The sequence below is a fragment of the Lycorma delicatula genome, chromosome 5, assembly GCF_047948215.1.
Source record: "Lycorma delicatula isolate Av1 chromosome 5, ASM4794821v1, whole genome shotgun sequence".
NCBI lineage: Eukaryota > Metazoa > Arthropoda > Insecta > Hemiptera > Fulgoridae > Lycorma > Lycorma delicatula.
Genome location: NC_134459.1, coordinates 119463051 through 119535139, shown reverse-complemented (window position 1 = coordinate 119535139; position 72089 = coordinate 119463051). Strand labels below are relative to the sequence as shown.

Sequence of the window (72089 nt, the reverse complement as noted above, 5' to 3'; positions counted from 1 at the left end):
AGAATGATATGAAAAAATGGTGAATAATACAAACCCCTACAAGCACTTACAGTGCTTGATAAAGGTATCCCTAAAAAAATAATTGTTTGCCTGAATCTAAAAAAGATGTTTATACAAAGAAAGTGAATACTATTAGCTACTCTCAAACTTCTCTAAATCACTTGCTTTAAACATATGAGAAAAAAATATTTAATAAATTACGACGTGCAAAAACTTGAAAAAAAAATACAAAAATTCATTCTCCAAGGGGCTGTATCAATTTCAAAATAATAAATATAAAAATAATGTAACTATAAATAGATGTTAATGACAAAAAATAGATGTTAAATAGATAAAAAACAGATGTTAATAGACGTTAAATGCATGTTAACGATTAAGAAGCTTGCTTGTTTTTTCGTATTTTTTTTTCTAAAAAAGTTGGTAATTAGATTTTGAAATACCCCGTAGTGAGTAAATTTTGTAATATTTTTCAAATTTTTTAATTTATTACATAATTTTTATCTGCGTTTAAAGTTAAGAATTGTGTTATACAGAAGTTTGAAAGTAGCTAACAGTATTCAGTTTGTATAAACATCTTTTTTAGATTCAGCAAACAATTATATTTTCTTTTGAGGGATAGCTTCACACTGTAATGTTCGTATTATTCACCAATTGTTTAATGTTATTCTGTTTTTGTTGGTAAGAGTTCCAAAAAGCAATTGTTTTTTGGAACTCTTTTCAACCAAAGTTTTTTTTTTGGAGTTAAAAAGGAGATTCGCTAACACTTTTACACTGAAAGTGTTTTTTTGGTGGTTGTGATTATTGCTTTACGATGCAAAAGAAAAAAGAATTTACAAAGAGTTATGCTTGTACATAGTAGGTAGACTAGATATGAAATGAAATGTCATTAGATTTAAAAATTCATAGTTTTAAAATTATATTTAGATTAACAAACAAACAAACAAAAACCTGAAAATGATATAATCATAAAAAAAAAATTAATTAAATCCTTTTTATTACGAAACAAAATGTTATATCCTTTAGATGACTGACACACACAAGATTACGTTCTCCCTTTCCAAAGTTCACTTTTATTCCTCTTCTGGCTATTGCTTTGCCTTCTCCTTCGTTTTCAATAACATTTATGTGCGAATACATATACTCGTATTTCATAAAGTTTCCCTTGACTAGTGAATTTTGTATTTAATGAAAACATTCATTTCTTTGAAACATACAAAACGAAACTAACTGAACCTCATACATAAAAATGTTGCAAATGAATTATTTATCCTACAAATACATACTATAAAGGATAGTTATTGGCATTCATCTGAACATAATATTTAAATTTAATAAAAATATCTTACTTTTAATTAAATATTTATCAATCCATCAACCGAAATACGCTCATTCATCAATTTTAAATCGACGAACCACTTTTCAGTACTAACGGAACACTCTATTTTTGGTATACTAAAATTTAAAAAATTAAATTAAATTAAAAAAAAAATTAATCATCCAATTACTTTTAACCTCTGTATAACAATTAACAGAAATTTACAAAAAATGGTTGTTCTTTGTATAATTTATCAAATAGTAGCTTCCCCGGCAATGCTTCGCTATTTCTAGATTTGAGTATATTATATATATATATATATATATATATCATTTAATCTAGATATATATAGATTAAATGAACACAACTGAAAGTTTGATAAAAAATTTAAAAATTGCACATTACGGAACTTCAAAAAATTTAACCTTTCACTTTTACCCTATTTTCCTACTTCCCTTTTTTTCTATTTCTCTTTTTTCCAATTTCTTTATTTCCATTTTCCCTATTCCCCATTCCCCTTTACCCTTTCCCTTTCTCCTTTTTCGATTTTCCTTTTCTTCTCTTTCCCCTTTTCCTTTTCTCTTTTTCCCTTTCTCCCGCGCGTAAATCGGTCCAGTAGATTTTAGTCTATGGGGACACACATACGAACATTGTCTTTTATATATATATAGAAGAAGAAAGTCTGTTTGTAAATTTATTTGTTTCATAAATATTTCGATACCGGCGCCAGCTAGCGGGTATAGTTTTTACAAAAAAATTTCTTTTCACGTAAATATTATATATATTCTGAATATGAGCCAAATCGAACAAGTAAAATTTTTCGAAATATTTCGACCCCAGCACCACCTAGCAGGTTAACTAACTCAGAAACCTACGCGGGCGTGCCCACAACAACTCACCTAAGTTCATCGCAATCGGATGGATGGCATAGGAACGCATACGGGACAAACAAGCATATAAACACTCATTTTTACATGTATAAGATTAACTGTGTTCTCAGGTCAACCTTTATTCGTTTATATATCTTTTACGTATGTGGTAAAGTACTTTTATGTAAATCGAGAATAGTATATGTTTAAGAAAGAATTTTTCAGTTACAATATTACTATGTATAATTAACCATAGTATTAGTTATGTTGGTTAATTTTTTTATCATTTACTTAAATTTTAGTTTGTAGAATCAGACAGAACGTACTAAAGGAACTGAACTTCTCGATAACTACGATCTAATTAATAAACTAGTTAGCGATAAATTTTCCATAAAGCACTCGTTAATCGTTACATTTTCTTTATCCCCTGCGTCTTATTGCAATCATTTTTTAAACATACAGAGTGATCATAAATTATTCACTCACTTTAGGTAATATAAAAAAACAAAGAAATGTGCTTAAATTCATGATTTAATGTTGAACAACGCATTTCAAACAGTTTTGTTTACAGCACTTATTAACTTCAAACAATTTCCACATAACGCTTTTGTGGCGCGTAACATGTACAGACGATATTCAAATTCACGCCACTCATTGCGAAGAATATCTAGAGCTATTCCAATAATTACCCCTTCGATTCTTCTGATATTGAAAACCTTTGTTGCAAACACCCTGTCTTTGAAAACCATCCAAGAAATCGAGTGGCGTAACGTCAAGGACTAAGTCCAGGAACTGCCATTACCAGGGAACTAGTCCATCACAGCCAATCCAACGTTAAGAAAACTGTAATATAGGTATTCTCTTACATGTTAACCTAGAGTGGTAGTCCGCCATCTTGTATAAAGTAGTACTGTATACTCCTATAACATATCTAGATATGTTCTAGATAACAAGAGTTAGCAACCGTTGGCTTGGCAAAGAATATTAATCAGATCCGTATTTTTTTTTACAGAACAGTACACTGAATTAAATCAAATAATTAGTAATTACGTATTCTTTTCTTTATTAGCATGTACCATATGTAGTTGATGATGCCATGCATTTATTTTCCTATGAATAGATTATCTAATTTTTGTAAATGAATTAGATGTTTGTGTTTTATATACAGTATTTAAGTAGTGAACATATGTGTAACAAAAAGAAAAAGCGCGAATTGTCAATTTCTTTCGTTTTTACCTCCTTGTACGAAGTAAAGGAAATATCCATTTTAACCACCCCGAATCAACTTTGATTAGTTTTTGAGTGACCTCTGTACGTACGTATGTGAGTACGTATCTAGCATAACTCAAAAACGATTATCCGTAGTATGTTGAAATTTTGGATTTATAACTATTGTAAAATCTAGTTGTGCACCTTCCCTTTTGATTGCAATCGACTGAAACAAAAGTGTACAAAAAAGCCCAAAATCCAAATTTTTGGGGTTTTGGACTTTTCCTTAACTGCAGTAATAAGCTCTCGTTTAAAGCTATTCAACGATATATCATAAGGAGTATTTAGTTTCATTGGTTCCAGAGTTATAACCAAATGAAATTTTAATTAATGAAATGTTTTGATCTTACAAGGGGAAGGCACATCGGTTCGATTTCGACGTTTTTCCTTATTTTAACTTTTTTTTTAATTTGAATGTATTGATTTATTAATAATTATTAACCTCTGATTGTAAAAAAAGTTTCATAAGATAAATAATAATTCAATAATAACAATAAAGAAAACAAATATCAGAAGTTATTAATGAAAAAATGTTATGTACGTTTCATTTAAAAAAAATGTGTATGTAATTTAATAAGCGTACAAGGAAGTCATGTGGTGCCCACATTATTTTTTTTTATATCAGCTTAATGACGAATAAATGTCAATAATGTCACCGATTTTTTTTATTAATTTCAGTTAATTCAGGATAATATATTATTTAACTTGAAGTATTGTAAAGTAAAATATTGTTTACTAATTTCAAAAGTATTAAGAGCAAAGTACAAAGGTTAAAAAATCGATTAAAATTATTGTAAGGTTTTAAAGTCATAATTTTATGTCATATTGTTAAATAAAGTATATAATTTCAATTATGAATAAAAGCAAAATTATCCATTCAATTATAAGTAGATAAGTAACAGGGAAACGTAACTGTAAGTAATTTTCCTCTAGTTATACGTTAGGCCTAGATAAACAAAAATCTGTCAGAGACGTGAAAAAATATTCCGATAGCTACTTCCGTTCACTAAGACCGGAATAAATTCACACAAATACAGAATCGAAAAACTTCTTTGAAGTACTACTTTCACTATATTTCTTTTTCTGTAATTTGACCAAAATCCAGAATGACTTTTGGTACGGTTTGTACGAGCAACGTTGAAGAGGTCGACAACAAAATACGATTCGTTGTCACTATTTGAAACTCTTATCACGTACGTTAGGTACGGCACGGTACGGTAGTTTCACCGCAAACTAGGCTCGTTGTATTCATGGGTACGCAGCACAATCGGTTTCAATTTTAATCAATGTTCGATAGATCAATCAGGGATAATATAGGCTATACGGAACACTTTGGTACCTTTGTTATTTTCTACATAATCACCTTGTCAACACTACATACAAGTATTAAATATACCGCTATAGCCACTAAGTAATCACATTTTACGCTAAGGCAGTTAACCTAAGAATTAATACAACATAATTATAATAAATAGATATATTTTAATTTGTTTTATTATCTTTATGAAATTGTACTAATTTTTCTTAAAAGATTAAATTTAAAAAAATAATATAAAAAAATATTTTTCCTTAACAAATTAACTAGATTTGTTAATTTTCTCTTACTGCCTCCCAAATGTAATATTAAAAATTCTAAAAAAAATTCTAGGAAAGCCAAATTATGAAATAATTTCATTCTCTAAATACGGGATTTTGTTTTTAATTAAATGTTTAAAATCTTTTTTTAATTTTTTAAAATATATATTTTTTAAATATGACCTTAAATAATTGTTCTCAGATACCGGTATTGAAAAACACTGGTTCCTTTGATCCTGATTATAATGTGATCGTTTAAATTATTCTTGCAGTGCATCGTCTAGTATACAAGCAACATAAATAAGAGATAACCGAAAAATATTGTCAAATCCTTCCTTTCTAAATCAATAAAAACCTGAAAAAGTAGATCTAAAATATAAACAAAGAAAATTAATTTTCATATAAGCTTCCAGTAATACTTTAAAGAAAATTTTTTACCTTCAAAACCACGATTTTTTTACTAAAATGAATATTGTAGCCATATTAATCGATTCCGTAAAATAGAATTGTATAAATAAGGAAGATCATCAAAATCGGAAAGTACAGGAAATTTAGTTGAAACCTCTTCTTTGGTGACTCCATCTTTCGAAAGGTTCCAACTAACTTCCTTTACTTAGCTTGTTTTTCTTAAAATCTTCTATTCCTAAAATTTGTAAGCATTCCAGTCCTCCTATATCTCCTTCTTACTTTTCTCTCTCTAATATTCTTCACTAAAGGAAATTTCTTCAAATTAAATTAAAGGAAATTTACCAAATTTTTATGATAAAAATGATCGTTTGTATGTAAGAAAAAAAAGTTTAAATAAATCTCAACCATTAAAGTGGGTAAATGTGTTATCTATTTTTTTCTAATCTCATAAGTGAAAATCTAAAAAAAATCTGATGTGGACACTACATGACTACTCTTGTACGCCTATTAAATGAAATACGCACATTTTTAAAAGTACATAAAATTTTATTTCACTTATAACTTCTGTTTTTTTTTTTCGTTTTCTTTTTTTTGCTTATTGAATTATTATTTATTTAAATTTTTTTTTTTATAATCAGACATTAATAATTATTAAAAAATCAATATATTTAAATTAAAAAAAAGCAAAGGAACTGAACTCGGATTCAAACCGATCTGCCTTCCCCTTGTGGATCCAAATATTTTATTACTTAAAATTTTATTTGGCTATAACTCTGGAACCAATGAAAATAAGTACCACTTATCATACATCACTCTTAATGAGGGCTTATTACTGCAGTTAAGAAAAGTTTTAATGGACACTTTTGGTCCTTAACCCACCGGGTTGATCTAGTGGTGAACGCGTCTTCTCAAATCAGCTAATTTGGAAGTCGAGAGTTTTAGCGTTCAAGTCCTAGTAAAGTCAGTTATTTTTATACGGATTTGAATACTAGATCGTGGATATCGGTGTTCTTTGGTGGTTGAGTTTCAATTAATCACACATCTCAGAAATGGTCGTATTGAGACTGTACAAGACTACGCTTCATTCACGCTCATGTGTATCATCCTCATTCATCCTCTGAAGTATTATCTAAAAGGTAATTACCGGAGGCTAAATAGGAAAAAGAAAGGAAAGGAAAGTATTGCATAGGAAAGTCCTTTCCTATGCAATCGATTGCAATCCCTTGATTGCAATCGACTGATTGCAATCAAAAGGGAAGGTGCACAACAGGATGTTACAACAGAACTAAATCCAAAATTTCAACATTCTACGGCTAATCGTGTTTGAGTTATGCGAGATACACACGGACATACATACGAACGTACGTACAGATTTCACGCCGAAACTAGTCAAGATCGATTCAGGGATTTTCTGGATTTTCGATTTGACCATTCAGGAATGGTGAAAATGAATATTTTTTGTTGAAATCTGAAAACGGAATTTTTTCGCGATTACAACACTTCCTTGTACTTTGTGCAAGGAAGTAAATATAAGCACTGGTTTCTCTTAATTTTTAATAGTACACTTTTTAAACGTCGGTTATACAAATTTTAATAGAAAATTACTGTATTATTCCTTGCATTAAGTTTAAACTTAAATATGTATTTTACAGAAAATGGATTTATGTACTTAATATAACGGGTGTCCAAAAATTATCTGATCAACCTTGATGTCTTATTAGTAAAGAAATAATAGTCCTATTAATGAATGATTGAGCCTTTTTAACGGGTAACTTTAATAGCGCTGTGACTGCAAACGTAACTGCTTACTCAGTCACATAAATCCCACAGAGGAAAGCACAATGCGTAGAGTGGTTTATTGAAACAAAATCAAGACATATAAGTTCGATGCAATTTTAGAACTGGGTATAACTTAGAGCCACCCTCTAGATCGTTAGTGGTATGACACATTTAAAGAAACTGAGAGTATTGAGCATAAGAAGGGGCTGCAGGCAGGCCCGAAACATCAGATTAAAAAATAAGAATTGTCAATCTTATTGATCGCTGCCCTGGAAAGTCAGCTAGGAAGTGCAGTGTGCGAGTTAAATCTTCCCCCATCTACCATTCACAACTTTCTGAAAGAACGATTATAATTGCGTCCTTATAAATTACAAATATTGCAGTACCTTACACCAAGATCACGTTGCTAGAAAGGAATATACTGTGAAAATTATTGAAAGAATTAAATATGATGAGTACTAACTTAAAAAAGTTATTTTCTGGGACTAGGCAACACTTCACGTATCTGGTAAACTGAACGCTCGAATATGGGAATCAAAGAATCCACATGTTACATTTGACTGTATTAGATATAGCCCAAAAAAAATAATGTTTGGTGCAGACTGCTTCACGATCGTATAATAGAACCATGGTTCTTTGAGGAAATGGCAGTTAATGCGAATATCTATCTGGACTTGTTAAGAGGAGTTTGTATACTCTCAGATTAAAGAGTTACAACCCGAGATCATATTCCAACAAGATGGAGTATCGCCACAATGGGGTTTAATAGTGAATGACACATCAAACCACACAATAACACATTCCCCAAATACACATTCCCAAATCACTGGATTGGACGTGATGGACCGATTGCTTGGCCACCTCGATCATCGGAAATAACTTCATGTTATTTTTTTCCTATGGGATTTCATCAAGGATAATGTACAAAGAATTCGTATAAAGAATATTGATGACCTTAAGAAGAGGTTTGTTAACGCATTCGAACTAACAGATGTGTATATGTTACAATGAACATGGCATGAAATTGTTTACCGGTAGGATATTTTCGGATTACCAAATTGATGCACATATTGAATGTGTTTCATTACACGTAAAAAAAAAAACTATCAGTATTAATGTTTCTAAATTCATAACCAGTTTTTTTATATTAATAAATAAATAATTTACTCAATATCAAAGTTGTTCAGATAATATTCGGGAACCCAGAATATTAAACACAATCAATATTCATGATCATTTGACCGTCTCAGAAGTGACAAAAAATTATAAAAAATGAAAATCTGATAAAGAATTGTGAATGAAAAAAATTGTAAGTAAATTCAATAAAGAAAAAGTATAAACCTACACAATGATTTAAATTAATAAATACATGATTTTTTATCTATAATTCTGCTTATACTACCAGATTTCTTTTCATTACAACTTACGACATCACAACCATTCATTAAAGTTTAAGTTTTAGTAGAAATATTTCTATTTGACTTACAATCAAAATCAAAGGATAAATATAAAAAAAAGAAATAAATCTGTACTAAAATGATGATAAAAGAAAATTAATAGTAATATTCTCTAATTAGAATGTGCCTGTATTTCTGATCGTTTTACACTACACGATTAGAACAAACCAAACTATCCATTAAATACATAAAAACAATTTACTATGGATATAGTTGAAACAAATTATCAAATATGGATGAATAAAACTTAAAAATGTATTTAAATAATGGTAAAAAGTTAATCGGTAAATTAATTATATTCGTCAATTTCATTCTTTTCGACAGGCATCCTAAACAATTTCATTGATTGACTTAAAATACAAAAAATAATAACAATATTAAAAATAATATTAATCACATACTACTATAAATTGAATATTTTATATATATATATATATATATATATATATATATATATATATATATATATATTTTGGTGAAAAATTATTTAATTAAATTTTTAAACTGAGTGCTTTTGAAATGCGTAAGAATCAGCTTTTACGTGGTTTTTTTCAGATTATTTCAGTTGTTATATTTAAAACAACCCTTCATACTCTGTTTTCATTTCAGTTTTATTTTTCAATATAATATTCTCCAATTTAAAAATATGTTTACAGGTTAATGGAAATGTATTAATAAATAAGCTATTAAAATAAACTGTCAGGCAACGGTAGAATGAATATTTTTTTTAAAAATCAAACAATTAGTAACATTCTAATTTTTAATTTAATATAACAAGCGGAAAATTTCACGAAAAATGTTTAAAGCACTTATTAATTCTCATTTTTTGAAAAATTACAAACTTATAAAAAATTCTTTTGAAATTAAATAAGAATAGTTACTACAATTTATAATTTAGGTTAGAGCACTTTTTTTAAAGATATCATTGTTTTTATACAAGGTTAAATATGAAAAATATGAATTTTTCACACCTTAGACTACTATTTCAAAAAAAATCTGATGTGGACACCACATCACATCCTTGTACGCCGATTAAATTACATATATATATATATTATTTTAAAATTAAAGGTACATAAAATTTTATTTCATTAATAACTTCTGATTTTTTTTTTATTGTTATTTTAAAATTATTATTTATTTAATTTTTTTTTTTAACAATCGGAGTTGAATAATTATTAATAAATCAATATATTTAAATTAAAAAAAAAATTTAAAAAAAGGAGATGAAAACTGATTTGAACCGATGTCTGCCTCTTATAAGATCCAAATACTTCATTAATTAGAATTTTATTTGGTTATAACTCTGGAACCAATGAAAATAAGTGCCACATATGATATATCGTTGAAAAGCTGTCAATAGGGCTTATTACTGCAGTTAAGAAAAAGTACAAAATACAACAAATATAGATTTTGGGTTTTTTGGACACTTTGGATCCAGTCGATAACAATCAAAAGGGAGGTGCACAACTAGATGTTACAACAGTCCTAAATCCATAATTTCAACATCCTACGACTAATCGTTTTTGAGTTATGCGAGGTACATACATAAGTACGTACAGACGTCACGCCGAAACTAGTCAAAATCTATTCAGGGATTTTCAAAATGGATACTTCCTTTGAAATCTGAACACCGAAATTTTTCGCGATCACAATACTTCCTTTACTTCGTACAAAGAAGTAATTGTAGAATTTAAAGCAAAATTATCCATGCTCTTTTTTTTTAAGTGATAAAACTTTGTATAATTATACAAGTTTTTATAGAACTTTATCGTAAAAAGATCTTTTGTTAAAAAAATCCTCATGCCTTGGATCCATAAGTTTGGGCTCACATTGTAAGATTCGTACATTATGCATGGATATTTCTACATTATTACACATAAAAATTTAATTAAATCAATTGTTTGTTCAGGTTTTAGGAACGATCAAATTTACAAATATAAATATGCAAAGAAACATTTTTTTGAAAGTAACATATATCTAGGAAAAGAAAGAAATTTTCAGTTGATATTTACATACATTTTAACATTTTTTTGCAGTCACACTATATTTGAAATCAATTCGATCTACGTAACAAGATAACCGGATTATTCAGATAGACTGGATATGACTAGAAAAATTGTTCACCCACCAGGTTGATCTAGTGGTGAACGCGTCTTCCCAAATCAGCTGATTTGAAAGTCGAGAGTTCCAGCGTTTCAAGTCCTAGTAAAGTCAGTTATTTTTACACGGATTTTAATACTAGATCGTGGATACCGGTGTTCTTTGGTGGTTGGATTTCAATTAACAATTAACCACACATCTCCGGAATGGTCGAACTGAGACTGTACAAGACTACACTTCATTTACACTCATACATATCATCAGCCTCTGAAGTATTATCTGAACGGTAATTACCAGAAGCTAAACAGGAAAAAGAAAATAAAAAATTGATCAAGAGGAACAAAATAATAATAACTTTTTGTAACTGAAATTATTTATTCATAAATTAAAAAAAAAAAAAAAAATCTGAACAATTTTATAGTAAAAAATACGTTAATTTAAATTTTAAATTAAATGTTATATATCTCCAAATGAACTAATTATCTAAGAAATAACGGGACTGCACGGAAAGACTGCAAAAAATCTGTTCTGTGTAACAATTTAACAATATAATTTATTTTTTGTGTTTTAATTTACCATAAAAGATAAAAATTTAAAAAAAGTAATACTGTGCACTTCATACTTTAACAAGATTACAGTAATCTAACTTCTCTCCTAACGCAACCCTTATCACGGCCCAAGGCTTCTAAGAACACTTTTCTGATTCTACTATTAATGAAAAAAAAAAACTAACCACAAAACTATGAAATTAACCAGTGAAGTAAATGAAGATATAGGAAAATCTATGAAGAGAGAGGAGAAAACATACATCTTACGGTTTACGTCATTCAATTAGTACCCATTTTCAATGCCGAGTTTGAAATCTAAACAATCTGTACCAGAACGCAAAAATTGAACTATGATTACACATGAGATAAATTAAAAATGTTAAATTTTTTTATAGGAACGTTTGATAGGAAGAGAAAAGATTATGGAGGTGAAAGAATTTTGTTATTTGGGAAGGAGAATTACTAAAGATGGAAGAAGCAGGAGTGATATAAAATACCGAATAGCATAGGCGAAACGAGCTTTCAGTTAGAAATATAATTTGCTTACATCAAAAATTAATTTAAACGTCAGGAAAACATTTTTGAAAGTATATGTTTGGAGCGTAGCTTTAAATGGAACTAAAATTTGGACGATCGGAGTACCTGAGAAGAAAAGATTAGAAGCTTTTGAAACGTGGTGCTGTAGGAGAATGTTAAAAATCAAATGGGTGGATAAAGTGACAAATGAAGAGGTGTTGCGGCAAATCGATGAAGAGAGAAGCATTTGGAAAAATATAGTTAAAAGAATAAACAGAGTTATAAGCGATATCTTAAGGCATCTTGGAAGAGTCACTTTGATATTGGAGGGATAGGTAGAAGGGGAAAATTGTGCAAGCAGGCAACGTTTGGAATACATAAAACAAATTGTTAGGGATGTAGGATGTAGGGGGTATACCGACATGAAACGACTGGCACTAGATACGGAATCTTGGAGAGCTGTATCAAACCAGTTAAATGACTGAAGACAAAAAAAAGTAGTTTTATTTACAGAATATATATAGAATACTATATATTACAAATGTTTTAGCAATTACTTGTGATTAAAAATCGCAATCCGAAATTTTCATATCAGCCCGATTATTAATCAAAATATTAGGAATGAAATCCTTTTACTTTTTCAAACGCTTAAAAAAAGATAAATATTTATTACCTACGCCTATTTTCACGGCGGAGTGGTAGCATCTCTATCTTTTATCTAGAGGTTCCGGATACGAGTCTCGGTCAGGCCTGGCATTTTCCAGACGTTATAAATTTCACTACTTCCAGTAACTACTATTAGGTTTCATCATCTTATTGATGTATAACGTTTAATCCCGAAGGAAAAAATTCTACCAGCAAAGGAGGAAAATATATAGTAACGTAGGAATTTTTATCGCTTGCATACTTCAGTTGAAACCAAAATTAGAACGAAAAATTATGGGGTGTTTTAAACAAAATAATATTTTTTTTTTTAAACATGCAAATAACTATATAACAATTACATTTATATTAAAAGAAATATAACCATTATAGATGATTATAATTAGTAAATTAAGAGGACTTTAAGATAACTTAAGCATATTACCGAAAAGGAGAATCCAAATCTGATTTTGCACTCCTCAACGTAATAAATTTTTACACAGAAATCATTGAAACTTATGAATTTATCTAGTTTTTATTGAACGAGCAAAAATTCTATTTAAAAAAAGTGAAAATCACAATTTAATACTAATTAAACATATTTTTATCATAATTACTTCAAAAGCAGGGAAAATTAAATAAAGATCAATAAAAAAAAAATTACATTTTATTCACTTGTAACGATGTAATAGTTTTTTAAACTGTCTGGCAACCAGCAAAAACTGAAAAAATAAAAGCAACTGAAACTAATTCTTGATGCAGAACAATGAATAGGCTCGGAGATAATGAGAGATTTGAATGAAAATTAAAATTTCACATTCGAAATCATGTAGCTGATCATTAAATGAATGCATACTTCCTATGAAAATTGAATAATACTGTGAGTTAATCTTTGTTAAAGAAAGATTTGTTAAAGAACTCAACAAAAAACTTGTTAAAGAATTCAACTAAGAAAAGTTAGGAAGCGATGTATTAATTGTTTGAAACAAAAATTACAAAACCATTACTCAGCAGAAAGACGAGTTTAAAATGATTAAAATACTAAATATTTTAAAATAATAGAATACATATTTTAAACGTAGGTAAACTTAAACCATTGCTATTTTATTCATTTTACGCTTTATTATATGTATATTTACTGTTGTGTTAGTTCATTTTGACAATTTATGTTTACTCAGAACAAAAATACAATTTAATTTCTTCATTATTCAGTAAGTTTGTTTCAAACAAACGTGTTTAGTAATGGCTTTGCAGACTTGTAATCAGATTTATATTTTTGTATTTTATTCGTTTGTGAACTCTTATCAGCTTGATTGTTCTGTTTGTTTTTATACAAATAAATAAATAAACACAATAATTTTGTCAAAGCCAGTTTCATTCATTTATCGATGAGCATAAAGTTAAAACAGGATAGTAGATGAGAGTAGAGGGAGACGGATTAATTAAATGTGCAAATTTTCTGTTAGTGCAGGAAATTGAGTAGTCGGGAAAGAGTGAAGAGAATTAGGCGTTTAACAATGCGCCAAACGAACACAGAGAGCAGCTTGTGTTGTGAGTGAAGGGTTAGCGGGTTGGTTTTCAGGGGTACAGAGGCTGTGGGAATAGAAAGCAGCGGTAGGGAAGTAAAGGGAATCGAGCTGCTATTCAATAAATCAATCTGTGCTCGTTGCAGGAGGAACTAATCTCTACTAAAAGCAGGAAACTGAACTGAACAGGACTGTAGTGAGAATAGAAGAGAAGAGAAGGAACTTGTGCACTAAACCCTTCTCTCTTACTTCCACAAAACACCATTCATACCAAAAACTAATAAACTTTGTGGTAATTAATTTCTTCATCTGAAACCGACAACAACCGCAGCATCAGAAGCTGTAATAATAGTAACGGATACGACATAACTAAATTAAATCTCACAATCTTATTAAATTTTCGTTTAATTTTATAATTATTTACAAGTTATTGCTAATTAAAATTCCATTTTATCGAAAACTACAACAGTTAATTATAAAATAAGGGTTCCGAGGTGTTTCTAAAATGTAATATATTATATTTTTACGAAAAGAAAAAATCTGATGTATACACCACTTAACTTTCTTGTACGCATATTAAATTGTATAAACACATGTTTTTAAAATGAAAAGCACATAAAACCTTATTTCATTAATAACTTGTCATATTTTTACATATTTTTATTATTATTATTATTATTGAATTATTACTTATCATAATTTGTTTTTACAATCACAGGTTAATAATTATTAATAAATCAATATATTTATATTAAAAAAAAAATTTAAAAAAAGGAGATGGAAACTGATTTGAACCGATGTGCCTTCCCCGTGAAAGATCCAAATATTTCATTAATTAAAATATTATTTGGTTATAACTTTGGAATCAATGAAGAAAATAAGTAGTGCCACTTATCGTTGAAAAGCTCTCAATGAGGAATTATTACTACAGTTAAGAAAAAGTCCAAAATCCAATTTTTTGGGGGATTTTGGGCTTTTTGGACACTTTTGATCCAATCGATTGCAATCAAAAGGAGAGGTGCACAACTAGATGTTACAACAGTCCTAAATCCCTAATTTCAACATCATACGGCTAATCGTTTTTGAGTTATGCGAGATACATACGTACGTACAGACGTCACGCCGAAACTAGTTAAAATGTATTCCGCAATGGTCAAAATGGATACTTCCGTTGAAATCTGAAAACCGAAATTTTTCGCGATCACAATACTACCTTGTACTTCGTACAAGGAAATAAAAATTATACGCTTCATACACTTGTTACGAAGTCGAAATACATATTTTTCATTTAAGAAATTACGTATAATACAAAAGCAAATCTGTTGAGAGCCAGACTAAGGAATGATTCCTGAAAGAGGGCAGCAGCTCTTTCAGTAGTTGTTAGGGGCGTGAGTCAGGACGACTTAAACGGCCGTATCAACATCACTCAGTCCTCTGAGTACTGCGCAGCTGAAAGCAATGGAAAACTACAGCTGCTTTTTTTCCAAGAAAATGTGGCTCTGCATTTTCACATATACAATAATGGAGGCGCCTTCCTTGGTAAAATATTCCGGAGGTAAAATAGTCCCCCGTTCGGATCTCCGGGTGGGGACTACTAAGGAAGGGGTCACTAAACTCAGAAAATTAAAAAATAACATTCTACGAGTCGGAGCGTGGAATGTTAGAAGCCTGAAAAAGGTTGGTAGGCTAGAAAATTTAAAAAGGGAAATGGGTAGGACAAATGTGGATATAGTAGGAATTAGTGAGGTTCGGTGGGAAGAGGAAGGCGACTTTTGGTCAGGTGATTTTAGAGTAATTAACTCAGCATCAAATAATGGGCAGGCAGGAGTAGGTTTCGTGATGAACAAGAAGATAGGGAGGAGAGTGGAGTATTTCAAAACGCATAGCGATAGAATCATTGTAATAAGGATAAAATCAAAACCTAAACCGACAACGATTGTTAACGTCTATATGCCTACAAGCGCCCATGATGATGATGAGGTAGAGTGTGTATACGAAGAGATTGATGAAGCAATTAAACACGTAAAAGGAGATGAAAATTTAATAATAGTTGGAGATTGGAATGCAAGCATTGGAAAAGGCAAGGAAGGAAATATAGTGGGTGAATACGGGCTGGGCAAAAGGAATGAAAGAGGGGACCGACTTATAGAGTTTTGCACGAAGTATAATTTAGTAATTGCCAACACCCAATTTAAAAATCATAATAGAAGAATATACACTTGGAAAAAGCCAGGCGATACTGCAAGGTATCAGATAGATTATATCATGGTTAAGCAAAGATTTAGAAATCAACTCGTTGACTGCAAAACTTACCCTGGAGCAGACATTGATAGCGACCATAATTTGGTGATAATGAAATGTAGATTGGGGTTTAAAAACCTGAAGAAAAGGTGTCAGATGAATCGATGGAATTTAGAGAAGCTTGAGGAAGAGGAGGTAAAGAAGATTTTTGAGGAGGACATCGCAAGAGGTCTGAGTAAAAAAGATAAGGTAGAAAATGTAGAAGAAGAATGGGAGAATGTTAAAAAGGAAATTCTTAAATCAGCAGAAGCAAACTTAGGCGGAATAAATAGAACTGGTAGAAAACCTTGGGTTTCAGACGATATATTGCAGCTGATGGATGAACGTAGAAAATATAAGAATGCTAGTGATGAAGAAAGTAAAAGGAACTATCGGCAATTAAGAAATGCTATAAACAGGAAGTGCAAACTGGCAAAAGAAGAGTGGATTAAAGAAAAGTGTTCAGAAGTAGAAAGAGAAATGAACATTGGTAAAATAGACAGAGCATACAGGAAAGTTAAGGAAAATTTTGGGGTACATAAATTAAAATCTAATAATGTGTTAAACAAAGATGGTACACCAATATATAATACGAAAGGTAAAGTCGATAGATGGGTGGAATATATTGAAGAGTTATACGGAGGAAATGAATTAGAAAATGGTGTTATAGAGGAAGAAGAGGAAGTTGAGGAGGATGAAATGGGAGAAACAATACTGAGATCTGAATTTAAGAGAGCATTAAAAGATTTAAATGGCAGAAAGGCTCCTGGAATAGACGGAATACCTGTAGAATTACTGCGCAGTGCAGGTGAGGAAGCGATTGATAGATTGTACAAACTGGTGTGTAATATTTATGAAAATGGGGAATTCCCATCAGACTTCAAAAAAAGTGTTATAGTTATGATACCAAAGAAAGCAGGGGCAGATAAATGTGAAGAATACAGAACAATTAGTTTAACTAGTCATGCATCAAAAATCTTAACTAGAATTTTATACAGAAGAATTGAGAGGAGAGTGGAAGAAGTGTTAGGAGAAGACCAATTTGGTTTCAGGAAAAGTATAGGGACAAGGGAAGCAATTTTAGGCCTCAGATTAATAGTAGAAGGAAGATTAAAGAAAAACAAACCAACATACTTGGCGTTTATAGACCTAGAAAAGGCTTTCGATAACGTAGACTGGAATAAAATGTTCAGCATTTTAAAAAAATTAGGGTTCAAATACAGAGATAGAAGAACAATTGCTAACATGTACAGGAACCAAACAGCAACAATAACAATTGAAGAACATAAGAAAGAAGCCCTAATAAGAAAGGGAGTCCGACAAGGATGTTCCCTCTCTCCGTTACTTTTTAATCTTTACATGGAACTAGCAGTTAATGATGTTAAAGAACGATTTAGATTCGGAGTAACAGTACAAGGTGAAAAGATAAAGATGCTACGATTTGCTGATGATATAGTAATTCTAGCCGAGAGTAAAAAGGATTTAGAAGTAACAATGAACGGCATAGATGAAGTCCTACGCAAGAACTATCGCATGAAAATAAACAAGAACAAAACAAAAGTAATGAAATGTAGTAGAAATAACAAAGATGGACCGCTGAATGTGAAAATAGGAGGAGAAAAGATTATGGAGGTAGAAGAATTTTGTTATTTGGGAAGTAAAATTACTAAAGATGGACGAAGCAGGAGCGATATAAAATGCCGAATAGCACAAGCTAAACGAGCCTTCAGTAAGAAATATAATTTGTTTACATCAAAAATTAATTTAAATGTCAGGAAAAGATTTTTGAAAGTGTATGTTTGGAGTGTCGCTTTATATGGAAGTGAAACTTGGACAATCGGAGTATCTGAGAAGAAAAGATTAGAAGCTTTTGAAATGTGGTGCTATAGGAGAATGCTAAAAATCAGATGGGTGGATAAAGTGACAAATGAAGAGGTATTGCGGCAAATAGATGAAGAAAGAAGCATTTGGAAAAATATAGTTAAAAGAAGAGACAGACTTATAGGCCACATATTAAGGCATCCTGGAATGGTCGCTTTAATATTGGAAGGACAGGTAGAAGGGAAAAATTGTGTAGGCAGGCCACGTTTGGAGTATGTAAAACAAATTGTTGGGGATGTAGGATGTAGAGGGTATACTGAAATGAAACGACTAGCACTAGATAGGGAATCTTGGAGAGCTGCATCAAACCAGTCAAATGACTGAAGACAAAAAAAAAAAAAAACAAAAGCAAAATTACTATCGTTTTATTTGTTTTACAAAAAATCTTCAAACTTAAATAAGTTGAAATTTAAAAACAATATCGCTCTACAGTAATTTTTTTTTAATTTCCGGGATCACCGCTAGGTATTGCTTTAGATGAGATGAATGATTTGTAGCGTGTGTAAAAATGCCATGCCTGACCGGGATTCAAACCCGGGACCTCCGGTTGAAGTCCCTCTACAGAAATTGAATACGAATATTATATAAACGCTTTCACATATAGTAACCCTACATAGATTTACTGTAGAGTAAACGAGAGAAATTTTATATAATCTATTACATGTGTGTGGTTCATTATGCGTTTTTTTTTTCACTTTCAATACAAATGGTCTTGGTTTCTTCAAAAATTTTGAACTATACAGTTGAAAGTTGTTACGGCTGTTTTACAAAAACATTGAGGTTTGTTTCCCAGTAATTTGTTTTCAAGAAAAAAATAGAATCTATATTACTTTCAGATTGTATGCTTCTACATATAAATTCTTTTATTTAGATCTGCTTATTTATTTTCTATGTGCTCTTTATCATTTGTATTTGTTGTGACTATTTCTGTAGTAATCTTTCTATTTTTAACCTTACCTTGTTTGTTTTTGTTTATTTTTAACATTTTTTATTCAGATTCCCCTACAGCCTTTTATGGATTTTACTTTTTCGGGGTTTTACAAAATTAAATAATCGATTTTGATAAACTTTGGTGCGTCGATCGTTTATTTTTTTCTAATTGTTCATAAATTAAAGTAAAGTATACCCAAATTATTTTCAGTCAATCCAAGGATTAATTAAATGCATAGTTAAGAAGAACATTTTTAACAGCCTCACTTCGTTTCACACAGGGACTCACCTCTTAGTGGGTCAAGGTCTGCGCTGCGCCCGTAGATATTTGACATCACCCACTACGTCATGAACAAACCAATTAGCCGGCTCATCCGTCAAAGTGGGGGCTCACTTGAGTTTATTCCATTTAAAATAAACAAATTACAGAAATAAATGATTTATAAATTCGATATGTAATAATGATTATTCGTCCATCTATTTACGGTTCATTTTGTTAATCCCTTCTTCTGTTAGCTTCCCCCATATTACGATATCCTAATTAACATTACTTTTTCAGAACGTCAAGGATTTAATACCCAGAAAATAAAGTTATTTTTTGTCAAACCCTTCTTCCAATAAATAATTCAAATAAAAATACCTCAATGTCAGTGAAATACTTTAAGCGTTATTAAAAGATAATGTTTTTTTTTCTAGTTTTAATTTTGTCGAGGATTCTTGCTCTACTCGACTGATGTTTTAATTTATCCTAATTTTTTCAGTTTTATTGAAAGGAGGCATAAACGGTACTAATCCTGACGGATGCCACTTTTCCATACATCAATCTAATATAGATTTATTACCATGGTAATTTATGGTAAAATCAGCAGCATTAAAAAAATTGTAAGCCTAACCAGGATTCTATTCTGGAATTTTATGGATAAGAGATGAAAACCATTAAGCTACCATAAAATATTTCATTGAACTTAAACTAGATTCCCCAATTGCATTTTCCAAATACTAATCGTATAGATACAAATTTAAGATTTTGAATGTTTTTTTATTGGTGAGATAGAAATGCTATATCATAAACCTTATCCAAGATCATGAACCGAACGTTTGGAAAAAATCAAAATGAAATTAACGATAAGAGCATTCAAAATAGACTGTCTGGAATATTACTAATTAATCAAAAATCATAGATTTTATGGAACTTTTTCAAATCTGATCTACCACTACATTTTTTTCTAAATTTTATAAAATCTAATTTTATAATCTCAAAAGCTTAAAATCAGCACAATTTACAAATAAATCGGATGTTTATATTACAAAAAACCTCTGGTAAAAGAAAGAATTCTAAAATACTAAATATTAGTTTTAGGATTTTTTAAATGTTTTTCCCAACCTAGAAGTTATCCTTATTATTTAAAAGATTGAGGTATAGGTTGAGGTTTAACAATTAAATTTAAAAACGTTCACAACTGCTTTAAAATCATTTCTTCTCATTCTATATTAAACATTATATTTTCCGTAAACGATATATACATTTTTTTCGATATAATTTTTTTAAAAACGTTTGTATGATTATACTTATTTATTTAAAATTACCTTTCATAGTAATTTTTGTTTTTTAAATGTAGCGTAATTTAAAAAAATTCATTTATTCAATTAATTAAAAATTTTATATAATTTAAAATGCATTCATATTTTTACAAAAGTATTTTTACGATTCCATAAAAACTTTTTTTTTTTTTTTTTCCATAATTTCTCTCTTTTCAATCAATTGTAAATATAAAGAACTTAAAGAAATGATTTTCATCTCTTAAAAGCTTAAAAGTAACAATACGTAGGATTTAAATATATTTAAAGAAAAAAGAACTAAAGGAAATTGGTGTAGTTCTGCGAAAAGAGATGTGTAATGCTGAGGATCAATAGTTAATAGTCGGTTGACTTTTCGACAATAGAACTAGCAATCAGCCAACCAGCAATCCAGTAATCAGTAACCCGTAGCTTACAGCAATCAATTACTAGCTACGTAATTGATCAAGTAAATAAATGGATTGGGTCATTAACTACAATTCTGTGTGTGTATGTGTGTGTGTGTGTGTGTCTCGGTTTCGCTCCCTAATGTTGTTGTTAAAGGTAGAAGAGAACAGGGAAGTTGTTAACTTCTCTGTGAGAGGTTAGGTGTTGAGTATACGGGGGTGTAATGTTTAGTAGAGATTCCAAGTCGCGATGGCTGTTATTTGCCCAGGGTAAACTTCCATCGTAGAGTAAATTGTTTTAGGGTCGGCCACTCGCGCCACACAATTTGCAACTCTCCTCCTTATGATACACTCCTCCGCTTTTTCTTATATCCCCTTATCTATCTCTGATAGAGGAACAAATAGAAATAGCGGTCAAACTGAAGGTCCGATTTGAGTTCACTTCACTCCATTTGTAACAACTTTAGTAGAGTGTATCTCAAAAGTTTGTCATTTTCAATGGAACTTTACGAGTTTTAGGTTCTGTCGTCATGCTCGTTTAACACATTCCATTCCCCACTCTCTCGCAACGTTTTCACTTACTCAAATATATCTTGAACGGAGTTCATTAAAACAGACCAAAACGATCCACTGCTTACTCTCTCTCTCTCTCTCTCTCTTCTCCCTTCATTACACTTTCTCCCTCTTTCATACTGCTTCTCTATTGCCTCTAAGTTTTCCTATCTTATTTGTTCAAACTTGTAGATAAACCAAATTAATCATAAAGTTGAACTCATTTGTCACCGTTCTAAGTAGCACGCCATGAAGTCCCAATACTAAGACTGAATTTTGAACTATAACAATTTCTGGGATTTATTTCGATTACTTTTCATTAATTAAATAAAATAGATACATAATAAAATTTAAATTTAAAAAAATTGGTTGTAGGCTGTACCTGATGAAAAAAAAACAGTCATAATAAATTTATTACATTAACAAAAACCACTATATATATTTATTTTAAAACGGTTATCTTCACATTTTTTTCTTGGTATAAACTTAATTAAATGGGCAAATTTAGAATAAATAAGTTAAAAAAGATAATATTGCTTGGGAAAATAAAAAAACATTCATTGAACTTTACTTTTTAATCAGTTTTTCATGTTACTTTATTTTTGTGAATGATGATAGAATGAGCGATAATTTCAAACATTCTTAGATATTTTAAAGTCTTTTTTCTGATAAATTAATTTAAATCGATTTTGATTTAAATCTATTATATATGGGACTATTAGGAAATAATATTAAAATTCCAGACATTTGATATGATACGCAATTATTGTCTTTATTTTATTATAATTATTACAATACAGAATTTACTTGGTAAGTTTGTTTTGTATACTAGGTAATTAGAATTTCATTTCATAAGTTTAAAATTTCGGATAGGAGAATAAAACATAAATTAGTAGCATGAGAAAAATTCCAAACCTAACCTGGAATCGAATTCGGAATCTTTAGAAGGAAATTAAGAGACAATACTCCACCAAAGAGATCTGCAGAGTGAGTTATCACTACTTCGTTACTCTTATTCTAATATATTTGAAAACAGTTAAGCTTTTATTAACTTTAAAAGTTAACCTTTTAATAATAGTTAACATTTATGATTATTTGTAAAAATTCATTTAAGTATGATTTTTAGTTAAAATACATTTCAAAATTAAGAAAGACTAATTTAGATAGCAACTTATTCTTATAGTAACTGTTCGTATGGTTACCATTAAACCTGTAGCCGTTGGTAAACAGAGCTATAAAGGGATAGATTTAGTCGTAACAGTTTTAGAATATAAAAAAAATTACGTATTTGCTACAAAAAAAAAAATCCATTGTATTCAATTCAACGTATGATACAGGTGACAAAAAACAATATCGGTGTTTTAAAGCTATTTAATATATCCTTACGTTTACTTATAGTGATGAATAACAAATAAAATGAAAGAGTCACTCTTATAAAGAATTTCCCATAAAGGATTCAATGTGAACACCTTTAGTCTGAAGTACCTTATTTGTCTGTAGTAATGGAAACATGACAATTGTTTCCATCCTTTGCCCCAAATCAAATAAATCAGTACGTAGCACAGACGCATGCACAAGATCCTTCATAAAACCTCAAAGGAAATAAATAACATGGGGAGAAATTTAGTGGCTACCACAAACAACCTCTGTTATTGGGTTCATACCCACCGATCCAGCGGTTAGGGAAAAGTTATTTAATCGATCCTGTATAAAGTTATGCAGTGTAAAGGCGCAACATCTTGTTGCCATATAAGATTTTCTGATTCATCTTGCAGTTGAAGAAAGGGCCATGTACTCAGCATATTCAAATAAGTAAATCCTGTTACGGTTTCAGCGAAAAAGGAACGGTCCATAAACGCACAGTATCGGAACGGAATATCGCACAGTAAAAATTTAATTTTAGGAAGTTACTTTCGTACTGAAATAATTCATGAAATTTTCTGATTCCCAGATACAGATATTATGTGCGTTAACTCATTCACCAAGATGAAATGGTGACTCATCAACATCTTCATGCTACAACATTTCGATCGTGAAATTGACAACGTAATCGGTTAGCTTCAAAGTCTGTATGGTACGGTATGGACTCATTTGTAAACGTTTCCTCATAACCTTACAACATTCCACAGTCATCACTGGCATTGCTGGTTCGCGGCTGGTCTTCCAAGCAGAACTTTTAAGACTACGCAGGAGAGACTCCCTGACACATTCAATATTTTCATAGATACCCCGGTCGTCCGGTACTCTTCTCTTCATACAGACATCCGGTCGATTGAAACTGATTATGCCATCGACGAATGATACTGGAAGAATCACAATTAAACCTTCTACGGAATACATGTTGAACTTAACAGATCCATGTTTTAGTAAACTGCAAAACAAAGAGGACTTCCTGTTCAGGAATTGCCTTAGCTAGTAAGCGATCAAGCGAAAAGATACGGAATTAATTTACCTCCATGCGCGCAACTAACACTGTCCATTTTGTTTCAAATTCCCAGCCTTAAATCAACACAGTACACTTCACCCAAAACACATAAATTAAAATACTGATATTTTTTTTACACCCGTTAAATGGCGATGTTTGTTCAAGCTTTATTCAAAACTAAATGCATCAATGATTCATTTTATAATTTATAAAGAGAATTCCTAAGTGTTTTGTGAAATTTCTTTCAGATAGCATCAGCGAACAAATTTTTTAAACGAAAAATTACATTTTCGCAAACACGATTTAAAAATACAAAACAGAAGACGATTTAAAAATACAGACAAACAGAATACTGTTTGTCAGTGTTTGTCAGCATCATTAATCGGTGCTGGACTGTGATATCATAATTATTTCTATTCTCATATTATTCTGGTATTCAACGTATTTTCGAGCGGAACTTATACAAAATTAGGTGAAAAATTTAAGGCAAAAATATAATTTCCGTATTTTCAAATATGAACAGTTAATAGCTAATGATTAACCAAGAAAAAAGACAATTCAGTACGACGAATTGGACACTTATTTTATTAAAAATTAAAGGAATAATCTATTTGTAAAATTTTGCATAAGCAATGCTCGCAAATTAAAAAGTAAAAATATTTTTTTCACTTGTTACCTGTAATGGACGAAAGAAAATTTCAGAAATAAGTAAAGTGAAATAGGAATTGTTGTTTGAAAAATTCAGTTATTATTTGCAAAAGGCTAGTTCCTGTACGTTTTCCCTTTGTTGATCTGTAGTGTATTACTGTAACTTAATCTCTGTGAATTTTAAACTATGTTCACGCATTCAATGGATGTCTTCCACCAACTGTAGAAGCTATGTATGTTGTATAACATACACAGTCTGTTATAATACTTGTGTATGCGCAACTCAAATATGCACTTTAAGTTTTCTTACTTTATCAAAAGAAGGTTTTGCAAGTTGGCTGTTACCGTTAGTGTAATGTAAATAGATTTCAATGTTTTCACTGTAATATAGTAATTTCAATAGTTTAAACAAACCGATTCCTTAATTATTTGTATCTAAGATATCTAAGTTTCTGTCTGCATACTACATAAGCCTGCTCCAACTCCCTAATTAAAGTATTTCGTAGTTCAGCACGTTTTGTCATCTATAATCAAAATAAGTTAGATATCATTTAGTAATATTTATACTTCAACTACGCTAATTTTTTTCGGTAATCCAATTAAGTTTAAATTAGCGCATGTATTACGAACGAATTAATTGTAAATAATTATCATTAGTTATTTTGCTTTGAATTATTAAGGCTTAGGTTCAATCTGTTTCTGTTATATTATATAAGCATTTATGTAAGTACTTTGATTTTTCTAAATTTGCATCACATTTCTAATGTTCTTACATAAATCCTTGTTCTACCTGTCAACAAGAGGTTTTCCCAGTGGTGCAGAGCTCTTTTTGTATTAATTTAAATATTTTTAATATCGCAAAATTTTTAATATTTGAATATTGAAAGCATTTAAAATATACAATTTCTTTACTAAAGAAATTTCCCATCAAGTCATCACAGGAATAAAGGAAACGACTGCAAAATAAATTTTTTTTTATAGTGTAAAACTCTTGAAATAATCTTTAAAACAATTCTTTGAACGTTATGGGAATTTCTGAGAAATACATGATACTTTACTCTACTGTTTTATCAACTATTTTCCAATACAAAGAATGCTTTTAAAATGTCTAGTACACTTGTCAGTTAAGAAAAGAGAATTATCCTTTTTTCATGTGTATTTCTAAATTCACGCAACAGCAGTAGAATAGAAATTAGGAAGTAATAACAAATAAATGATATTTCGACGAAAATGAAATCAAAATGTTAAATCGATATTTCATTGTCAAAACATTAGGATTTCAACTCAAAAGTTCCTCACAATTTTATGGCTTATAAATTTTTTCATATTCAAATTCGTTAGGTATGCCATAACCTATAATTAAAATAAACTAAAATTGACTTTTTTATATAACAGCATATCCATTTAATTTTTATAAAACATTTTTGTTAAGTATGTACGACCTAAAACAAATACGCTTCCTAATTTTCTAAATTCCACGTTCAGACTATTAAAAAGAAGTGTAATTATAAATGAATAACAGTTAAAATTTCCTATTTTATATATAAATATTAACCTATAAATTGGGAAATATTTAATCATTCAGGCATTATTATACAACTCCATTTCAAGATCTATCACTCTTAAACATATTTCTTTACGACTTAACATTAAATTATATTTTTCAGTTAGATTAGATACCAATAGAACAAATTTTAAAAACCTGACAAATTAATCACTTTCTGATTAAAAGATAAAGATTAATTAATTTAAATGGACGGAAGAATATTTTAATTATTTCTTAACATCATTAATCTAACATAATTTCTGTTTTTGGACACATTTGGTTGTTAAGTAGAGCGAATCGAGCAAATATTTAATATTTACGTTTGTAAGTTAATGAAGTGAAAACTTCTTTAGGCGCGTTGTGTAAGAATTTTTTGTACATATGAATTACATGGGAACTTGGGGAAAAAAATCGTAGACTCGTAATCACAATCTGTAACGTAACGCAAGAATATATATACGCATAGATGAGTGTGCAGTATAATATGTACTAGCAGAGGATGGAAGGTGGGAGAAAAAACTGCTGGTGATGCACAATAATTCTTCCTATCACTCTCTCTCTCTTTCAATATACTCTTACATGCCCATACGCGTATACGTAAAGATTAGTATATGTTAAAGATAGACTGTGAATTATAGTTAGCCGTACCACGTTGCTTCTCGATTGTGCTTGTATACATATATACATTGAAATGTTTGTTTATTATATGTCAAAGTATTTGTTTATATGAAATATTTCAATAGGTACTCGTAATAATAAAAAAAATAACTGTTTAAATTCAGCGTAAGTGTAACATATAATATTTGTATAATACTGGATAAACAGTGAGTACATCAAAAATGTATTTCATGTTTATATTTGATATTTTTTATTAAGTTTTCACTTCTGTGAGCCAGTCCCACGAATCCCACATTTTTCTATATTATTTACATAATATTAATAAATAAAACAACTTATAAACAAGACAGGTGATGTTTACTAAATCAGCTGACTCATTAAAATTAAGTATGTGTATATTTAAAAAGCGCTTTCAATGTTTTCATTAACTATCAAATAAAAATTAACGGTATGTTCTACAAAAAATTTCTATGTACGTTTAAGTAAGATTTATTATGTAAGTTTTACAAATTAACAAATTATTGTTTAATTGACTTAGAATTAATTAATTTCGAAAATTTTTTAAAATAAATAAGTTGTTTAAAAATTATAAGGTTAAAAATGGCAGTATACAATCCGATAGCCGAATTAAGATTTCAAGCACAATGGAAGGAGATGGAAAGGAAAAATCAAAAAATAAAAATGAAATGGTTCGAAAAGAATTATGAACGTGTGTATTTGAATCCTTCCTTACCTTTAGACAAAGTTCCCAAAAGAGCAACAAAGTTATATGAAGAATTAGTTAAACAAAGACAAGAACGATTTGAAGTAGAAAGGAAAGAACGCAGAGAATATCAGAAATCAACCCCACTACCTCCACTTTTGGAAGAAGATAAGATAGGAATAGATGTTGATGATTTACTGAAAAAAGGGCCAATGTACCCGGTTCCAGACGATGTCAAAGTTAAACTTTATAAAGGTAAATACGCATAAAAATATAATACAACCAAAAAAATTCTTGCGCACTTCTGCGCAAGAAGACAGACTTTTCGTTATTTTAGTTTTTTTTTTTTTGCCTCGCTGAAACACATAACCAGTCATCATGACCCTCAAAATAGGTAACGCTACCTGAATACGCCGAACAATACTGTTAACAATAGGTACTGCAGATAAATAAACGTCATCTTCCAATTTGCAGCATCACAACAAACCACGCTTCTATCTTTCCCCGCTCAATTTTTTGTTTTACCTTAAATTAAATGTAACTCAAGAACCACTCAACCAATCTTAATAAATTTCTCACCAGCACAACTTCAGATATATTACTACAGAATATCTAAATTTCAATGAAATTTATGTAATAGTTTTGGAGATTTTCGAGTCATAAGTTTTTATACATATATATATATATTTATATGTGTGTATGTGTAAGACCACAATTTAAGTAAATGTTATCCTCATACTTTTCCTATCTCAAAACGTAAAAAAATTCATTTTGACATCTCACCCTCCCAAAATGAATTCGTACTTTTCTTCAAAAATCAAGTAAGAAAGTGGTCTTATCATTTATTTTTATTAGAATACAAAAAAATATTCTTTAACACTCATTTCACTAAACAATTCATTTATTCCTCTAAGCGGTAATTTCATATGTATAAAAATTCAGAAGTATGAATTCCTTCACCATTTTTAGTATTTTAACTACTCCCCTACACGAGAAATAAAACTTACTTTCTTGTTTTTACAAGAATGACTTTATACTTTACACTTTGTTTTACAAGGAAGTTTTTATATTAAGGCGACTTAAAGAAAATTTTTAGTTTAAAAATTACAACAATAAAAAAACTTTTTTTCGCGTATTTATGTACGCGTATTTTACAGTTTTTTTTTTTTAAATTATCATTAGGGAATTTTCTGTTATTCCCCAGAAAAAGTACATTTTTACTGTTTGTAATAAAATACATGTAATTAATGTAATTTTGTACGGAAAATTCCGAAAAAATAATCCCATTAATATATATCACGTTAAGACTAAGCTTTCGTTCAGGCTAAAAAACCTTTACCTTAATCTTACCCTTAAAACCTTACTGTAACACACAAATAAAAAAAATAATTAGAAATAACATAATGAAATTGATTAAGCTTTAAATCAAATTTTTGAACGAATAGGCAAAAAAGACAGAATTTTTGTAAATATACCGTAAAAATATCATTTATTTAGCGTATGGCACTAAAACATATCACCAATTACAGTCAAAATTATAAAGAAAGATTTAATAAACTAATATATGATATCGATTCTGGAGTCGCCATCAGGAAATCTTCAGGATTCCCTTCGTAAGCTATCCTAGGAAACTTCTGTGATGTGTCTGATAGTTTGATTTTCACCACACTCACAAAGGGGCGTCGGTGTTTTACTCCATTTATGCAGGTAATAGGCGCACCTACCATGCTGAGTGCGTATTCTGTTTAGCGTTGACCATGTCTTACGTGGAAAGTCAAAACCCGGCGGCCTTCGAGTAATACATGGGATTTGGTTATTCTGCTTTTTGGTCCATTCTCGACGCCAGGCGTCAGTTAGGTCAAATCCGTCCTCTGTGGCAGCAATTGCTGTTTTGATAGGTGGCTTTCTAAACGAAAGGCGACCACGATTGGCATCCTCAATATCCTCATGTATTGGCAGGTTTCGATTGTCCATAATCTTCTTGTACTCTATTACAAGAGCGTTCATACGGCGCAGGTTCGGGAATGGTATGTGGCTCAATACCGGAAGCCATTCCACGGGAGTAGACCTGATAACCCCGGCAATCATTCTCATAGTGTCATTAAGCTGAGCATCAATTCTATGAACATAAGGGCTGTTCCACACTGGCGCAAAATACTCAGCAGCGAGAAGACCAGGCTCAGAGCCGATGTGCGCAAAGTGGAATCCTTTGCGCACATCGGCTCTGAGCCGATCCTCCCCACGTCGTTCCACAGAGCTTATGTGTGATGTTGTTTCTCGCTCTCAAGTTCCTTGCAGTTTTCATTAGGTGCTCCTTAAATGAGAGCGTTCTATCAAGTGTCACACCTGGGTATTTCGGTGTCTTATTGTGAAAGAGCCATGTATCCTCGAATAGAATTTTAAGCTCCCTATTAGCAAACTTGTTACTCAGACGGAAGCATGACACCTCTGTTTTACTAGCATTCGGTTGGAGGCACCATCTCCGGAAGTAACTCCCCAGTTTCTCCAGGTCAGCCATCAGGACCTCCTCCGACTCTTCAAATGATCTAAAATTTATTGTTAGCACCCAGTCATCGGCGTAGCCATGCTTTTTAGATCTTGTCTCTGGCATGACTGCAACATAGAGGCTGAAAAGGAGAGGCGCAAGTACCGACCCTTGTGGCAGGCCATTCTTGAGTTTCCTCGGTGAGCTTATATCGGATCCCATAATAACTTGGAACATTCTGTCGTTCAACATGTTATTAAGAAGGAGAGCTGTTAGTTTGCATGGGATTACACGGAGGACCTTACAAATCATGCCTTCTCTCCAGACAGTGTCGTAAGCGGCTGATAAATCAACAAACGCAGCAGAGGTTTTAAGATTTCTTTGGAACCCCGCTTCAATGTACGTTGTGAGCGAACCTGGTCGGTGCAATTTCGTTTTGACCTAAAGCCTGCTTGTTCAATTGGTATAACATCATATATCCTGTGACAGATACTGTTGGAGATAAGCCTTTCTAGTAATTTATATGTCACTGATAGCAATGCTATAGGCCTGTAGCTGTTAGGTAAGTTTGCTGGTTTCCCCGGTTTCAAAATGGCTACTCTCTCTTTTTTCCTGTTTAGCCTCCGGTAACTACCGTTTAGATAATTCTTCAGAGGATGAATCAGGATGATATGTATGAGTGTAAATGAAGTGTAGTCTTGTACATTCTCAGTTCGACCATTCCTGAGATGTGTGGTTAATTGAAACCCAACCACCAAAGAACACCGGTATCCACGATCTAGTATTCAAATCCGTGTAAAAACAACTGGCTTTACTAGGACTTGAACGCTGTAACTCTCGACTTTCCAAATTTGCTGATTTGGGAAGACGCGTTAACCACTAGATCAACCCGATGGGTCAATTCAAAATGGCTACTACCTTCGATCGCTTGAACTCTCTAGGCACGCTACCGGTCTGTATTATATCAGTGAAGAATCTGACCAGCCAAAGTTTTGCGTATTTTCCGCAGTTTAATAAAAATTCCGGATTGATACCATAGAACCCTGGTGCTTTACCTAGAGCAACATCTTTGAGCGCCGACTCAATCTTTCAAGCGTAAAAGAGCGAGCGTACTCAGTCTTTTCTGCCTTCCTCCTCAAGTTCCTTAGTTCGCGTTTTATTTCAACTGTGTGGTGTGCCCTGTCTCTTGGTGCTCTGGATGTTGCCACTATGTGGGATGCCACGGTGTTTGGGGAGACACCTGCTTTTGGTCTCTGAGTAGGGGATCCGCTTCCTAATTTTCTTAGCAGAGTCCATGCATGACGACTAGAGGCTTGAAAGTTCAGGCTTCCCACCGTTTCCGACCATTTCTGTTGTCTTGCAGCATCGAGGCTATGGAGAAGCTCGTCTGCCACCTCTTGATCGCCCGTCTCGAGGAAGCTTCTGTAGAGAACTTCGCTATTTTGAGACCACCCTGGGATATATTCTCTGCGAAACCCTCTAGAGATAGACTTCTTAACCCTAGGGGTACTTGTTACTGCTCCAATAAATCTGCTAGAGTTTTTGCTGATTGGTGGTATCCAGCCTAGGCATTTATCCAGATCCCTAGAAAAATCTTCCCAATTAGCCTTTTTGAAGTTCCATCTAGGGCGGGGTACAGCGGTCACGAGTGAAATTCGGTACCTGCATCTATAAAACTGGACCGTTCTGACTGTGGGGAAATCGCAGAGAACTTTTCAGGTGACTAGCAGCGGCCGACCTTTGCTGTCAGTTGAGGTGAAACAGAGATCCGGGTTATACTCCCGCCTCCAAACCGCTGATTTAAAAGTAAATCGGTCTTTAGCATCAAAGACAAGACTAAGATTCTCATCCTCAGCCCATCTCACCAGAGCCTCACCGTTCGCATCACAATCCTTATATTTCCATTGCTCATGGTGGCTATTAAAATCACCCAAGTAGACCGCAGGATGAGGTTGTATTTGGATTACTGACGTTGGCCATGATACAGCTGGTGGTTTATAGATATTGGACACTGTTATACTTCGGATTTTAACTACAACAATATGAATTCCATTGTCCGTGGAGGATTATAATTATAACCATTATAATGATATTTTATAATATCATTATAATGGTGATAAAAAACTTTGAAATTGAAATTTTATGAAATGATAGGAAAATACTGAAAAGACACTTAATTTAAATTTAAAATCTTTAAAAGCATGTGCTTTGAAAAATTAAAGATATATATATTTTCTAACAAACTTCACTTACAAATCAATAGAATAAACCTCAGGGTTTACAGTACAGTGTTTCAAGATAGAATGAAGCCATAACGCTCTGTTAGATATGAATATTATTGAATCATAGAAAGGGTATTGTTGATTGTAAACGAATAGAAACGCTTAATGATTTTAAAAGAAAAAGACTAAAACTAGCTGTTATGTTATCTAACAAGCATGTAGTTTATAGAAATCATAAAATGAAAAGCAGGTGCACAGTCGCTAATTTTTAGCTTAGCCGACGCATTGGTTGTTTGGAGTTCCAAAACCATTTCCAGTTTGTTAGCTATAGTCTTAGAATAAAAATCGTCAGATTAATAAACAAACTGTTTGATTATTTAAATATTAGAAACCCTTGTGCGAAAGGGTTTAAAAGTCCAGTAAAATTAGTACTCAGAAAAGAAGAAATGATAAAATATGCTGAAATTGACTTATCTCCATTTAAAATAGATGGATTAAAATACAATAAAATTGTTCAAATAGCGCGTTTTACATCGTTTTATTGTTAACACGATTTTTCTGTCATTGCAACTTTGAATGCTTATAACTCGATAACGAAGGCATTAACCCTTAACCTACCGCTTTATTTCATGCGCGAATCGAGATTTCGGTAAACGTTTATCTCGCTATTACTGAATTGTTTTTCATCCAAAAAATCTGAAAAAATTAGGGTATGTTAACAGTGCGTTATTAATTTATATTGTTTAACAAAAATTATTTTTTGTTAATATTTGATTATGTTGCGCGCGCGCGCAAATATGGTATAAAAAAGAATTACAATTTTCTTTTAGTTTTTGTTTTTTTTTTTTTTTTTTTTTAATGATCAGTGACCTATGTTGTTTTTATATTTATATAAACAATAGACTTCTCTGGTTAATTTTACGTAAAATTTATTTATATCCGATAAAAAACTGATTATATAAATAAATTAAAAAAACACTAAATTTCAGAAAATTGTAACTAAAAAAAAAGAGATTTCGGTAAAGGTAAAGGAGTATACGTGCGTACCGTTGTGTCATTGAACCAGTATAAAATCTAACTTCAATATATACATATATATATATATATATATATATATATATATATATATATATATAAAATTGTTTTGCTTTTGATACATGTATAAAATTGTTTTGAAGAAAGAACAAGTATGGTTTAAAAAAAAAAATAATTTAAAATTATTGCTTCCTTTCATAAAAGTCACGTTCACTCGTTATTCTGTTGAATTTATGTTTGCATAGCAAAAATTATATAAAGATAACACAAACCGCTAATGTATATAAGAATCAAATAAACAAAAACATACCAAAATACTACGACTTAAACAATAACATCAGTGAAAAAAAGTTACTGTGTATTTGATCCCTTGTTAAAATCTACACTATACACGGCTGTTATGCTTATAACATTTTCTCATAATTCAAGGCGTTGTGATTAAATCCATATAAAAATCTTTTTTCTATGTTGAATGGTTCACGAGAAATTTGAATTTGAATAATTGATTACCAGTGGTTAATATAGTGACCAGCGGGTGACCAGGGGTTAACAGAAAAACGGGTTTCACCATTGTTTATCTTGTAAAATTTTAAATCAAAATCACGTATCAAATCATCTTCCTATTAAAAAATATTAAGTTGATTCAATACGGTGGATCCAGGACGGAGGATAAAAATTAAAAACCCACCTTAATGCAGATTTTTTGTAACTGTGTAGAATCCCACTTCCTTCTGCCTTCAAATCATACTCAGATATGCAGTATAAAGTTGTTTCCATTCTTAAATATCATGTATATATAAAATAAATTTAAAAAAAGTAAAATAGTTTGATTGCGTCTTAGTAGAAAATATTCGAAATCTGTTACTTTTCTTATAAAATAGTACAACAAATAAACAAATTGACCCCGTTTCCTTTCACAGATGTACATTATTATGCTGCTTGACATTATAGCCTCGTAGTTAGCTATTTGATTTATATACATACTTAAAGCATTTTTACTTTATTTGATAGAATGGGAATCGGAACCGGAACAAGTACATTTTATGACCGAAACTTTGAATCTTCGAGTTTCAAATGGGTTTTCCAAAAGCAATTCTACAGTTAAAAACTCAACAAATATGTTTGTTTTTTTTATGTATAGGATTATTTATCAGAAAAATGATAATGAGACAAAATATGATTAAGTAAAATAAATAATTAAACGAAGGAAAATTTCACATTTAATTAACTCGCACAACGTTAACCGCAAATTAAACAAAATATTAAATTGCAGTAAAATATTTGCGTGTAATATTAATAGCAGACCTATTCTAAAATACAAATTTGGTGGTACTGCTATTGATTTGTTATAAATTACTAATTTAATTGAAAACAAATTAATGAATTTTATCAGCTTTTTTGAAAGCATCTATCATTACAGAAATGTAAAGCTTACATTTGTACATTTTTACAAACACAGATTCACATATACACATACGATCTAACATTAGACTACCGTAAACTCAAAGCAGTTAATAACTCATTTACAAAAAAAGGAGCAGTTACTGCAACTCGTGTTCGAATTCTCAAATTATTGCATATACTGTGACCTCTCACATGTGCAGACTATAACAAACCTAATTCAGCATGAAATTAAATTTTAATTGCTTTTTTGAACCGATTACGGTAGATTCGTTTAAAAACAGGATATTACTAAACATAGTAAATCCTGCATGGACATACCTTCCATTGACGGCTAAAAAGCGTACGATCAAATAAAAAAAAAAGTGTAGTTTTTTTTCGGCGATACGAATACCGCAAAGAAAATAATACCTTAATCGCTATTTATTTAATGTTTTTTTTTTTTTTTTTTTTTTTTTTTTATATAAATATGTCAAATAGTCGAAAAATATTCCTCAACAATTAATTAATGAATTTACAGAAAACGTTTACAACATTTTTGTAAAAGTTTTCTCTTATTAAATTTTGTTACCAGAACCAGTAGTTATATTTTATGATAAACTTCATTAATGTGACGATAATTTGTTATTTTACCAGAACGTATGCTTTTCTATTTATTCGTTAAAAAAAACTTTACAGTGAAATATGTACTTGCTTTTTTGTATATTTTATGGATTATGCCATTCAACGGTACAGAGTTAAAAAATTTACCGATGTTTCAATAGTTTTTCTAACCTCTCTTTACATAATTTGAAAATTTTCTACTTTCTATTATTTCGAAATATTCTCTCCAGTTCACCTTTTCTGAAATCTTGGATTTATTATCACAAATTTTATATAAATAAATATTTTATTAATAATACAAACTACTGTAATCAACAGATATTCATCCTCAGACTCATATATTACGAAAATGTAGTCGGAAAACAGAATAGAAACAAAATAACATTTTTAATTCATTTCAACACACACTAACTTACAGTTTGTATAACCCATCTTCACAAACTAGTATTATGTCGGATTTAAAAAATTATGCCTGCATAAGTACTATATTGCTACTGTCAGGCCTCTTTTAACAAAGGGGAGTTGATGTGGATGCCGTGCACAAGATACAATTGGTAGTGAGACAACTCATATTCTTGCTACGAAAATAACCTCTTCTCAGCTTACTGACCGTTAATCTGTTTAAGTCATAAATTCAAAAACTGTAAAAGCAGCATGTTTTAGATTATCCTATAATGAATAAACGGATATTATCATGAATTTCTTAAACTAAATCCGAAGAAGACGCTAATTCACTTGTTCTCTAACAAGCCTTTATTGAAATTTTGAATATTTCTTGTAATAATCTGCACATTTTCATGCATTTCTAACCTAGTTGGGAAAACACTTTTACACATGAGTGATAACAAAAGAAAAACTATATAACTATATAGTGCGGAACACAACATCTACGTCCACGTCCAGGGTGGCAACAGCTGTACTTATGTATAACACATATAGCTGGCTAACGGGGCTCCGAGTAATTTCCTCGGATATGCTTTTCTTTTGACCTGTTTCCACCTTCAGGTCACCATATGGATTCGAATTTACGGCCACCTGCAGGATATGTACTACTAATGATTTGGAAATGGACTCACACCATATTTAGAGCTGGCGATGTGGCGGCCGGGGTCAATGTTATTGCAGGTGTAACAGAGACCCTTCCGTTGTCCACATGCCCCCTGCGATGGCAAGCATGTAGCAATGTTGCCCATGTATGTCGGTGCACGGGAGCTCTGAAAGCTTCGGTGAGTAGGAGCCTGGAGTCAGTGCACAGATTGCGCATCCGCTCTCTGCCAGGACATATGCCGGTTCCACCGGAGTACCGGATCAGATCTCCAGGGTTAGTAGCCCTGGAGTGGGGGTGTACCCCGGCGGCTAGCCTTGCTACAGAAGGGATAAATGTTCATGAATATTCCTGAACAAACTAACGTGGCAGAGGGTGCACGTAAACACCCTCGTTTAGAAACCGTCGATTCGCCACAAGCGAAGAGGAAAAAAGTAGGGAGAGTGATAAGATAAGAAAAGATGCTGGTAAAATCAGTAAAGATTTAAGAAGAGCTTTGTTTGGAAATCATGTTCCCAAACCAAGATTTTTGGTTATTACGAAAGAGAATGGTAACTTCCAAAAGGTAAGTCCATTCTTCATTGCTAGAGAGATTGCTAATTGTGCTGGTGGTCCTGTCAAGGAAATCCGTAAGACGTTTAATGGATTACATGTTGAAACTATCAACGACATGCAAAGCCAGGAAGTCCAACCGTTGAAAAAGATCGGTGAATTTGCGGTTACTGTCCAACCGCATAGTGCACTTAATACATCCAGAGGAGTTGTTGTTGGCCGTGATCTTCTTAACTGTACTGAAGAAGAAATAGTACAGGAAATGTGTAGTCAGTGACACATTGTCGCAGACTTACTATGAGACGAAATGGTGAGATTCTTCCTTCGGCCTCCCGCGCATTTTTGACATTCAATAGGCAGAATCTTCCTGAAAAGGTACGAGCTGGCATCCATCGGCTTGATGTACGGGTATTCATTCCGCAGCCGTTGAGATGTTTTAAGTGAAAACGTTTCGGACACGCTGCAGCTAGATGTGAAGCGCAGGAAATTTGCATATGCGGAATGAAGATACATAATAGTGATCCCTCCAGTAAAGACCCTCCAGTCTGCATTAATTGTAAAGGGCACAACTGTCGATCTACGAACTGCCCAGTATACAAATTAGAAACAGCCATTCAGGAAGTTAAAACGCTACAAAACGTTAGTTACCCTGAAGCGAAGAAAATTGTCAATCTACATACACCTAGACCATCGACTACATCTGCAGAAGCAGCTGCTGCTCCTCTCACATCGAAAATTAACGTGGAGCAGTTGCTTAATACGATGGAACCAAGTCTTGCGACAATGATAGAAAGAATCATTGATTCCAAGATCGAGTCGACTCATCAGACACAACAAAGTAAACATGAGAAGGCTCATTCACGGAATGACATCGTTGACATAGGACCCGTACCAGCGCAGTTTAAAAAACCGGCAAAACCTTCGATTATAACGCCGTCAATTGATGTAATAAAGAAAATTCTTGATTTATCTGACAAAGACCAAAAGATCACTTCGACGACGAGTCACAAAGCTAAGGATACTGTGACAAGCGTACAGGAAAAATCTCAGTCAACCAAAATGGAGGTGCAAGTAATTATTGAAAAAGCACCAGACACAGACGATAATAAAACTGTATGTACAGAGGCTCCCAAAGCTCAGAGAACAACTGTGGCGAGAGCATCTCTATCAGCCGGCCCAAACACAGCCTTAGACATTGAATCAAGTTCATCAGCCACTGAAAGTGCATCGCTTGCGAGTTTAGATTCAATTGCAACGATGCTTACAGCACCAATGAAGCTTTCATCACTTGATGTAAGCCGGAGAACGTCATTGGCATTAAAAAGAGAAGACGATGCCATCACGAAGCCGCAGACACACTGTCATCGGAAGTTGAGGCCGTTCGCAGAATGGAAAACGCAAGAAAGGATGGCCGAAAGGAAAGCCTAGGCGGTAATTTTTGGATTTGAAATTATATAAGAATGTTACATTTTGAACATATTTTCATGAGAATGTGAATTATTGAACCTTTTTTTTATTTTTTTTTGAAGTGGGATGGGGATAATGACCAAAGTAGTCGATGCCCCTACAAACCTCAAAAAAAAAAAAAAAAATACAACAGTTATCATAAAAGAATGGTGCGGTTTCAGTAATTCATAAGAAGATTGTAGGGAAATTTCTAGAAGTTGTATTGGTATCCCTGAAAGCCTCCAACCCAAAAGTTTGTTTATCAGCAGTTGTAACCACAACGTCAGTTCTCGTATTGTTGTTGCGGTGAGTTTAGTGAGTTACTATGTTCTCTGATAAAGACAAGCCAGAGTGTGTTTTATTGATGGCTGAATTAAAATCTGTAATTTTAGTTCAACGTGCGTTTCGACGTGAATTCAGAAGAGATCCACCACACAAAAATAACATAACACGTTGGTTCAAACAATTCTAAGAAACTGAATCAGTTAAGAAACAGAAATCAACCGGCAGACCAAGTGTACCAGACGAAACGGTTGAACTAATTAGACAATCGGCAATTAGAAGTCCTGGGAAGTCCATCCCACGTCGAAGCGTCGAATTAGGTATTCCAAAATCAACAGTTCACAAAGTTTTACATAAAAAACTGAAATTACACGCTTATAAAATCCAGATACTGCAGGATTTGAAACCCGATGATGGTGTAAAACGTTACAGTTTCGCTGTTGAAATGTTGGACAGAATAAGTGAAAACGAATCATTTTAGGTTATATAATTTTTACTGACAAAGCTACATTTCACGTGAATGGATGTGTTAACAAACACAATTCACGAATATGGGGCTCTGAAAACCCACACGCAATTATTGAGAAAGGTAGGTGAACGATCTGAAATTGTACGCTAGCAATGATATAGATCTTACAAGTTTACTGAGTTTACAGCTATATTCAGCAATGATATCCAGATGCACTTTGGTGTCGGGAAATGTGCCACTCAGTAGATTACGAAAGGAATCTACTGAGTGGCACATTTCCGAGAAAGTTTGCCGGGAAATTGAGAGATACGGCTACTAGACGCAGATGACTTGGTTTCAAACAGACATAATAAACAATAAATCAAGCAAACTGGAGTTGGAGAAAGTGTTCAAGAAAGATTCCGTAATATACTGGATACAGAGCTCAACTCAAAAAACAAAATCAAAACCATTAACTGTTGGTGTGTGCCAGTTCTCACATACTCATTTGAAGTTGTTCATTGGTCCCAGGCAGATCTTGAAAACCTGAACATCTTGGTATTTAATTTTGTGCGTACAAAATTAAAAAAAATACAGGATGCATCAACCTAAACCTGCAGTAGAACGTTTGTATATCTCTCGAAAGGAAGCACAAAGCAATATTTACATCTGACAAGGGCTAGTCCCACCTAAAACTGAATGATGACAATTTCTACCCTAACAACATTACAACCAGTGATAGGATCCAAGCGTGGAAATCTAAGGCACACCACGGTAGATTTCCCCATTCTCTCGAAAATACCGATAAGGACGAATCTACGCGCTGGCTAAGGGATCGGTTTATTTATCTATGCCATTTAGGACCAGGTCATTGCGACGAGCAATTACAAAACGTTCATAGAAAATCAGGACATACTATCGTTATTACTTTTAGTTAATTTTATATTACCTTTTATGTAAATTTTGTATTTTATTCTATTAAGTAATTCATCTATTAAATTTTCGTTATATCCATTAGTTACGGCGATGTATTTGATATTATTTATTTGGTTTTTTAATTTAAAATCATCATATTTTAAATATTTTAAGGTTCTCTATAACAAGGTGTTAAAGGTGGTCATTTTTTTTCATTCGTATAACCAAAATTTACTTTACATATGACAACGAAGTTTTAGTTTTATTAAGAATATAATATACAGTTTTTAAGTTCTTGATGATGGAATTCTATTCCGAAAGCGCTTGAACGCATAAAAAGTTGTTGGTAAGTGGGTTTAATAATTATTATTTTTTTTTATTATTTTTGTATATATTCGGTGAGGTCTTTTAAAATTATATATAATATTATTGAATAATTATTTTTTGTAACTTTTTTTCACTTTCACGGGTTAATAATTTATAATACATCAGTATATTTAATTTAAAAAAATAAATGTTAAAAAAAAAAATTAAAGCAAAAAAAGGTGATGAAGTCCGATTCGAACCGATGTGTAAAATTTCATTTGGCTATATCTCTGGAACGAATGAAAATAAGCACCACTTATGACATATCACTGAAAAGCTTTCAATAAGGGCTTATTACAGCAGGTAAGGAAACGTCTAAAATCCAGTTTTTTTTTGGAATTTGCCCGTTTTTGGATACTTTTTGTTCAGTCGATTGCAGTCAAAAGGGGAGATGCATAACTAGATGTTGCAGCAATCCTAAATCCAAAATTTCAGCATACTATACTACGGCTAATCGTTTTTGAGTTATGCGAGATACGTACATACATACATACGTACGTACAGACGTCACGCCGAAACTAGTCAAAATGGATTCAGAGATTGTCAAAATGGATATCTCCGTTGAAATCTGAAAACCGAAATTTTTCGCGATCATAATACTTCCTTCATTTCGTACAAGGAAGTAAAAACGAATTTTTATTTAAAAACTTCTCTTAAAACTCTTTCAACAAAATATAAAATGGAACAAAATTATTTATTTTGTTTACGAATAACCGAAAAAAGTCAAATATGTAAATATGATTTCTGAGAATATTGATTTGATTTAACAAAAATTTAATTTTTAAAATAACATACAATTGAGTATATGCTAATCTGTAAGATTAATTCGAAGAATTTAGAATAAAACGCTATTTATTATTTTTAAAGTACTTAATTTTCGATGATAAAACATTCTCACCATAAGAAATAATGGGTTTCTTTTTTTTTCTTCTTTGATTAAAATAACTTATTTACTCTTTAGAATGATGTGATAAATAATTTAATAAATTTTGATTGTAATTTAAAGTTTCTTTTTGACAAATTTTATGTTCATTACACTTTAATTGCATTTAATATTTAAGCGTTTGTTCTAAAACAATTTAGAGATTATTTGCATGGTAATGTATAGATTAAACAAGAAAATTGTATTATGAATAAATGAATTCTACATTTCATCTAACTTTTTAGTTCAACCTCCACTATTTAAATATAATTTCATTGGCATTATTTGTAATGATCTAAAAATTTAACAGACATATAAACGAGCGATAAAATAAAGTGTGATTAAAGATTCTTCTCCTTCTGCATCAACCATTACCATCTCCTCCTTCTCCTATCCCTAACCACTCCTCCTCATCCTTTCACAATCCTCCTCCTTCGCCTTAACGGTTTATGCTTGATAAGCCTGTTACGGCACCCATCGACTTCTTGGTGTCCTTACGTCTCTTATTCAAAAACACTTCTTCTTCAAAAGAGAAGACAAAAAACCAGGCTGACAACAAATTGTTTTGATTTCAATTAATAATTTATTTAATTTCTACCGTTACAATTTTTTTTTTTTAATCGATCGGCTATCATGGTCTTTAATTGCACGCTACATACCATAATCTAAATCTTAGTAAGGATATCGCTAATTGTACTCGATACCTACCTGAATAGTCGTATGTTATCATTTGTACAATAAACATAACTTATCAAGTACGGTTCTGATGCCAAAAAAATTGTATTCTTATTTAATAAATATTTTATTTAATACTCCTGTTAAATGCCACATATATTAAACAAGCGCTGTTGTGCACAATGTCAGACAGTAAAAATTAATTAGAAAAAACCTTTCATTTTATTGATTTTCATTATTATTTTACCTAAAAATAAAAATTCAAAAACATCTTTTACTACGATACATTGTAAATGTGTATTTATGTACGTTTTCAACAATTTCTATACAAATATTAAATTCTGCTAGTTGTTGAAAACCCGAAGATGAATATTATACGTAGCCCGCAGGTTTATAATTATTAATATGAATATTCTTTTATGTTTGTCAGTCCACATTTAAAAATTTAAAAAATATCTGCTTGAATAGACTACGTCAAAATGAGAAACTTTGTATATTTATAATATTTACTGTATTTTATATAAAGGAAAATCATAACACGATTCATAAGACATCTTTATCTTTCTTTCTTGAAGTTGTTTCAAATTTATCTCCATTATTTTTCCATTGCCTCACGTAAATGCCTATTTCATGTTATTTCTCTACTATTGTACCTCTTTTTGTTCACTTTTTCTTAAATAATACATTCAGTTTCTATGACCACTGAATTCAAAAGACTGTAATGTAGTGGGTTTTAATATTTCTTTTTTTCTTTTTTGTTTTCTTCTCTACGACTGGAATATTTTATTATAAAAGAACAAAGCTATAGGATTATAGAATGGCACATTTTTGTATTAAGTTGTATGTAGGAAATAAAACACATAAAGGTTCGCTTAAACGAGCTAAACCAATAATAACTCTTCTACAAAACCACCCTCGCCAAGTATACGATAAAATTATTAATTATATATGAATGTTCAGCGACATAAACCAACAAAATAATTATCTTTTTAATAATGGAGGTTCTACGATATTTTATATTTGTATTATTCTAATTAAAAAAAGAAAAAGAAATACATCGAATGTGGTTCAGAAATGCTTTGTTTCTAGTAATAGCCTGTCAAATATTTTTCTCAAAGGTAAAAAACCTATGTATATTCCATTTATATTTACACAATCTATGGACAAAATTGTTTTATATCTTATTTTCCCTTAAATATTAAAAGAAAAAAAAAACGATTGATTTGAATGACGTAAATGTATGATTTTTTGAAAAATATTACGTGAAATTTATACATGTCAAAAAATTATTTATTTTTTATTATTACTGCAATAAAAACGCTGTAATTTTCATAAAATAAAACAATGAATATATATATATAATTTATGTACGTTTTCAACATTTTTTATACAAATATTCAAATTCTGCTAGTTATTGAAAACAATCTACAACAAATATTGTTGTAGATTAAATCCTAAAGGACAATTTTACAACTTCCCTACAAACTACTAGAAATATAATTACAAATCTGAAACGGTGACCTCGACTATTTCATTTCATTTCTTCGTCGGTGATAATGGAAATTTTTTGAAAGGATTCTCATTCGTTCTACCGTTCCAAAATATTTCACACTATTTTCGTATAATTCTTTTATTTTATCTCGTTAACACCGAACACAACAACCTTTTTTCTATAATTTTCAGTCGGTAACACTTTTAAAGATCCAAAATAGTATATAGCCACGTTTTACATTCGGCGGTAACATCTATTGCTCTGTAATGAAAATCGATTTTAAATGACACTAAAGTGGCTTGGTAAGTAGTTAAATAAAACAATGTCAAAAAGAAAGTCGAATTTGACTGCCGTGAGTGAGTCAACCATCGAAATAAAAGTTACTAAATAACCTTCTTATTTTAGTAAAAGGTGTATTAAATTTTTATTTTCTTCTGTTTAAATAGGTACCAGTCATAACGACGAAGGTAGAATCCATTATTTACGGATAAGAAATAAATTACCACCGGAAGAAAAATTTTATCAACCTGTTACAACGACACAACTATTGGGCTGGAAAATACAGGAAAGAAGTTCACCGTTTATACGTTACGGTAAAAGGGCAGTCGTACAACAAAGTTTCACTAGAAGGAATGGCGCTCTAAAATTTGATTCTGATTACTGGAGGCAGCCTTATTCAAGTGTTGTTACACGTTGATGGGTTAATCGATTCAAATGTTCGTATAACATTATCATATAACGTTATATTTGTTTTAATAAAATATTTTATTATTTTAGGGAAAATGATGTATTACTTTCATTAGTAAATTAAATTCCAAACTGGGAAATAGTGTTAAAATTCCTGATCATCTTTATAAAGACGACCTATGAATGACTAACAATGAATAAAATTCGTTTGAAAACAAATTTAAATAATACTAGATTTAAATACAGTTAATAATAATGGTGAACCAGTCACCGTTTTCCACGTTAATTTCTTACATTACGGTCTACAGCTTAATAAACTCAACAGCTTATTAGAGTCTACAGTATAATAAAACATCAGACTTTAGACAGCTTAGGAGTAATCGAAGTTGTACTAGTTGTAATAGTAACAGTAATAATAGTAGTTAAAAAAGCATGAATAGTAGGGCTTCACCCTTAATAACATTATTAAGTTTGAAATTTAATAAAATAATAGATAGGAAAACATAATAAAAATCTGACAAAAAGATCAGCGCATCAGAATTAGGGCAATCCTGTAATATAGATAATAGAAGTAATAATGGTTTTTAAAAACAGGAATGTAGGGCGGAAGTAAACCGGGTGAACCAAGAAAATACGTAAAAGCACGCCTGTAGATAAAACTACTTTACAGCAACAAAACGTGAGCAAAATCAAAGTCGACTAGCAAACATTGGAAGTTTTTTATGTGTAATGTAAAACTGTTATGGCTTAATAAAAACATTAAAATTTTTTTTTTTTTTTTTTTTTTTTACTGAACTTCAAAATGAAATAGCAATTCAAAGAGATAAATAGTATTACAATTTTAAGGTTCATTGATTATGCTGTTACTTTTTCATCTAAAACTAAAAAACAGTTCTGAATTAATTTAAAGAAGTGAGATAGATATAACTTAAAATAATAGTTAGTGAGATTAACTTTTCAGTCGCTTATAATTACGTATAAACCCAAGAAAGACACTTAAAAAAGTAAAAATAACACTAGGCATTAATACGAGTATTACAAAAGATTAAGTAAGACATTTAAGAAGACTAGTAGAATTCTACAATATGTGAGCTGAAAGTTTATTCCCTCGCCGTTTGTTGTGTCTAATGTACTAGTCATTGTATTGTACTAATCTGTTGTGTTTGCATTTTATATACAAATGTGTCATAGTATTAGTAATCGGATGATTACTGTCGCCTGTCCCGCCAAAGCCAGCCGACAGTTTTGTTGACAAAGACAAGGGCAAACCTTCAGCTCATTTAGTGCGTAGGCAACAAAAACATTCACTAATTCAGAAATATTTTTAGTATCAAATAAACTACGAAAAGTTTTAAAGGAATATTTTTTAAATTTAAATATTTGTGTGGAGTACAGCACTTAATGGAAAAGGACATGAAAAGTACTAAAGCGAAGTAGTGAAAGATGAAGGCTTTTGAAATGTGTGATAGAAGGAAGAATGTTGAAAATCTAAATAGGTTTGTAAAATATGGAATGAAGAGGTTTTAAAATGAATCATAAAAAGAACCAAAAGCAAGTTCTTTCTAAAAGACGCATTAAGAACAAGGTCATTAGATCGTTTGTTCTTTCATTTACAGTTGAATAATTTGGTAATAGAGAGAAATGGAGAAATATGTATTGAAAGGAGATAACCGCTAGAATACACAAAGCAAACAATTGGAAAATACACACGTTTAGAATTTTAAAAAATATATATAGTCCATATTTAAATAAAATGGAGAAATCTATCGAAACTATAGTGATTAATAACGAGGAAAATGAAGGCTTTGGACTGATTAATCATTGAACGAGCCATAAAAATTTTGTGACAAAATTTAACAAAACAATATCCTTAGTTTCCAAAGCCAATATTAGTTGAGCAAACAAGAAATCAAAGACAGTTCAACTTTTTAATCCAGTGAAACGGACTTCACTGATGAAAACTGAAATTAACACTCGTAAAAATCATAATGTAGAATGTAATAATTACCTATCGGTTTAATTCCTTTATTTAAAAAAAAAAATTGTTACCAATTATGTTGCATACAACAAAAATTGTTCTACTATGATGAACATAACAGAACGATAAAATTTATAAAAGTGTAGCTTCTGTTAAAAAAGGAAAAGTAGGTTGAATTTTTAAACTTTTTATTAGCTAACTAAATAAATAAAAAATCTTATTTTCACAAAACAGACTTTATTTTTGAATAAATTGAACGACAAGTTAGCTAATTCGTTGGGTACGGTATAGAATTTAACAAAATATTTCTGAATTATTTTTGTGTAATATCGGCTAAATATTTAAAACTTATTTAAAACCTAGGTTGTTGAGCTTTATTTTAATATTTTTAGGAATGTATTCTCTTTAATAAGAAATATTCTATTTTCAATTTCATAATATAGATTTGCAATTAATTTTTCTTTATAATTCCGTTTAAATTTTTATTTCAAAATTAAAATTTCTAAGTTTTCCGAGACACTCACAAGTGTCTCGGAAAAAAAATAGAAACTGATAAAACTCAAGGAAAGATTTTAAGTTTTCCCAAAAATTACATCTTAATCTTCAAGAATATACCGTGAATTCTTTTTTTATAAAATTATAATTTTATATAATAAATTTTCTTGTCAGGAAATCTTTTTTGATGTTTCAAAAAAAAAATTTTGTCTTGAAAAAAAATAAAAATTAAATAATTTATTTTATTTTACTTATTTAAATTAAACTTTATTTATTTTTAAAAAATAAAAATTTTATTTATCTCTTTTTCTGTCTTGAAAAAATCTGTCTTGAAGAAAAGACGTTTAAGACAGATAAATTTATCAATTATGAAGATTTGAGTACCTCATGCTTTAATATAGGAACAAAATACAAACTATTGATGAATAGTGAAAAATAATATTTAAATGTGAGACTTTTTATAACTTTCTTTACGCCTCTCTCACTTCTACAAAAATAACTTATTTAGGTAATATTAGATTGAGAGCTTTCACATTCACTTAATAGTGACAGTTTGTTGATTGTATCTATGTTTTAATCAGTACACTAGACATAAGTCAATATATAATTTTCTTTTCTCATTCAAATTGAATTTAAATGAAGACCCTAGTAATAGCGACTATTAAAAACTCTTAATTTATTAAACAAAATATTATATCTAACGTTACATTCCTAATGTTTATCAATATTTATAACGAATTTCTTTATTTCTATTTAAATTTATTGTAAGATTTATTTTAGGTAAACATTTTGAAAACGAAGAAAATATTTTATTTTGTTAAAAGGTAAAAAGGTTAAAAGGTAAAGAAGTCAATTATAAAAGGATATATTAGATTATTACTAAATATCGTATAATTAATTATGTATATTTTAAGCACTTCTATAAATATTACTAAATGAAATGAGATTTCTAATATCGTTTAAAATTTAATCTTCAGAGAAGATTAGGCCTACAAATAGCTCATCTTTCTTAAAAAATCATCATCACTTAAAAATAAGTAAGCTATACAATTTTTCTTATTTTCTGAATGATGTTTATTTTACTAGTACTCATTTTTCAACTATATACTTGTTTTATTAATACGTTTTACCTCTACATGCGCGCGTGCGCACACACACACACACAATATTTATGAAGTAATATTTGTAAATTCGTACAATAGTGTACACTAATATCGTGTAATGTAGGAATCAGACCGTATTAATTTTAAAATTTACAGAGTGATTTAAAGCATCATATCTCTTCAAAGAATTAATCTCATAATAAGAGCTTAATTTATTATATTTAAAATTTAAATATGTATTTTAAATTATATAAATTGTGTATGTATGTATGTATATATATATATATATATATATATATATATATATATATATATATATATATATATAAAAGAACTATTTACTTCATTCGCATTCCCATCGGCAACAAGCGTTTAAGATTATATTATATATTTATCTTCGTACAGTTTTATAAATTACCCCACTTGTAAGAAATTTACTTTATTTCTTATTCGATTTTTTAATATCAATCAAACATTCGGTAGTGGGGGGGGGGGGCGTTCTATAAAATTAGCTATCCTGAAGCAATTTTTGTTTATATATATATATATATATATATAGAATTACCTTGTTTTACATTTATTTATATAAAAAATCAAGGCTCCTGACGAAGACGGAATTATCGCGGAATTCTAGAAATTGGATCTCAAAAACATAACGCCTAAAATTCACAGAATAATATTGGAAGTCTGGAGAACAGAGAAAATCTCAAACGAATAGATGAGTTCCTTCATACACCGATTCATAAGAAAGGAGATAAGACGATCCGAATAATTATAGAGGGATCTCACTTCTCCCAGTCACTTATAAGATCCTCTATAGAGCCTTGCTGAACCGACTCGATCCCCTGATTGGGTTGCCCGTAGATTTGCAAGTATCAGGCAGGATTCAGAAAAGGAAGGTCCTGTAACGAACAAATCTGGAACTCTGACCATACTATACATCACACAATCTCGGAACACCACAGTCACATCTGTCCACTTTAAAAAATCCTACGACTCTGTCGACAGACATATCTTGTTTAATATCCTACAACAATTTGAAGTCGATAGAAAGACCAGAGCGATCATCTAAGAAACATTATCAAGATCGACCTGAAAAGTCAAATTCATGGGAGAAATCTCAAACCCGTTCAAAGTTCACACAGGAGTCCGACAAGGGGACGACTTACCACCACTTTTGTTCAAAATCGTCTTGCAGAAGGTAATCAGAGAATGGGAGAACCAAGACAAAGGCATCCTAATCGGAAAAACAAAAAGGAAATAGAATTACCTTGAAATGCTTGGCCTTTGCAGATGACCTGATGATATTAACAAACAAAGAAGTCATTTTCGCAGAGGAGAAACTGCATGAAATATCCTTTAAAACCGGACACGAAATTTCTTATGAAAAGACGCAGTATATGATTACCAAATCAACTGAAAATTCCTATTGCAAACACAGTACGGCAAAATCTCACAAGCCCCCCATTCTAAGAACTTGGAAGAAACCATCCAACCCAAGGGATTGAATGAATACAATATCCCACAAGGAAAGAATACTCAAACTGCAAAAGGCGTACAAGCTTACATGAAATCATTGTAACAAAAGGCCAGTGTCTCGCAGTGCAAAACTACGACATTACAATACAGTTGTCTTGCCGGAGACCTGCATTCAGCAGAAACCACAGTTAATACAACACCATCGCCGACAAGTTTAAGAAAAGACGTCTACAATTCTACAGACACTTATGGGGGATTGGTGATGATAGACTAAGAAAATTTTCAACATCGTCAAGGTAAATAAGTTAAAGTCCACTTTGATTAAAGAAACATAAGACCACCTGGAACGACTGAAAATTTCAGAAGAAAAAATCAAGGACAGAAGGAAATTTAGGGATGAAATCAGAAATAAGAAAACTGAACAAGAGCAAGAGGAGAAATTATAGGAAGAAGATGGACGATGGAGAGGAAGAAGAAACATAGAGAAGGGATAAAGAGGTTTTGGAAAGAAAAGAAAAGAGAAGAAGGAATTAAAACCATAATTGACTCACGTTTATGCGCTCTCCTAAAGGGAAATAATCGAAAATAGTAAGAATAATATATACATAAACTTAATCCATAAAATACAGTTTTCATTATGAAAATTAAAAAACTAAACTCAGTTTAATGAAACATTCATAGTGATTTAAAATCAGTCTTAGTTAATATTTTCAGCTATGTTACTAGCTTTTGGGCTAGACAAATATTTATTTCGGGATAATGTTATCATCTGAGAGGTAAGTACTAACTATGAGTAGCACAGTTTCCTTATCGTTTTGTCTACACCCCTAATCGCTTACCAGTTAGTTATGTTTAGTAAGCATCATTAAATTTTCTACTGATCTTATAATTAATTTTGTTAGAAAAACGCTATTATTAAGCATAAATGCCCTTTTTATTTCACAACAAGAACTCTTTAAATTCAATTTATTTAATTAATTTTGTCAGTTATTTATATCTGTTCTATTTATTTACCTATTTCTCGTTATTGGAATGTACAAAATACACTAATTAGGCTATCAGAAAGCATCTTAAATAAAGCTTTATAGACTTATTTTAGAGAATGAATAGTAAGCCTGCCCAATTTATTGTCAGTCTCTCCCTATCTTCTTACATTCAAATCGCACGTTAATATCTGATTCTGATGCCGAATGAGGTTACTTTAGTCAACTTAATATTTTCTACCTTCCATCATTCATTCTTACATGGGTTCGAATGTTTTAATTTTATTTCCTGTCAGATTTCATTAAAAAAAAATTTAATGGAGAAGAAGCGATTCATTTTGGTAATAAATTATGATCCAGGCAAAATTGGAAATATCGCTGTTCTAATAAATGTGCTTATTATAGTTTATTGACGGATCTCCAAATCTGGCGAGCGGTAGCATCTCAGCTTTCATTCGAAGGTTCCGGGTTCGAATCCCGGTCAGGTATGAAATTTTTCATACGTTACAAAATTTCTTTTCCATATTCCCATTTATAAGCTTTTCAAATTTTTTGTGGTGAATTAATCCATCAAGCAAAAAAAAAAATAATAGTAATAAATCATTTTGTTTACAGATTAAAGAAAAAAAATTACAAAAAAAAAACATTAATCTAAATTCAAATTAAAACCCAAATTGTTGTAAATTAAAGAAAAACTGACGTAAAATTTCAGTATTTTACATAAAAAAATAATTTATAAATTTATAAACTCATCTCAATTTAACTATTAGAATTCAAACAAGTTAATTACAGTGATAAAACAATATATATATTTATTTTATCAGTACCGACGAAAATGTTAGAAAACATACTTTTTGACACTGCTTATACCTCTAAAAATTAACATTTAATACACTTTGTACGTGAATTTTATGGTTGTATTTTTTTTCTTTTTTTGATTAATATTTTAAAAGAGTTTCTGTTGTAATGGACAAGTAAAAGAGAAAAGCGAGAATAACTGAGTTCTAGGTCGATACCTACGTAATAATAAAAAATGTATGAAACATTAAGTTAAGGTCATTAGTTGCAAAACATTCTAACCCGAGTAAGAATGTATGGTGTGAGGTAGATAACGCTAGCTCATTTCACAGCCAACAGTACACATGGGATGATATGTCCAACGCTACACAAGATCACTTTTAAATTCTTTATCAGTTACGATTACCACTTAATTATTTTGAAAGTAAGTAATCCAATAATCTATTAACATTAATTAATATCATTATTTTATAATTTTATTTTTCACTATATAAAACCGTCAAGATAATTTTAACTTTATAAGTTTCTCAGTTTTGTATAAATTCAATACTTTTGAAATACATTATTATAAGTTGTTTTATTATTGAATAATGATATTTATGATCAAATAATACTTATTCATTTTATTTTTATAATTTCATCTATTCAGCCTGAAAAGGTACAGTTTTCGTCATATAGTTCTGCGTTATACAGAGTGTATCACAAATTCTCCCGGGAATTTCATTACCTATTCTACTTATCAAAATAATGGGGAAAAAATCCTACAAACATATTTCTTAAAATGCTTCGTTTGCGAGTTACGGCTAGTGAAAGATTTCGCTCGGTATCAGCTACCACAATGAAATTAGATTGAACTGAAAGCTTTACGACGTTAATTACGGCAGAATTAATAATTTACTTATTTTTGACCTGAAAATCAAATAAAATAGGCCCAAGAACTGTATCTGTGGTAGTTTTTGAGAAATCTGGGGTGAAAACCAATAAGTTAGGGTAAAAAACCCGGTTTTTTATGTTTGACGTACAATAACTTTATTAAATTGGTAATAAACACACAAAACTTTTAAACAAAAATAGTAAAAAATTTAATTCTGAACAAAATGGTGTAAGATAAATTGAATAAAACTAAGAAAAGTTACAAAAATTCGAATTTTATACACAAACAGTACACGAGACCAAAGTGCATTATACGTACCAGCTTTCAATAAACGTTAACAATGACCCCACCATTTTCAACACATTTTCTGGCACGCTTCTGGGCTGTTTTTTGTTGCTCTTTTTAATTCTTCAAGAGCGTACTTTATTTATTAGCCTTGTCCATAATGCCGACAATTAATTCCTCATGAGAATGTATTTTGGTTTTGTATACAATAGTTTTCATCAATCCCCAGGGGCAAAAATCTAAAGGTGTTAGAACAGGCATATTTGTGGCCAGGAATGTGGACCTCCACAACTGATTAATTTCTCCGGGAAATGATAATTTAAGTGAGTGGAATCGGCACAAGAGAATTGGGAAGGCGCGCCAACGTGCTAGGAGTGTACTTTGCGTCTCAGTGTTAGAGGATCATCTTTAACCAATTGCGGCAATTCTTTTTGAAGAAAGTGTAAGTAGACCTCAAAATTTAAGCGGTCAGGTTATATAAACGGTCCGCACAGCTGATTGTGAAGAAGGCCGCACCATACATTGACGCTAAATCGGTATTGAAAACTGCCCTCCACTGTTTCATGACGATATACTTCTGCCTATGTATGCTCATTGCGTATGTTGTTTACGCCATCTCGTGTGAAATCTCGTCTGGACTGCACTAAAATGCATCGATAATAATTTCATCAATAACAGGGTTGTGTTGGACAGATTGTTGGTAGCTGATACGAATAATAGGTAATGAACCGGTTTCCCGAAGAATGCTAAAAGTTCCGCTAATTGTTTTAGGATCTCGAATCCTGCGATTCGGAAAACGTATTTCATATTCTCCTGCAGCAGCTGTAACATTACCATTACACACATCCAAAATGAATACCATATCAGCGTATTCCTCTGTTGTATTTACAACAGATAAAAACGTTTATATGTTTATTACCCATTTAACAAAGTTATACGTCAATTATATAAAACAGGGCTTTAACCCAATTTATTGATTTTTATCCCAAATTTTTAAAAAACTACTACATATACGGTTCTGGGACCTACTTTATTCGATTTATCAGTTCAAAACCGATAAGAAATTACTAATTCTGCCCCTGGTACGTATAATGCAATCTGGTCTAGTGTACTGTTTCTGAATAAAATCTATCCTTGTTTTATTCAACATCTTACTTCATTTTGTTCAGAATTAAATTCTCTACAAGTTTTGTTTAAACGTTTAATATATTACCCTTCTTTTTTTTTAACCCCGATTTATTGCTTTCCACCCCACATTTCTCAAAAATATTTCAGATATACGAGTATGTTCTGAGACATATTTTATTAAAATTTTCTGGTCGAACCATAAGAAATCGCTAATTCTGCACCTTAATTAACGTCCTAAAAATGTCAGTACAACCTCATTTTACCGGGGTAGCTGAAATCCGAATGATTAGTCGTAAATCGGGAATGAAACATTTTAGGACAATTTTTTATATGAACTTCTTCCATAATTTAACGAGTAGAATAGAATTTGAAAGCCCCGGGGTTCGTTATACATTAAGTCTATTTCCTCATTTTTCTAATACAAGTATTAAAGGAAATGTTTAAATTAAAACCATGTTTAATTTTTTTGAAATTTTCCAAAAATATTTAATATTACATATGACCCAGAAAAAAAGAAAAGATGAACAGTAAAACTTATGATAGAAAATGTGATTGAAATATCGATTTTATATTGAATTACGTTTAAAAAATACATCCTACTCATTGATGTACGACTATATTGATTTTGTTTTGTTCTGGCCATCTTTACCCAACCTTTACATAGGCTCTTTTCTTTTCCGTAAACATCCTCATTATCTCTGCCTGTTTTTTCTTCTTTATTTACTCTACTTGAAATTTCTTTTAGGTTTTATTTTTCTCAAAACTTAGATTCATCAATCAATTTTCTAAATGTATATCTTTTATATTTAAAATTTTTGTATATATTTAATTCCTCGAGACCTTTTTCAGACTGCTTGTGCCTATTTGTTTTTTTGTATTTTTTCCTTACTATTAAAAGTGTTCTTTTTTAATCTGTTATTGTTCATTCTATAGAATTTTATCCTTACTTTCCTCATTGTTGAGTCAATATTTTCAATCTCCTGATATAACCTTCCGGTTTTCTTAAGTGGTTCATCCTTATTCTTCAGTTTATATATTTTTCTGAGTTTTAACTCTGCTTATGTTTTTGCTAGAGAATATTTGTAGCGTTTCTGAACTATATACAGATTCTGGAAGGATTACTGTTTTATAGAATCTTAATTTGTGTTTTCTTGATAAGAATTTTCTATTGCACAGGTTTCCAATTAAATGATATGCTATTTTCATTTTCTATATTCTAGCTATCATTCCTGTTTTTCTAGTCCTGTCGGGATTATTACTTCTCCAAAGTATTTGAATCTATTTACCCTTTTGATTGTTTTATTTTCTGATGAATTAATTTCTGTATCAATATTTCTTTATTGTACTCAAGCGTCCTTTATAATTTCTTTATTATTTTTAAAATGTATTCTTACCATATAATTGCAATTTGAGGCAATTCTTTTTTTTGCATGTTTTTCATGTTTCTTTTATTTAATATCAAGCACTATCCGTCGTAAATAGAACATTAGACAACATTTTCTCATCATTCACAACATTTCTCATCATTCTCTCGTGAAGAGTAATGCAAATTAAAACAGTACATTAACAAAGGTATTTTGAAATTGAAAAAAAACTTATGCAAAATAAATAGGCAATACAAAAACAGTCAAAAACGGAAAATAATAACAAATATTAAAATAATATGATATTTACAAATACAGCAAGAAATGGATTTAGTGGTGCTTGATCAAAAATTCGGCTTTAGGTTTGCCAAACTGATTTCTACTACACTTAGTAAATTAGCAGTAGTAATGGTACAACACTCATTGCGAAAAGTGATTGTTTAGCGTTTAAATCCAGGTAGAAACCACCATTTTTGTTGATACGCTTAAGACCAAATTTATATGAGGTATATTTCCAAATAATTACTTACGACCGAACGTTCGAGATGTATCGAGTAGCTATATTTTTAAAGGCCGTCATCAAAGACTTTTAGAACGGGAAATTATTTTTAATTTTACTTTACTTTTTTTAACGATAAATTGTTTCTTTTGATTTATAACTTTATAACTCTTGATTCTATAATAATACAACGTGTTATATCTTTGATTATCTTTCTTGATGGATTAAACAATTCATTAATGCATTAATCATTTAATTTCAATGAAGAGCTACATGTTCGTGCACGCGGGGGTATGTGTGTCGCGCAATCTCTAGCCGAACCAAATGAAGATGAATGCACCTTTTGATCATTACTGTTCAATACAGAAGAGAATTATACAATAACACAAAAAGGATTAATTTATCAAAATGAATAATTGCAAGTGAAAATGTCACCCCAGTAACGCCTTCATATACCGCCAGCAGTCAACTAACGAAATTTAATCTGAAATGCCAATGGCATGAATTCATTTAACGTTTCAAATGACTTCTTTCAAATAAAAATTTATTCTGCTCTTAAAAGCACTTTATATATAAATACGAATTGATAAAAATAAAAATATGGAGCTAAAATGTACGTATATTTTTAAATAATGAACTTTTGTATTCTGCAAAATGTTTATTATTAGATAATAACTTAATTAATCTTCAACCGGATCAGAATGATATTAAAATTAAATTAATCCCAAAACATTGTCGATTTATAAATTAATGTTATAATGCAAAGAGTTATTATAATATAATTAAACACATCTGTAACCTACGCGTATTTTTATGAAAATAACTTATCTTTAATACTTAGATGTGTTTCTACTAACTACTTTAAAAATCAAAAGATTATAAATAATACGTGGAAATCCGCCATTCTATCAATAAAAATATTTCAAAGTGTAATAATATATTCTTTTAAAGGCAACCTTCATTATTGAGTATTATGGAAATCCACTTACTGCGAAAGATCTTTCGGTCTGTTTAACAAAAGGGAAAACTAAAAGGTTTTTTTTTTAATATGAGACTAGTCAGTGTATTTACATCTGGTGTAAAAATAAGAACAATAAAATTATTTGTACTTTTGGCAATTTCTATTTTTTGACTTAACAACAAATTTTCTGAATTAAGTCTATTTTTTTATTTCTTTACTAGTATTTCAATAATAAAATTAAAAAATTTCATATGAAATATTATTTTATAATACCGCAAAAAAAAAACAATTGTAATTTTTATTTTGTTCCGATGCGAAAAATGTACTACTAGAATCATATTTTCATTAAAAATAAATCGTTACTTCTTTTTGGCTGTAAAACAATCTATTAAATTTTTTATTACTCTACACTTAGTTTTAAATATACCTAAAATTCTAATATCTAAATATTCTAAGCCAGCAATGGAACGCTGGATAAACATAACAAATAATTATGCCTAAAAGAATTTTCATGATATTATGTTGTCATGTCACTACAGATCTCAAAAAACAACTTAACCGAATCTGAAATTCTTTAAACCGAATCATTATTGAGATTTTTTTTTTAGAAGTAAAAGTAGAATAGATGCAGGACTGTGTCATCGTCATTATGCGATTAAGCCTTGCATCATTCCTTCCATCATTTCCGACTCAATTTTCCTCAATTAAGAAATTTATCCTGTAGTTGATCTACCAAAATCTCAATCATTTGATCCTAGGTTCAGTTAAATTTTATATAAGTATTTGATGGCTAAATACATTACATTACGTTTTAACAATATATTCATATTTTTATCAATTTATTTTTATTTTTTTCTTTATATTATACTAGCCATAATCTTTGAAAAAAATTAAGTAAAAATTAGAAATTTTCATTTTTCATTATCAGAATCAGTTTCTTTATATCATCACTGATGTATGTAATATAAAGCTTTAATTAAAACTCTTTCCTAAAGCAATAACTTTTTACTAAACGACTTTTAATATGAATCAGCTCACCGCAGTGAGCAAAACGACTCCTGTGAGGGTGAAAAGGCAAATTCTCTAGCCAGAAATGGCTAGTGATGGCGAACAAGGGTAGGCCCTAACTTGAATATTCTTTGCGCAAAAATCAATTATTGTAATTTTTTTAACGATATGAATAAATAACCAAAAGGTATTTTTAATTAAAAAAGAAAATCCCGAATTTAATTTCGGTCTATCTCGTCGCAGCATCCCACTCCTCTTAAAACAATATTTATCCCTCCATCACTACCCCTTTTATGGTCACGTGATTTGTTTATATATGAATATCATAGATACCGCACATATGAACCGTTATTAATTCACTGATATATTAAAATTAAAATTAAAAATTTTAAATCCAAATATGATTACAGAACACTGTGATATGAAGCCGATAAAGATTTTTTTTTTCAAAAATTATCATAAAGTGGACACTGAAGGTATTTATTCCACGTTAACAAAAATTTGTACACTAAATTATAAATAACTCATTAAAAGTTTCCTTCGTAAATCTTCACGCATTATTTCATATAATTATAGAAAAAACAAAAAGTATCCTCTCAAATTATACTTTCTAATTTAATTTTACTGACTTCTGTTGCAGAGTAGTAGCGTCCTTATATTTTATATAAAGATTTCTGATCGAATCCCAATTAGGTTTGATATATATAGATATATACTAATATATACTATATATATCTTTATATATATATTTCTTGTGTGCGTGTGTATGAAAGTGAACTCCTCCTAAACGGCTAGACTGATTTTGATGAAATTTTGTGTGTGGGTTCAAGGGGATTCGAGAATGATTTAGATTCAAAGTTTGGTAAACTGGAAAATGATTTTTTAATTAATTTTTTATTTATAAGTAGTTGTTGATTTTGGAATGTTTTACATTGGATCCGGCAGACTGCGCTACCATCGCAGTATCGAATATTCAATAATATTCTATTTTAATTTTAGTTTGTCCCGACAGCTGGTGCTGCGATCAAATTCAGAAAAATATTTCGTAATTTTGTGTTATTATTGTGTTACAAAAAATCGCGAGAAAACAGTTTTTTAATAAATAAGAGGCTAATAAATCAGATGGAAATGTAAACAAAGGAATACCAATCAGATCAATGCAAGATGGTCGCTGTCAAACACAACGACCAATCACAAAGAGCCCGTATGGCCGTTGCCAATGTACACAAAATCACAACTGATTAAGTAACAAGTAGGCAGCACTACGATCGGGTTTAGAATTGTGCGCGTATTGAGAAATATTATATTATATTATTATTTATTGAAATAACGTTTTAAAGTGTAATTAAAAAATATACATTGTGCAAATTTGTAAGGTACAATATTGAAGTGAAAATGTTTTTTGATTTTATTTATGTGTTGATCTTGGGATGGTTAAGGTTCACAATTGGGTCCGGTAGGCAGCGTGTGGGTCCGGTAGGCAGAGCTGCGATCGCGTTTTAGAAGTTTTTTTTTAAATTTTTGTTGTATCAGTCAAACCCGGTAGTTGGTGCTGCGATCGGATTCTAGAAATTTTTTTTATTTTGTTGCTTTTTCGCATATCAGTTACTTGCGTCGTAGCTTAGTGTTGTTCTTACATTAAAATTCGTATTTTTAGCGGACTACTGTGTTTAGAGAATAGTTTGAATTAAATCCAATAGGTAGTGCTGTTCTGACAATTGGATTTATTTACATTCTGAACTTTATAAAGTTAAAGGTGAAATTTTATAAGGTTCCGTAATGTTTTGTAAGTTTCTTAATGTTCAGTATTAATTGTTTAACTTTTCGATAAAAAATTATTTTCCACCGAATACTGCGATTAGAGAGTGGTGTGAATTAGATCCGACAGGTAGTGTTGTTTTGCCATTTGAATTTATTTACATTCTGACTTTTATAAGTGAAAGGTTAAATTTTGTTAAATTGCTAATGTTCAGTTTTTTAAGGTTTTATGAAACTTTCAATTGTTGTCATTTAATCTGTATGTATACTCAGATCTAGCAATAGCGAAACATTGCCGAGTCTGCTAGAATTGCGCGCTTATTGAGAATATTATATTATATTATTATTTATTGAAATAACGTTTTAAAGTTTAATTAAAAAACGTACATTGTGCAAATTTGTAAGGTGCAGTATTGAAGTGAGTATTTTACATGATTTTTCATGAATTTTAATGATGTATACACTGCATTCAATAACAATCAACTTAACCTACAAATTTAAATTGTCAGTTCTCATTTGATTTTATGCAACTTATGAAGTATTGAACGGCTCTTTGAAAATAAAAATTTAAGTTTGTAAAATAAATTATAATATTTATAAAATTAAAATATAAGTTACTTATAATATAGTTCAAAGTATATTTAAAAAATTGAATTTATAATATTTTAGCTGATTAATTTTATAAAAAGTTTTCTAAAATTATTTTTAATTTACAATTATCTAAAATTTGGTAAAATAGATGTTAAAATAAAGAATGAGAAAAGTGATAAAAATTTCTACTAAAATTTTAACTACATTGCTTTTTTTACAGTACTTTAATTTTTTTATTAATTGATTAATTAAGCTGTTACATGGTTATGAAACATTAAATTTATTAAATAAAAAAAAATATGTAGGAGGTACTTTTTTAGAATGATGTTAAGAGAAAATTAGTAGTAATGTGGATTAAAATTTATTAATTTCACTAATTATTAATTTTACGACGTTTCGATTTTTTAATTCAATTTTCATCGGACATCTCAATATTTAGTGAAAATAAATATTAACCATACTACACATAATTATACAATAAACTCATTACAATAATACAACAATCACAAACTGACAATATCATACTAATAGTCATTTTAATGATATTTAGAACACATTCCTGCTAATTTTAACTTACTTAAGTTACTTATATTTATGTGTGCATTTAGTACTGAATAATGCCGCGTCAGGACAACGTCTGTCAGGTCCGCTAGTATATATATATGAATCATCTCGCATAAAGGTGTTAATGAGTGTTAGCCAATTTATAATTGGAGAAAAAACTTATTATTCAGCTTTCATTCCAGTTATTACAATTATCTGGAACTGTACGTGAATCCATCTTATGAATTTTATTAAAAGATTAATCACATTGTATGCAGGCTTATAAAAGGAAGCTTAAACATACAATGTGCTCATGTAAAAATATACATACACACAGTACTAGGCGGTAACACTAATTAATGTAAACTATACTGATGAAATTAAAAGCGAGTAATATCTGAATTAATAAGTATAATATGAAGTATTTATATTCGTTTTACTATTTATTTATATTACACTATATATATATGTATAAAATATTATATTATATGTAATGTTCGCGCGCGGGCGTGCATGTATGTATTGGTTAGATGGTTATGGGGAACGCGCTTTATATGTGTCATTTATTTCATTCCAAAAATATCTTTAGAAATAGAATTAGATGGATTTCAACAAAACTGCAATAATTTCAAAAGACTAATGTCGTTTTATATACATATAAATATATATATATATATACACTTCCCGTCTAGCCAGTCTAGATTCCCGCTGTGTTCGTTATGCTCTTAGTGTTTGGTTCCCCTTTCCATTACCCTAGAATACCCTATTTCTACAGAAATGGTCAAGGTAGAGAGCTGTCGGATATGTTATAAAACGCATAATCTATTATTTTTAGGTCGAACAACGGTATTAGGACATCCCAGAGGAAAGATTAAAAAATGCTTCCCCTAAATATCAGCAGATTTTAGCAGCTCTATCTACTGCTTAAACCTTCTCACAAATGTATTTTATAAATCTGAAAGCATTCGGTCGGTTGGTTCTTGCATGATGCAGTTCAAATTGACAGAACTTCCATAAACTTTTTAGCATTTATATATTAGATGTAGAAAACTAACTGAGGATAATAAGTAGCTAAGTTTTTAAATTGTATACTAAATCAAAAAAAAAAAGATAAAATTTCTTATAGCCATTTAAAGTTCAAGTTTTGAACCTAATAACGTTAAACTTATATCGTTCTAATGGAAAACGTAAAAAAATTTTAAAATATCTTAAATCAAATACAAGGAAGATTTATAATTTAGAAATGATACCGCATTTTTGTTTATTTTTTAATTCCAGAATATGTTTTAATAAATGATAAAGAGTAAATTAAACTTTTTCAATATATTCAAAAATTTTTAAATACTTTGTATCAATTATGAGCTCAACATTATTTTTTTTTTGACATAAAAAGTATTATAATTATAAAACATGTTAAAATAACAAATATTGGTAATCACTTAAATCTTACAACCTGACTCATAATTTCAAAAAATGAATATCTGATTGATAAATATTTCAATAATAAAAAAGTGTATTACCCAAGTTTTTTAAGGTTCTGTTAGAAATATCTATTTACTTCTACTCTTTCTCTGCATTTTGTGAAACAGTTGTATATCTATCATTTTTGACGTTTCCGAAATTCTGCTTCTTATTAAAACTAGAAAATTTTTATTTAGCTTCTGGTTTTGATTTAACTTTGATTTCTTTTTCTCTAGTTTCTACCTTAATTTAACAAATTCATAATTTTTTTAACAGAAATATATCAAACAAAAGTTGCCTTTTTTCAAGGGGAAAGAAACAGGAATGGAGTATTAATTTTGTTTTTTATGGTCATTTTCAAATATAATGATTTTTTTACTGTTTGTGTGTGCGCGCGTGCCTGTGTGTTTCCTTGCAAACGTCTCAAAACGGATTTATTAATACGTATTTTTGGAATAATGTTAATCTTTAAGATAAAAATTAAAATGTAAATGCAAGGCATTTTAGTTTTCTGAGAATTAGAAAATTAGTTTAAAATATAATGATTTTAAAGTGTATACTCTATCTGAACGAACAGAGAGAAATCTATACACACGAACGAATATTGGTTTAAGAATGTGATTTGTTGAATAATTAGAAAATCATTAGGAAAAAAACACCAGAAGGAAAGACATTTAAATGAAAGACTATTCATAATATAAATCTTTACTTATTTACTCATAGGTTTTTACTCAACGGCACTTATCGTACAAATTACGATAAATCATCTTCTTCAATATTTTTCCTTTGATTTTTTTATTTATTTTTAACAATATTATTTGATTTTTAGATACCACCTACAAATTTACACATTTTTACTTCCTCGTACGAAGTAAAAAAAGTATTGTGATCGCGAAAAATTATAGTTTTCAGATTTCAACGGAAATATCCATTTTGACTAGTTTCGGCGTGATGTCTGTATGTACGTATGTATCTCGCATAACTTAAAAACGATTAGCCGTAGGATGTTGAAATTTTTATTTAGGAACATCTAGTTGTGCACCTCCTCTTTTGACTGCGATCGACTGAACCAAAAGTTTCCAACAAAAACCTAAAATCCAAAAATAATTTTGACCTTTGAGTTTTTCTTAACTGCAGTAATAAGCCCTCATTAAAAGCTTTTCAATGATATACCATAAGTGGTACTTATTTTCATAGGTTCCAGGGTTATACCAAATGAAATTTTAATTAACGAAATATTTGGATCTTGCAAGGGGAAGGCACATCGGTTCAAATCAGACTTCATCTCCTTTTTTAACTTTTTTTTTTTTTTAATTTAAATATATTGACTTATTAATTACTGTTAACCTCTGATTGTAGAAGAATTTTTATGATAAAAAATACTTCCATAATAACAATAAAAATATGAAAAAATATCATAAGTTTTTAATGAAATAAAATTTTATGTCCTTTTCATTTAAAAAAAATGTTTATATGTAATTTAATAGGCGTACAAGGAATTCATGTGGTCCACATCAGATTTTTACTTTGGTTTGAAATTATTTCGAGAAGAAAAACTAATACAAAAAACAGGCTGATAATTAATTATCTTATTATTATTCAGATTTAATAGTAACTAAACAGCAACTGGGTAATATAAACTATAAAAACAGAAAACTACTTCAGGAATAAAATAAAATTAATAGAAATTAAAAAATACAATTTCGTAATGTAAACTCAGAAAAACAATAACAGGTATCTACTATTAACAAACTTTATTAATATAAAACAAAAATAAAATAGTTTTGCTGCATCATAATGTACAGCATAAAAAATCTGAAAGTAAAAATTTTTTTAAATCTAGTAAAAGTGAACTGCGAAGTAGCATATTAATGCAGCAAACAGTATGAAATAATTAACATTCACATTCGTTGAATAAAATAAACACAGAAAATTACATTAAATAAATACAATCTAATCTTGCGCACCAAAGTTGCATTGAATTGGATTAGCTCGGAAGAGACAGAGCGTTAATTATGGGATCTGACAATACAGGAATACGTTATGGCTTTCGCTACTTATTAAGTTATACGTCAAAATAGAATTCTTAAACAGATAACAGATCTCCCAATGTACTGGTAATTACGATTTCATTGATAACAGAAAGCATTTTTAAAAAGTGTTGATTACTTCACAGAAATATACACCAATTTGTTTAAACAGTAAAATTACTAATATAGATTCAAAGAACAAAATTATAAAAATTGATACATATTTTTTCTATACATAATTAATTCATAATTTTTTTTTCAAAATATATTTTTCTTTCACTTAAATCGGAGGTTCCCAAACTTATTTTTCTCATAGACCACTTTCAAAATTTTGCTGGTTCCGGTGGACCCCCTGCAGCTACATTTCTACCACATTTCCAGTCAACGGAAAATGTGAAGATTAGATCTAACTATGAAAATTTGCGTTATGGCTGAGTTCCATGAACTAACAGCTTCCAAAAAAAAGTGAGAATTGATTGGTTAATTTTTTTTGATTGACTGTGCTGTGAGTGGATGTCAAAAAAGTAAAGTTGGCCGATCAAAAAAAATGCTTCCATCCAACTTTACATTTTTGACATCTACTCACAGTACAAGAAAGCAATTAATTCCCACTTATTTTATTTAGAAAACTTCCCATTCAGAGTGGTAAAAAGCGAAAAAAATAGTATAATTTTTTGTGTTGCATTTATTCAAATATGTAATCATTATAATTAAAATTAATCATTAATAACGTAATGAAACTTCTACACTGACAATCACAAAATAGTTACAATTTTAGGGATGTACTTGATGGATTGACAGAAATTATCAATATTTGGCTTCAGTTTTGTTGGGAATAAGCGCAAATTTCCCCGTTCTGTGATATTGATCTGCTCCTTTTTTTTTGATAAAAGGTTTGTAACGACACTAAAACTTTTTTCGACAAGGTATGATGAGGGAAACGCTATCAAAAGCTTTCTCGCAATTCCCCACAGTCCAGGATATTTTTCTGGTATTTCTGCCTGCAGCCAAAGAGGGTTTGAGGCTAAGCTCGAGTAGCTCCTCTTGTAATATCACATTCTCCACTTCCGTTTCATCAAATGGATTTATCCATATGGTATTTCCATCCATGGTGGTATTTCCATCTTCAAATCTGATTTTGAAGTCATCATGCAGGGCAATTAAATGTTGAACGTATGTCTGAATATCCTCATAAAGGCATTCTACCTGTGACAAGTTTGAAAACTGCTAGCTTTGCAAGTCTCGACACGTTCGTTGTCCTGAATAAGGAATATGCAAGTTTTTACAAGTAACAGTCGCTGAGCTTCTCAAAACATTATCTGCCTAGATTGATACGCAAAGTTAAGCCAACATTTTAGTTCTTCACTATCGAAACCAGATGAATTTTCGTGGACCCCCGCTTACGAATTGTGAACCCCCATTTTTTTGTCACGCCAACGTAGACCCCCGCTGAGTCTCCTGCGGACCCCTGGGGTCCACCTGGACCACTTTGGGAATCAATGATTTAAATCATCTGACTACAAAGTTCATTTTCAACCACCCTCTCAGTTACAACCAACTAATCTTTGTTTTTGTTTTTTATTAAGCATTCTTGTAGTCTTAATCGAAAATATTTCACCTAACATGACCGATGTGATGCAAGCAACTTTTATTTTTTTATTTTAGTTCCGCTATCATTTTCAGTCGCTCGAAATACATTTTGCTCTTGAACAAACCCCACAGAAAAAACTCACATGTGGACAAATCAGTAGATCTAGCCAGCCACACAATGACTTATGCATTTCTGGATTTGATACGGTTCGGAAAGAGTTTTATTAAAATAGTAATACACACACGAGCAATATGATTTGTGTCATCGTTTTGCTGGACCATGTAATTGGTGGAAATCGAACTAGTTCTTGTTTCAAAAATATTTTCTTTTTCTTTTTTAACTTCCGAGACCACCGTTAGGTATAACTTCAGAGAATGAGATAGATTACATGTAGCGTGTGAAAATGCCATGCCTGACCAGGATTCGAACCCGGGACCTCCGGATCAAAGGCGGAGATTTCAAAAATATTTGTGACCATGTTAACGTAACGCGCTGTAATAACGGTTATAACGTTTCCACGATCGTCTTAAATAAAGAACGGTTCAATAATCTCAGATGACACAAGTACTTACGACACAGTGATCTTCGAACTATGCAACAGTTTCTCATGAAATTAAACTGAATTTTCGACGATCTAATGTAGATAATTATGTTTATTTACGTACCCGTTCAGGTGAAAATAGGTTTTATCTGACATAAACATACGGTGTAAAACGTTTTCATCACCATCCCAAATCAGCCATCTTTTAATCCTGAAAAATCTGTATTTTGTAGAGTGAAAACTTAAGTCCTTTTGTGATTCGATAAATCGATGATTCACTGATATTCAATAGTAATGCATGTTTATACGCAGAACGTTTTGGACTGTGTGTTATGGCAGTTAGCTCTATCAATGTTTTCTGCCCTTTAAATATCATAAAGCCAGAACACCTTTTCCTGTACCTTTATTTTTTAAATTTAATGTGGACCCAATTTCCTCAAATTCAAACTGATGTTATTTTGAATTTAAAATTTAAAAACAATAATGGAAATGTTTTCAACACTTTTCTTTTGGGTTCTTTTGTTACTATATCTGGATAGTCATGCTGGCTGAGTTTATAAAACACAGGTTTTTGGATATTTTACGAATTCTAATTTTCTTAAGTCAATCATTTGGTGGGAAGTATTTTTCACTTTAAATTTGAATTCTTTCCTGCATCAACACCTTTATTCAGCTATCCAGATATAGTTCTATATTATTATGTATGAACTTCTATTGATCTTTTTTAATATATCTGCCTCCAATTAAGCTTATATGAATTACGCTCGCGCGTCAAGTCGGTTCTGTTAAAAGTGGGTTCACATAACTAAACCGTTTTGTATTTAAATCTGGCTAACATCACTTAAAATTTGCTGCATGGTGTAAGATTATATGTATAAATCTTAAATCCTTAAAATTAACATACGTGTTATGAAATCAAGTAACACTGCATAATTTTCATTTTATATAAATATATACGATACTAGCGCACCCGACAGACGTTGTCCTGACGCGGTATTATTCTGTAATAAATGCACACCCATAAATATAAGAACTTAATTAAGTTAAAATTAGCAGGAATGTGTTCTAAATTTCATTAAAATGACTATTAGTCTGATATTATCAGTTTGTGATTGTTGTATTATTGTAATGGGTTTATTGATTAATTATGTGTAGTATGGTTAATATTTATTTTCACTAAATATTGAGATATCCGATGAAAATTGAATTAAAAAATCGAAACGTCGTAAAATTAATAATTAGTGTAATTAATAAATTTTAATCCACATTACTACTAATTTTCACTTAACATCATTCTAAAAAAGTACCTCCTACATATTTTTTTTAATTTAATAAATTTAATGTTTCATAACCATGTAACAGCTTAATTAATCAGTTAATAAAAAAATTAAAGCACTGTAATAAGCAATGTAGTTAAAATTTTAGTAGAAATTTTTATCATTTTTCTCATTCTTTATTTTAACATCTATTTTACCAAATTTTAGATAATTGTAAATTAAAAATAATTTTAGAAAACTTTTTATGAAATTAATCAGCTAAAACATTATAAATTCAATTTTAAAAATATATTATAAGTAACTTATATTTTAATTTTATAAATATTATAATTTATTTTACAAACTTAAATTTTTATTTTCAAAGAGCCGTTCAATACTTCATAAGTTGCATAGAATCAAATGAGAACTGACAATTTAAATTTGTAGGTTAAGTTGATTGTTATTGAATGCAGTGTATACATCATTAAAATTCATGAAAAATCATGTAAAATACTCACTTCAATACTGCACCTTACAAATTTGCACAATGTACGTTTTTTAATTAAATTTTAAAACGTTATTTCAATAAATAATAATATAATATAATATTCTCAATAAGCGCGCAATTCTAGCAGACTCGGCAATGCTTCGCTATTGCTAGATCTGAGTATACATACAGATTAAATGATAACAATTGAAAGTTTCATAAAACCTTAAAAAACTGAACATTAGCAATTTAACAAAATTTAACCTTTCACTTTATAAAAGTCAGAATGTAAATAAATCCAAATGGCAAAACAACAGCACTACCTGTCGGATTTAATTCACACCACTCTCTAATCGCAGTATTCGGTGGAAAATAATTTTTTATCGTAAAGTTAAAAAATTAATACTGAACATTAAGAAACTTACAAAACATTACGGAACCTTATAAAATTTCACCTTTAACTTTATAAAGTTCAGAATGTAAATAAATCCAATTGTCAGAACAGCACTACCTATTGGATTTAATTCAAACTATTCTCTAAACACAGTAGTCCGCTAAAAATACGAATTTTAATGTAAGAACACTAAGCTACGACGCAAGTAACTGATATGCGAAAAAGCAACAAAAAAAAAAAAATTCCTAGAATCCGATCGCAGCACCAACTTCCGGGTTTGACTGATACACCAAAAATAAAAACTTCTAAAACGTGATCGCAGCTTTGCCTACCGAACCCAATTGTGAACCTTAACCTTCCCAAGATCAAAAACACATAAATAAATTAAAAAAACATTTTCATTTCAATATTGTACCTTACAAATTTGCACAATGTATATTTTTTAATTACACTTTAAAACGTTATTTCAATAAATAATAATATAATATAATATTTCTCAATACGCGCACAATTCTAAACCCGATCGCAGTGCTGCCTACTTGTTACTTAATCAGTTGTGATTTTGTTTACATTGGCAACGGCCATACGGGCTCTTTGTGATTGGTCGTTGTATTTGACAGCGGCCATCTTGCATTGATCTGATTGGTTTTCCTTTGTTTACATTTCCATCTGATTTATTAGCCTCTTATTTATTAAAAAACTGTTTTCTCGCGATTTTTTGTAACACAATAATAAAACAAAATTACGAAATATTTTTCTCAATTTGATCGCAGCACCAGCTGTCGGGACAAACTAAAATTAAAATAGAATATTATTGAATCTTCGAAACTGCGATGGTAGCGCAGTCTGCCGGATCCAATGTAAAACATTCAAAAATCAACAACTACTTATAAATAAAAAATTAATTAAAATAACATTTTCCAGTGGACCAAATTGTGAATCAAAATCATTCTCGAATCCCCTTGAACACACAAAAAATTTCATGAAAATGGGTCCAGCCGTTTAGGAGGAGTTCAGTGACATACACACGCACACAAGAAATACATATATAAAGATGTATATTTTCACTCTTTTCGTATATATATTTATTCACTCATTTAATGCAGAATATAGTGTATTAATACCGTAAAGGAATGGTTGTAACTAATCTCCAATAAAATGCAAATTGAACCTGATATGTCATAGGTATCCTTAACAGTAACTCACATTATAGCATATTCCAGGTAAGGCTTATTTAAAAAAGAGATAAATACAATTCCTTGTTTTCTTCATTGAGCCGAATTATACTTTCTTCTTCCTGTTTAGTCTCCGGTAAAGTATTACCTTTTAGATAATACTTAAGAGGATTAATGGGGATGATATGTATGAGTGTAAATGAAGTTTAGTCTTGTACAGTCTCAGTTCGAACATTCCTGAGGTTTGTAGTTAATTGAAACCCAACTATTAAAGAACACCCGTATCCAAGATCTAGAATTCAAATCCGTATAAAAATAACTGACTTTACTAGAGCCGAATTATAGTGTTTAATATTAGCTTGCTAAGCTTTCCAATGTAACATTCAACCTTAATAGTAACTTCCTCACTGTTTAGCATAAAGTTTTTTTTTTTATAAAATAAACATCATCACTCTCAAAGAAAGGAACTCTAACTATTACTACCTCTTTTAACTCTGATGCTTTAGATGTGTTTAACGTATAAAAACTTAAACTTACACTTATACGAGAGACTGGAAAGACAGTATAAAACAGGAAATTATCGTTCCTATTTTTATTACGTACAAATATATTATACACACTCCTCTATACAATAGGGAAAACGAGTACCTACTCTACTGCATGATCATAAAAGATTTCAATTAAATCTGTTGTGCGATTCAAAATATTGAACAGAACAATTTAACGGTAAAGTGAAATTCTTATATGTCCTAACAATCACAGAATGCTCATTACATTCAGCTGACAATCCACTAACCATAAGTAATTTCATTTAATCAGCACAATTGAACCAAATAAAAAGTTTTAAAATTATATCACGTGATTAAAGCGATCTATCAAATTCTTTATCTACGATGAAGATGAGTATACTTATGGACAGAACGTAAAAATATAGAGGTGGTTGAATGAAAGGGTAGAAATAGAAGGAAGGAATATTACAGCCATTCATTGTACAAGGCCAGATTTATGTGTGCAGTTAGAACTGAGGCTGGTTTACGCCCCATTTAACAACTATCAGTTTCTTCAGGCATTCTAACCCCCTCTCTCTTTCACGGCACTTGTACCCATCCGCACCCTTTCATTTATTGTCTTCTTCCTTTAGACCCAACAGGAGCCAAGATCATTACTGCTGTTACTGTACTACGATACAAATACACACACATTAATATACATACACGCACGCCCGCCCGCACACACACACACACACACACACACACACACACACACACACACACATTCAAACACAAACAAACTGTTGGATCGTAGTTATAGGCCTGTAGCCAACCAGGGACAACACTATAAGCGTTAAACGCCCTTTTCCTTCTTAGCTCTAATTGCTATAGCAATTTATATTGTATTACACCTAAATATAATAATAATATCAGCCCTGTTGTTAATTAATTTAATATATTACAACTAATATGTTGCAGTGAAATATTTTAATGTAGTATACAGTAATAATAATAACAGTTTTTTAAATATTGTATGAAGACTTTTGCTGTATTATCCTATTATTTTCAGTTATTTTTGTAAATAATTAATTAGTATTACTTATAAGATCAATAAATCTATAAGAGAATTAAATTTATACTGATAATTCTTATATTTATTTTTAACAAAAAAATACAGTATAAATTGCAGATAATTAATTGACAGTAATTTTAATTTACAGTATAAATTAAAAATACGTAAGCCAAATGCAAGATTAAAGTTTGAATAATTGAAAGACTTATGTATGAATCTCAATGAATCTAAAATATACTCACCGATTAAGTAAAAACATTTTGTAAAATTTTATTGCAATACACGCATTTAACTGTGCAAATGTTGTTTCACAACATTTGCACAATTAATTTGCACAGTTTATTTGTAAAATTTAAATTACTCTCACTAGGAAAAATTCTTAATAGATAATTTTAGCGTTCATTTTTTTTAATATTCAAGATTGGTCAAGGTCAATATCTCCACGAGTGAATACGTATGTAGTCATATATACACGTAGGAGTTAATACTAATATTCTTCCAGAAGAGTATTAACACTTATTGAGCTGAAATGAAAGGTTTCACCTGAAATTTTTTTTATAAATATTGCGATTTTAACTTTTTGAATAAATATATATTATATATACATATATTTTAAAAAATATAATGGGCTGAAAGTCACTTTCCTTTATATGGAGATTTAAATTCTATAAAAGGTAAGAAATTTGATGTTGAAGCTGCCAGTAATCAGAGTATATATAATTACTATTTAATTATATTGTTATTTAGTTCATTTCTATGTAGGTAAAAGAAATAATATCGTTAAATTATACAAAAAAGAGGTAGGCTTTATACATATTTCAGAGTTGCTGTTCATAAAGAGCTCTTCATGCGGGATTTACTAATTCTCCATCACCCGTTATCATTTACCTAAACTGATCATAAAATTTGAAAATAACTGAAGATATTGGAAATGTTCCAAGATAAGATGGACCTAAAACTAACTAAACTTCAGAAAATAAACAAATTACTGAGAAGATATCAGTGGATATTAATGAAGAACCCTCACTTATAAACAGTTATTGTCAATTACCAATGACTTCCGTTAATAAAAAAAAAGCGTGTATGTACTTAGTACGAACGTAAGAAGTTCGTACTTCGTGAATCAAAAAGTAATTTTTTTACGCATTTAAAAAAATTTGAAGCGAGTCAAATGATCGATAGACATTAAATACCATGAATAAAGGTTTGAATAAATAACACTTAAATAAATTATTTATTTTATACAGTATATTGAAGAATTCGTTGTCATATAAAGCAAAGTTCATCGAATACATTTCGATTAGTTTAGTTCCATTAATTCTTCGGATGACGATTGAATAGGCACGAGGGTTATCAGCATTTGATAAATTAACTGAAGTTATAATAATAAAATAAATTACCTTATTTATAAATGAGCAACGTTACAAATAGTACAATTGGATAACTTCAGACCGAAAAGAAAACAATAATAATAAAAATAAATAATTCTCACTAAAAACTAACTTCATCGGCGCACGCAACTTCCGTAAGTTGCTGAAAATACACTCTAATCAGTTTCTCCTAATGCGCCAAAAGAAGCATAACTTCAAAAACTCAGAAGTTTAGATTGTATTG

The 72089-nt window shown here is 30.4% G+C and overlaps 1 protein-coding gene across 1 annotated transcript; it reads left to right on the top strand.

The window, feature by feature from the left end:
• Positions 1-27451: 27451 nt before the first annotated feature.
• LOC142325735 (uncharacterized) lies at positions 27452-44140 on the top strand. The gene is made up of 2 exons (XM_075367768.1): positions 27452-27809; positions 43890-44140. Exons 1-2 carry the CDS (start codon positions 27452-27454, stop codon positions 44138-44140), a joined length of 609 nt encoding a protein of 202 aa, XP_075223883.1.
• Positions 44141-72089: the final 27949 nt, after the last annotated feature.

Excerpts from the sequence above, each read along its gene's own strand:
- LOC142325735 (XM_075367768.1), top strand. The coding sequence starts at position 27,452 with ATGGCAGTATACAATCCGATAGCCGAATTAAGATTTCAAGCACAATGG. Across the intron at positions 27,810-43,889 it reads CAAAGTTAAACTTTATAAAG|GTACCAGTCATAACGACGAA; the intron begins GTAAATACGCAT and ends CTGTTTAAATAG.